Source organism: Neomonachus schauinslandi, chromosome 1 (genome assembly GCF_002201575.2).
Source record: "Neomonachus schauinslandi chromosome 1, ASM220157v2, whole genome shotgun sequence".
Taxonomy (NCBI): Eukaryota; Metazoa; Chordata; class Mammalia; order Carnivora; family Phocidae; genus Neomonachus; species Neomonachus schauinslandi.
The window spans coordinates 3,454,300-3,524,549 of record NC_058403.1 but is presented as its reverse complement, the minus strand read 5'-3'; the positions used below and the strand labels follow the sequence as shown (position 1 = coordinate 3,524,549).

Genomic DNA, 70,250 nt, shown 5'->3' with positions numbered 1-70,250 from the left:
ACCCAGGCCAGTGCTGAGGGAAACAGGGCAAGACATCACCCAGCACCGTTGTTGTTAGAAGGCTCCCAGGGGACGTTGGAAACTTGCCCCCCCAGGCCCCGGCCCTCCTCCACAGCTTGAGGACTCGGAGCTGGTTTCCCGGACCCGCATCCATTTCAAACTTGACTTTCATGACAGCTAGCTTGGTCCCGTGGACCATCTGTCCCTGAGCAGGGCTGTGTGGAGGGAGCACCTCGGTGGCTCTGTGGGTGACTCCCCCTTTCCCGGCCTCCATCCCCCACACCCCCACGATCATCTGCACCCTGGGGTCCCACTCTTGGCCATCAGGGCCACTGCAGTGGCGGGGGGCGGGGGGCTGCTCTTGCAAACGTCTGTTCTCTTGCTTCCAAAGAGGTGGATGGGTTTGGGCTGAATTTTGTGCTAAAGAGTGTTCCGTGTCCCTCGTGAGACTCACTGGGCCAGTGTGCGGGCTCACAAAAGGAGTGTCAACAGGCATTTCTGGAAAAGGCGTGTCTTCTAGCATTGCTTCGCCGGGAGCGGCACTGAGGGTGGAAACTATTCGAGCCTGCAGAGGATGCACAGGATGGTGGCTCAGCAAGACTACAAGTCAAACCAGGCCTCAGCCTGGAAAAGGGCAGCCATGATGTAGCTTTTCCTTCAAAGCAAAAATCCCCGAGGAAGTGGAAAGTAACACCCAAGGTGCATGAGGTGTTTGATGTCTTTCTTAGCCAATTGTTTCCAACTGAAAGAAGCATTTTAAAAGGTCTTTGATCTAGGGACAGGAGCAAACTACTGCTTGCCAGACACCGGTGGGGGAGGGGTGGGGTGGAGGAAGGCGATGGGGGTGGGGGTGACTGCTTAATGAGGTGGCGAAAATGGTCCTGAATATGGAACATCAGAGCATCGAGTTGCTGGCTATATGGCACCGTGAAGGTGTTAGGCTACTGGATTGTCCGCTTTAAAATGGTTAATTTTATGTTGCGTAAATTTGGCCTTAATTTTAAAAACAAAAGGCAAAACCCAAGATCTTTGAAACTTGTCCAGGGCGTGATGGGGGCTCAGCATCGGAGATCAAGTCAGCAAATATTTGCTGGGTATCCACAAGGTAGAAGGCTGTGCTGCTGAGGCTCCTGGGTGGCCGGGCCCCGCTGCCCCTCCCGCCTGCTCCCCCAGGGGTGGCCGTCCCTCCTGGCTGCCTGTGGCATTCCCTTCTCCCGCCTGCCCTGGTCCTAGAAGCCGGCCTCCGTGGCCTGTCTCCCTCCTGCGGCACCCCCCTTCAGGGAGGCTCCCCCAAAGCCCAGAGCTGCCCAGGCCCCCCGAGATCAGAGACTCTCCGGCCCATCCCTGGCTCTTAGCAAGGTCCAGATTCTTCAGTGGGCGCTGGGGGCCTGCAGGTTCACACCCTCACCCACTGTCTGCACCTTGTCCACCCTCTACTCATGCCCATTGGACCCATCCCCATCCCCAGGGCCTCCTCCTCATTCACCCCTCTTCTTTTCCCCACTTGGTGGAGAAAGTCTGTCCCTCGGGTCCCTGTGGCCGCCCTGTGTGCACCCATCCCCCAGGACCACCCCCACGCCCAGCCTTGCCTGTGGGACTAGCGCTGCTCACGTCCGACACCCAGAGACCACAGGGCACCGCTTACTGGACGGACCCCCCAGTGTCGCACCCTGACCCTGCCTAGCAGCCCTGGGGCCACAGAAAAGGACGCTGGAGGCAAATGATGGGGACCAAGGTGAGCTGCACCCACCTCCATCTGCTCGTGAATCCAGTCCAGGAAGGAGGTGATGCGCGTGTAGACCCCGGGCTTGTTCACGTCGGCACAGCCAATGCCAAAGCTCGTTGCGCCCACCAACTTCCACACTCTCCTTTCCTGGCACACCAGCGGCCCCCCGCTGTCTCCCTGGATGGCGAGGAAAAAGGTACCGTGGGGGGTGTCCCTGGTCTCAGCGCCAGGATCCGCCCCTTCTCATCACAAAACTCGGGGCCAGGCTGGCTCCACGCTCACGCGCCCAGCCTCCGAGAACTGATGCTGGCACTCCCAACAGTGGGGTCCTCGGCCCCCCAGGGACAGTCTCCCCCAGCTGTCTCCCTGCCAGATTCTAGAGGCACTGAACCCATGAAGGCCGAGGCAGCTGGACACAGCCCGGGGAGCGCTCTAGAGGGAGGGTCTGCCCGGCCACAGCTGGACCCCCACAGTGTTGGAGTCGCACTCACTGTGGCTCTGGAGGCCAGATGCACCGGCTCCCACCCGCCTGCAGCCCTGGTGCCCCCCTGCAAACTCTGAGAACCAGGGCTGGGGCGGGGGGCACCCTGCAGACCCCTCCTGCCGCCAGCACCCAGGCGGAATGGGAGCGCCGGGTAAACTCGGCCGGCGGCCAGGCAAGGGAGTGCTATCTTGAGCAAACGTCTTCCCCACGCCCTGTAAATTTGCTTTTCAGTCAGTCCCAGGGCAATGCCGGCCGTGGCCTATCCCACAGGCTGGGTCACCGTCCAGAGCCTCCACTGCCCTGGTGGCCCCCAGAGGCCACCAAGGGCCCCTACCTGACAGCTGTCCACTCCGCCCTTCAGGTAGCCGGCGCAGAGCATGGAGGGAGAGATGATGCCGCCGTACACATCGCGGTGGTTGCAGATCTTGTTGGAGATTAAAGGCACAGCTGCGTGGCTGAGGACCGGGGAGCCGTCCCCTGTGTCAGAGGGAGGGCAGTACGTGCCTGAGGGGCCCTGCTGGGAATTCAGGGCACGCACCGGGGCGGGGGCGGGGGCCACGCCGCCACACTCCCGTGGCAGAGAAGGCCACTCCTGGAGGCGGCCGGCACGTGGTCTGCGGCGAGCTCCCTGATGAGCGGGCCGGGCAGCCCGTTGCTTCCCATCAGGGCCACGCACTCCCCTAAAGTGGCCAAAGCAGGAGGAGGTTGGGCAGCAGTAACCAGCATGGACCTCCCCAGGGTCCACCCTGGGCCAAGCGCTCTACCCACACCGGCCGGTTCGGGCCTCAGAACAATGCAGGTTACAAAAGGGAAACTGAGGCCCGTGCCCGTGAAGTTTGCAGGCAGAACCTTCGTGTGGTCAGCAGAAAAGTGTCCTCCCAAAGCTGTCCACTTCTCAATCCCAGGAACATGTGTCTGTGTCATTTTCCCCGGCAGAAGGGCCCCGAGATGGGGACACGGGCCTGGGCTACCTGGGTGGGCTCTAAACAGAACCGCAAGCATCAGAGGAGAAGATGTGATGGGGGAGCCGAGGTCAGGCAAGCGGGGGAGCTGGGGGGGGGGGCGGGGACACTGCCTGGCCCGCTGTGAGGATGAAGGCAGGGCCACGAGCCAGCAGGCAATCCCCAGAACCTAGAAAAGGCCAGGAAACAGACTCTCCTTCAGAGCCTCCAGGAGGGACCTGCCCTTCTGACACATGGATTCTAGCCCGTGGAGATGGATGAGGACTCCTGACCTCCGGAACCGAAGATAATACCTTCCTGGGGTTGAAGCCAATGAGTTTGGTCTTGTTGCAACAGCAACAGGAAATGATACATCTGCCATTGAGTCAGCCCCACCATCGACCCAAAGGGATCCACACCTCTGACTTAACCTGTTTGTAAACCAGGTATCTTTATGTTTTATAGGCTGAAAGCAGGGCACGGCCCTATTCCCATGGCTCTAGCATGTACCAGCAGGTGGGGTGCAGGCCTACACTCCTCAAGCCCACATTCTAAGAGTTCTCTGAGTGTGAGCTGCATCCTGTTTTCTGCACGGGCTTCTCCAATCCACCCATATCCCACTTGCCTGGGGACCACTGGCCAGAGGTCAGCTGAGAGTGGTATCTCTCCCTACTAGTCCCACCGGATCTGGCAAGGTAATGAGCTAATGTTCTGACACCACAAGTCCTGAGAAACAATGTGACTAGGGCTGTGGGGGGAGCGTGGATGTGGAAGCCCAGACCTCCCACCACCTGGTCGTGTGAGCCCAGGCCAGGCGCTCAGCTCCCCTCAGCCCTAGGCTCCTCGCCCTCAAGACGGCCATGAAGATAATTCCCCACCGAGGGGCTGCTGTGAGGAGCAGACAGTTTGGAGACATCCGGCTCAGCACCTGGTACGTGGTGAAACGGAGCTCAACGTGTCTGTGGAGGAAGCTTCCAATATGGGCAAGAGGACATGGCAAGCTGCAGGCATGAGACCCTGCCCTGGGAAGAGGACCGACCCTTTAGATCTGGGTAAGCCCTGTGTGCCTTGGACATTCAGGGTGTGGGGGGCAGACTCAACTAATAAGCCTCAGGAGGAAAATTCTGAACTTCCTGTATTGGGGTGAATTGCACCCCCCAAAATCATGTCCACCTGCAACCTTACAATGTGCCCTTATTTGGAGTAGGGTCTTTGCAGATGTAATTAAGGTAAGAATCTCAAGATGAGATCATCCTGGATTTAGGATGGACTTTAAGTCCAAAGACTGGTATCCTTATAAGAGAAAGGGGAGAGAGATTTGAGACTCGGCGGGGGGAGCGCACAAGAAGATGGGGCAGAGACTAGAGTGATATGTCTACAAGCCAAGGGATGCCAAGGATGGCTGGAGCCACCAGAAGCTGGAGGAGAGGCCAGGGGTAAGTTCTTCACCCTCGGAGCCTCCAGAAGGAACCGGCCCTGTGACACTTTGATCTCAGACTTCTGGCCTCCAGAGCTGGGAGAGACTGAGTCTCTGCTAATTAAGCCTCTCCGTTTATGGAGCTTTGTTTCAACAGCCCCCCCGCCCAAGGAACTCCTACATTTTCTACCAGAAGGAAAGGAATTGGTGGAAAACCTATGAGTGATGAGCACAGGTATGCCCCACCCTGATGGAAGGATGGGGTGGGTTCCATTGGCATGCGCTGCTCTCATTAAGATGACTACTACCGTTACGATTATAGCAGTAAGTTTCCATACATTTGCTTCCTCTAATGAAATAGCACATCTTCCAAAGTCACGCAAGATGAAAATTCGTCACCAGTTACAGATGTCTGCCTTCTGAATAAACCTTGGGAAGGGTTCTCAATGGGCTCCTTATGTACCCTGCTAGCATGGTGGGGAGGATGGGGGGAAACCGCCTGATGATTTGGTGAATATCTCCCCAACAAGGAAGGTCCCTAGTCCTCCTTTTCCATTTACTTCTCCCTGGCAAAGTCTGCAATTTCCCCAAGATAAATGGAACCATGACTCTGACCCACAATCGCTCTGCTGAGAGCGTATGTCCAGCAGCTGACCCGTACCCCCTGCCTGGGACATGTGGGCCTCCCACGGGGGCACCACACTGGGACACGGGGGGCAGCATGTCATGGTGGGTGTCTACCCTGGGCCTTGTGGCTCTGGGCTCCCTGGACTCAGAATCTTGATTTCAGGGCGCCTGGGTGGCTCAGTCGTTAAGCGTCTGCCTTCGGCTCAGGTCATGATCCCAGGGTCCTGGGATCGAGTCCCACATCGGGCTCCTTGCTCGGCAGGAAGCCTGCTTCTCCCTCTCCCACTCCCCCTGCTTCTGTTCCTGCTCTCGCTCTCTCTCTCTGTCAAATAAATAAATAAATAAAAATCTTTAAAAAAAAAAAAAGAAGAATCTTGATTTCAGATGACTGACCTCCATCCTCTGTGGCCCCCCATCCTGACGTCCAGCACATTTTTCCATCAGGAAAGTTTTCTTCGGAGTTGGGCAGGCAGATGGGCTGGATCATCTCTGTTGCAAGGGGAGACAGCAACCTTGAACTCAGCTGAAGCACTAGTCCAAGAAAACAATGACTCCCCCCAGTGTCCACTCTTGGAAGAGCTCAGACGATCTCCCAAAGGAAGGTCAAGCCCTTGGTTGGTCTAAAAGCTACCAGCTCAGCGCAGGGATCCTCCCCCTCCAGAGCCTAATCTGTGGCAACGTGAGTGGGTCTGGACCAGGTGGTGACATATTTTCTGTGAAAGGCCAAATAGTAAATACCCTAGGTTCTGTGGGCTGCGTGGCCTGCCACCATGGCCTGAAAGCAGCCAGCCACAGGCGGTGGTACACAAATGGATCTGGCTGTGTCCCACTGAAACTTCATTTACAAAAATAGGCAACAGGTCAGATTGGGTCCCGGGGCCCTAACCTGCCCACTCCTGGTCTGGACCATGGGCGCACTGCCTTATGAAACATCCCTCCATGGCTACTCTGGTCCCTCCTGGCACACCTGGAGGCAAGAAGCTTGCCTGTCCCCGTAGGCTGTGTCACATACACCCTCCAGCAGAGACAGCGTCACAGCTGACATGAGGCTGTCTCGTGAAGACACTCTGAGATGCGCTAAGCCTTTCCGCACGGGACAGTAATGGAAAGGCAGAGAAGTAGTAAGAGCACTCGCTAATTTTTATCAAAGTGCGGATGTCAGCACCTCATTTTTTATAACCAAGTATCATTAATGATAAACGAACGCCACCATTACAATTTCTCTTTGCTTCTCTGGAAATATTAGTTTCAGAGCATTACACGTAGAACATGAGGTGTGTGGTGTGATGAACACACTGATCCTGGGCCACGGTTCTGGGGCATCAGGGGACTTGTTCAATGTTCCTCTGGGGACCCATGCGGGTATATGCTGGGGAAGGCAAAGGGGGCTTTAATTTAAGAGTAGGTTCGTAATCCTTTGTCTGCGTCTGCAAAATGTTTGGAAGCTCTATCCTGTGTGTTCTGGTATTCTTGTAACTTTCAGAGGTTAGGACTAGGTATTTCCCAGGGAGACACGTGGCCTGCCGGACGCAGCAGCTAGAGGGGAGAGACTGTTTCTGAGTACTTCAGGGAGCCGAAGATGCACAGTAAAGAAGTGGCCATGGGGACGATCCCCAGCTGACTGACCTATGAAGTGCCCTCTTTGTAGGCCATGACCAAGACACCGGGCAGGGCACCTCACCTTAACAAGCTCTGGGAAGAGCTCTTTGACCCCACAGGGCCAGCAACCCCCTTCCACCACCTCGAGACACCCGTGGCCTGGCCTGGGGAAGTCCCTTTCAGCTCCTGCTGGCACCAGCAGGAAGAAAGTGGCACCCACGGGAACCCCAGTGGCACCAGACAAACCGAGTTGACCAAAGTAGAACCACAGGGTCTCTAAAATCAAGTATCATCAGAAGCACAGCCCATAAAAGTAGGCAAGTCATACACAGCGAACCTGAACGGGATGACCACCTGCGAAAGTTGAAGAGGTATATGGACCCAGCGTCACCTAATGTGATAGCACAATGTCTAGAATGCTGTCGAAAATTACTCGTTATACCAAGAACCAGGAAAATCACAACTTTAATGAGAAAAGATAATCAACCCTGGCCAGCGGGGATATGAGCCAACTCCTGGAATTATCTAGCAAGGATTGCAAAGCAGCTTCATAAAAAGGCTTCAAGGGGTGATTACAAATTCTCTTGAAATAACTGAAAGCAACAGAGCAGCAGGAAACCCAGACGTACCGCTGAAGGTGAGAGGCCCAGCCAGCTTCATGAGAGCGATGTCGTTGCCCAGCCTCTTGGGTTTGTACTTGCTGTGGTAGATGATTTTTTCCACCAGATGGGAAGGGGCTGGACTGTCCAACAGGGAAACCAGCCCCACCTGGATTGTCCAGGACTTGGGGAGGTACAGGCTGAAATGAGAAGGCAGAGAGTTGAAGCAGGAGCACCCCGGTCATTCCCCAGGCAGGCCTCGATGACTTCACCTCCAGACTTCTCAGCATTCTGAGGGGTCTCTCAGGGCCCGTTCTCCATCAGACAGCAGCCAAAACAAAAACAAAAACGGAGAATTGACCTCTGGGGTTTGGAAGTCTTCCTGTGGTTTTTTTTCCCCGTGCTCACCTCCCCCGAGACACTGCCTGGGAGGTCAGTGCCCATCCGGCCGGAGCCACCTCTCAGTCTCTTGGCCATAGCATGCTCCCCTGTAAGTTGCTAGAGGGAGGTTGGCTGTTTCCCTCCTGCAAGGAAGCTTCCGTCCAAAGCTTTCTACCTTCTCTGTAAGAGAGGCCGGTCTGAAATCCTTAGAATGAGCTCAGGGTCACCAGTCACAGCCAGCAGGGACAGTGATGGGTCCACTCCACTGGACATTACTTTGTGACCATCCGGTCGGTTTGCCGCTTTCTGGGCCTGCTGCCGACCACTGGAATCTTCCCCATCCTAACACGGCCCAGTCTAGACGGGGTCTGTGGGTGACGAGCACTCACTCATAGACGCAGTGCGCGGCAGTGACAATCCACACGGGGGTAATGACAGAGCCCCCGCACAGGTGATAGCCCTGGAACTGAAGGCTGGCCTGCCACGGCCACTGCATGAGCGAGGACACGTTTCCACCCACGATGCGTGAGCTGTAGCCCGTTCTCAGACCACAGACTGCAGAGAGACAACAAGGGCTGGGGGTCGATCCCAGAGACCTTTCTGGGGAACCTGCTGTCACACCCACAGACCACCCCCCCCGACAGCCTGCTGTCCTTGCAGAGCTCACAGCCCAGAAAGAGAGCCGGAGGGGGCGGGGGTGGGAGCAGACGTAGGGGTGCAGTGGGAGGGTCTGGTGCTGGCAGCGCCCCTCCCCGCGACGCCCATGACCCCAGTATGACCACAACTCACCAGGAGCACGGGAACCTTCGGCAGCCCTCTCTTCAGTAATGCAGGGCTACGGTGCACCTGCCTGACTTCTCCAGACCCCACCCCTGCAGTGTGAACCCTCCCTCTGCCAGGGGCGCCTGCCACGAGGCAGGGAGCCTGGGGCACTGACCAGCCTGGGCACACTTTTCCTTGAGGTGGGAAGGGGGAGTGGGAAGGAGAAAGTGACAGTGAGTCAGGCTGCTGGAGCCACCGCGGAGTGACAGGGCATCCTAGAACATGGTCCTGTCTGCTGCAGAGAAGTTGCTCCAGGCTGCCTCCCCCGCCGCCGCCCCCCACCCTGCTAACAGGTGAGACAGACTGATGCTGCTCTCCTCCTCCATCAGGTGGGGTCTGCAGGGTTCCCATCTGGCACCTAGGACGAGGGGACCCCGAGCAGTCTGAGGAGGCGGGGGAGACCGGAGTCTGTGAGCGCGCGCGTGTTTCCATTTCTCTCTGCCGTGCGAAATCTCTTACCTGTACACTTCAAGGTAACCACACGACCCGAGGCACACCCCTCCCTAAGGAGCAAAAGAGGAGGTTTACGGTAAATGCCAGAGGTCAGGGAAATAGGCACTTTTTTTCAACTTAATCTTGGGATAACAGAAAAATGAACTCTATTTCCCTGCTCTTTAATACAGATTGCAATTTTTGTCCATATTGAAAAAACACACACGCTTGTGAGGTCACTCATTCCGAAACACTCATTCCGAAACATTTGGCTACAGTGAGGTATTGTGCGTGTGACAGGTGACTGAGTGTTTCTAAGCTTTGTAGAGCTAATGATGGGAGAGGCAGGAGGAGGGCTGTTTCATAAACATCACTGGTGTCATTTGCAGGTCAGCTTTAGCCCGGGCTTCTCTGCTGGCCCCTGGAGGACACAGAGTGCCCTTCGGACAGCATGGCAGGTGTCCTTGCAGCCTGGATCACACTCCTCCCCAGAGCAGAGCTGTGATTGCTCCAGAAAGGACACGTGCTCGCCCTTGCACGCTGGGAGGGGGGAGGGGGGGCAGGGAATGTGCTGTTCTTAGAATCCACCCTTGTCCCTTTGTGACTTTCCCTGCCTTTAGAGCCCCAGGCCGTTCATGCAATCATGCAAGACAAAGGGGGTGTCACCAGACGGAGGTTTTAGGACTTAGGAGATGAGCTGTCCCCACAAAGTCTGGGGTGACTATCAATGATGTGATGGACAGGCTGACAAGCTGTTGTTTCCCAGAGCAGAGAACACGCTCCTAGGATTTGGCCCAAAGTGCCAGGAAGAGCATATGGGGATGCCTGACTGTAGAGGCGGGGACACACTGGGCTGTGGGTACCGTCATTTACGGGCACCTCATTTTACCTTTCTCACGAGTTGTCGGGGGAAACGTGGAATAGGAATCATAAATGTTAAAGTACTCTGTAGACAGAGGATACGTGTCTTTCTTAATCGCGTTCTTTCTAGTTTCCTTGTCCCTCTGCCCTTTTCCGCACACACCCCTGGGGCCCACGACGAGAACAGCATGACACACGCAGCACTCCGTACCACCCTCCTCCCTCTCTCTGTCGGGCCATGTTCGCCTGCTCTGGGGTGGGTTCTTGCACCCCAGCCGGTGCTCCCTCCACCCAGTCTAACTGAGGCGGCCAAGCCCCCACCTTGCATTTGGAGACACACTCTCAAGTCGCTTGGGTCCTCGTGGGGCCGTGCACAGCTCAACAAAGCCAGCAGGCGACGCACTGCGGACAATGGCCACCGCCTGGCCGCTCACCTCACATACACGGAGTGGTGCAGAGCGCTCACTTTGTCATCGGGCAGGAGGTGATTGATGGACGCAAAGTCCTCCTGGAGCTGCTCCTCGAGCAAGTCCACCCTGAGGGTGTCTGAACTCACGTAGCTGCAAGTACATTGGAAACGCAGACCCGAAGTGTGAACTCACTGTGGGCTTCAAATCAACCAGTGTTCATGTCAGAATACTACATGTGGCATACCGGGGGGGGTGTCATTCCCACCCCTCCAACCACCAACAGCTTCCTCTGCTGGCTTAGGAAGGCATTCCAGATCTTGCACTGTCTGGGACCATGGACCCATCTGGCCCCCACCCCACGGCCCCTCCAGCCCCGGCAGGCTTTGGGCATGCACCAGGGAGCCCACTTCCTGATGTAGCTAAGTAGGTCCCCTTGATGCACCCAGCTGAACTGACCTTTGCTTGGCCTGAAGCAAGCCCCAGAGAGAGCAGAACACAGAACTAGGCGGAGTGTTTTCAGGTGGGACCAGAGTAGGGATGCTGAGAATCCAAGAGGAATAGGTCAGGGAGAATGAAAGCCAGACTGGGGTGGGTTCCCATTGGAGAGAGATGAACACAGAAGGAAAAGGCTCAGGGCCCCCCGGCAAATGTTTAAAGTGTCAGGAAACGGGTCTTCTGGAGAACAATGGTAAAGAAGGCATGATCTTTAAAAAAAAAAAAAATCAAGTGTTTGAAGAGTTATGAGATAAGGGGTAGTAAATGAAAGGGCATCCTCCCCTTTTCTCATGGAATGAACAAAACACGAGGCAGCTGGCTTGCTTCACTCACTAACACACCAGTTTATCACACAGGATTGCATCCGGTTATGGAAATGCCATGGGCGGGGAGGGGGTGGTGCCGGGAGTAGATGTAGAATACAAAGTGCAGTCAAGTGTGAGTTTGGAGGGCAGTGACCCTCCCAGCCCTCCCAGGGATGGCTCAACCGCCAATGGGGCAGGCGCCAGGTGATGAGCTGATGAGCCAGAGAGCTGTGAGATGCATGGGGGCCCCGAGGGCCACCCCGGGATCGCCATAAATGGCCCAGCCTCCAGGTGGTCGTAACCACCCCAGCCACCAGCTCTCCCAGGGCGTTCCTGTGTGCCAGGCTCACTCCGACGCGAACCTCACACCGCCTGTCACAGCAGGTGCTACTGTTGTCCCTGTTTTGGAGGCTGAGTCAGGGAACTGCGCTGAGGACACAGGGATTCAAACCCAGGCGATCCGGCTTGATAGTCTCCCCTTTTGCTGTCATCCAGATAGCTGACATGGGATACAGACAAGCAGAGAAGATCAAAGAAGGGCTTTAAGGAGAGAAGTAGGAGGAAAAAGCAAAAAGGCTACAGAAGTAAATCTTGGAACTGAAGCATTGATACGGAAGGGAAGAACGGGTTCCTAGGGAAGGAAAGCGGCCGTGCCGAGGGGCGGTCTGGGAAAACCACGTCAGCTGGACTCCCCCCGAGGGCACACGCCAAGCGTAAGGGGACCATCTCACCGCGGCTGGGCGCCCGGGGATCTGAGGGAAAGGGGTCTCTGGGCCCTTCTGCATAGTAGAGGGGGGCCTGGGGATCCAGGGGAAGGGAAGGCACTCCCGGAGGGAGAGGGAGGGGAGCCGGGAAGGGCAGGGGTGCCCCCCGTGAGTCCAAGAAAGGGCCTCCATAGGGAACAGAAGTGCCCGGAGAAGCTTTCAGCTGTTTGCAGTGGTGGTGGTGTGTGTGTGTGTGTGTGCGCACGTGTGTGTGCGTGAGGCATGTGAGTGTGCACGTGTGCGACTTCGTGTTTGTGTGATGTGGTGTTGTGCTTGTGTACATATGAGTAATGTAGTGTGTGATGTGTGTGCGGTGTGGTGTGTAATATGTGTATGACATGGTGTGTTGTGTGTATCCGAGTGTCTGATGTGGTATGTGTGTGATGCATGTGCACGATGTGGTGCGTGATGTAACGTATGTGAGTGCTTGTGTGTGTTTATGTGGTGGGTGGCATGCACGGTGTATGTTTTTGTGAATGTGCATGTACGTGTGGTGTGTGTGTGCACATGTGTGTGTGCGTGGTGTGTGTGTGCACGTGGTGTGTGTGCATGTGTGGTGTCTGTGTGCATGTCATGTATGCGTGTGTGGTGTGTGTGCATGTGGTGCGTGTGCATGTGGTGTGTGTGTGCATGTGCGTGTTTGTGGTGTGTGCATGTGGTACGTGTACGTGTGGTGTGTGTGCATGTGTGTGGTGTGTGCATGTTGTTTGTGCATGTGCATGCGGTGCGTGTACGTGTGGCGTGTGTGCATGTGGTGTGCGTGGGGGTGGTATGTGTGTGTGCATGTGGTGTGTGTGCATGTGTGTGGTGTGTGCATGTTGTCTGTGCATGCATGCAGTGCGTGTGCGTGTGGTGTGTGTGCGTGTGGTATGTGTGCGCATGTGGTGTGTGTGCGTGTGTGTGGCATGTGCATGTTGTCTGCGCATGCATGCGGTGCGTGTACGTGTGGTGTGTGTGTGTGCGCGTGGGGTGTGAGCCCCTCGTCCCCGTCTGCGAGGGGTGAAGTCTACATAATCCTGGGAGGCATCTGTGTGGGTAGTTTGGCTGTTGTCACAGGGCTGAACTGCTGCCGATTCCTGAATCTAGGTTGTCACAGGTGAGAAGGATGCGGTCTCAGGGACACAGGTTGGGGGACATTGGGGTGTCACAGGCACTGGAGGAAGGAGCTGAGAGGATGCTGCACCAGATCTGAAAATTGAGGCTCCCTGGATTCCAAGCAGTTTCCGACTTTAATGTCCAAGTCAGGGAGCTGGGCCGAGGACACGGGGATTCGGGTGCAAAGACCCAGGAGCCTGGGAACTCAGAGAGTCTACCCGCTTTGAACCCCGGGGGCCAGGAGCAAAGGGGGTTGGGGTGCCGCGGTGGGAGGCCACAGAGGACAGCAGGGCCAGGGGTCAGAGGAGGGGCCAGGAGAGAGGAGGAGAGAAATGTGTCCCCTCGGCACAAACGTCACGTAGACAAAACCAAACGCTGAAAAGTGAAGACCCCACTCCCAGCGCTGTCCCTCCTTCGTGTTGCCAAACAACTGTTTGAAGTGATTGTGCTTTCCCTAAATGGCTGGCTTTTCAAACTTGGGTCTTTGGGACTCCTGGGAAGTGTGCGCACACGTCCGTGGGGCCACCGGCACCCGGCGCGTGGGGGCCACGTAGCCACCCTCTGGCTGTAGCCTGAGCAGCTGGGGGCTCGGAAGTCCTCTATTTCCTGTGTGCATCTGGGGTCCTATCCTGACCATGAGACACCCCCAAACGTGCCCCTTCCCGTGTGACCTTGATCAAGCCACTTAGCAGGTGGGGGCTTGGTGTGCCCACCTGGGGCGTGAGGATGACATCAAGGTTGCTGCGAGGATGCAGCGTGACGGTGAGCAGCCGCACCCGTAAATGCCCCACTAAGAGGTGGCTCTCTCTCTCCCCATTGTCACCACGATCAAGTGCTTTACCATCAGCAGGAAATGTTCTTTAAATTACCTTGGAAACCCCAGCTGGGCACAGGCGACGTTAGCGTGGAGGCCTCTCCAATCGTCAGAGCACATGGTTCTCCACGCCGCGGCTGTGAACACCTGGAGCACTGCGTTCTGGCCACTCACGCGGACTGCCCGGCACACAGGACGAGCCGCGTGTGAGCGGCCAGTGGAGCCTGAGCCCACGGGCAGAGGTCGCTCTGCAGCCGACTCAGCTCCCTGCTCCGCTGAATCTGCCCTACCCCTCGCCCGCAGCACCCCCACCCTGCAGGGCAGGGGCAGTTCTTACTGACTGGACCCCCTGAGCTCTCTTCTTTCTGCTCTTGTGTTCTCCCCAACCAAAATTTGACCCCAGGTAACAGTCCTCCTCCCTTTGCTCCCAGCTCAGTCACCCCTGGGGATGACTGGGTGGATCCCAGTTAAGGACGTGACTTGACAGAGGCATGGATCTGGACCCACTGCACGGATGGGTAAGGTCAGGGTTGGGTGGTCCTTCTACCGTGAGGTGCACAGCCTTACCACACCGGTACTCATCCTCCCCGTCTCTGCAGTCTGAGACCCCATCACATCGAGCCGTCAGGTCAATACACTTAAAAGATGAGCGACACCTGTACTTTCCAGAACAATCGAAGTGGACTGAGGAAGAGAGAGGACAAGGGTGTCAAGGAAGGGCTGGCTTCTTCAGTGGACAACACTAACAACCATCCATTGGCCACGTGGCCTTGAGCTTGGCCATCAATAATGAAACCTGCATTGAAATTGCAGCCTGTCTCCCTCAGCCCAGTTTCTGTTCCAAATTCCAGAGGGTGGGGCTGCTGCACCCCACTTTGTCTCACTGTGTGGCCTTGAGCCACAGGTCTGGGGCTCAAGGTCAAGAGAGAAAATGCATGGCTGCGGGCCGACTGGCTGAGCCAGCTGAGCAAGCAGTTCCGAGTGAGGATGACTCGGCCCCCAATCTACCTCCTATTGTCTCTGACCCTGGGCAAGAAAAGAAGGGACCAGGGACCACACAGCTGAGCAGGTGGGCCAGTTATTTGAAAGAGAAGAAGAGATATTGTTCCCTATTAGAGCCCATCCGAATGACTCACTTTCTCAAAAGCCACATGAACCTTCTTTTAAAAATAGCAGGTATGTTTGGCCTTGCATGAATGGCCTCCTTGTCTTCTCCTCCCGGCCCCTCACCCCTTCCCGCCCGCAGAATCCTATTTCATCAGCTGCCTTTCGATACTTCTAACTGGGCAGGTTCCTTGGTGACAAAGCCCTGAGCATGGCCAGCAGCCCCCCCGGGCCCCAGGCTGGCCCTACATTCATGCAGGCAAAGAAACTCAAAGTCAGCAAGCCCAAAAGACGTTTGCCTCCAGTAATTAAGGCTGGGAGGCAGCACCCCGCCGGTGTGAGCGGGGGGCTCATCAAAGTTTAAACGGCTGGACAGGCATTCGAGAGCCCACTAAATAATGAATCGTACTCACTGCCCAGCCCGATGGCCAATGCTAATATCAAGGCAATGATCCCAATGACAATGATGGGAAAGAACTTCAGTGGGAGCAGGGACAGTATCTGTGCCGCAACCGCATCCGCGTCTGAAAACCGAAAAGGTGGGGGAAGAGCAAAAAGCCACAGAGCAGCGGATTTGAATAAAATAAAACTTAAAATTGAGCTACCCATCCCTTCTCCCCTCAAAGCAGAGAATGTTCTGGCCCAAAGAAAGTCGCCGTGGTTAGACCAAAGGCCACCTATCCGGGGACACATGCTCCAGAGGCTCAGCCCCATGCTCTCTGCCCCCAGCCCACTTGTGTCCATCCCCGCTTAGGGGATGGTGTTACTGACCGAATTGTGTCCCGCCCCGCCCCTCAGTATGTTGAAGTTTGGACCCCAGAATATCATCTTATTTGGAAATGGAGTTTTTACAGAGGCCATCAAGTTAAAACAAAGCCACCGTGTGGGTCTAATCTCATCTGACTGGTGTCCTTTAAAAAGGAGACATTTGAAGCCAGAAACAGACATGCACAGAAGGGAATGGTGTGAAGAGACACAGGACACCATGTGAAGATGCAGGCAGAGATGGGAGTGATGAACCTACAAGCCAAGGAACCCCAAAGATTATCAGCAAACACCAGAAGCTGGGGAGAGGCGAGGAAGGGTTCCCCACAGGTTTTAGCGAGAACACAGCCCTGCCGGCACCTGGGCTTCAGCCTTCTGGTCTCCAGAACCATGAGACAATAGACCTGTGTTGTTCTAAGCCACTTAGTTTGTTGTCGTCTGTCTCCGCCACCCTAGGAAACTGGTAGAGGAGGGAAGCGGAGCCCAGTCCCCAGAAATGCTTCCCCAGAGAGGGCGGTGACACGTAAAACCCAAACAGGGTACTCTGAGGAGAGGGAGGGCTGGGGCCTCTGAGGGGGTCACCGGATGATGTAGCAGCCCGTTCTCTGCGAGTCTGGTGCATGGGGACACCAATAGCCTTGTCCCAGGCCGTCTCCCTGAGGATGCTGGCAGAGCAAGCAGCCCGAGAAGATAGAGATGATGTCTCTCTCCAGAGCAAAGGAGCAGGTTTACCTAGTGTCTGGCTTAACAAATACAATGTTTTCCTTTGGGACAAAGTGTGTGCAGGTCTGCTTGTGCTCCATTATAAAAGATTTGAGTTGCCTTGGTTCTGGGTTCCTTCGTGGGATGCAGACCCCCTGGGCATGCAGTGTATCCCTGGGCTGTTCCATATCACCTCCATGGGGCTTGGCGGGCATGGGTAACGGACTCGAACAGGATGCATGTGCTGCTCGTTGCATGAGTAACAACGTCCTCCATGTCTGACCCGGGAGTCTCCTGTCTTCTGCCAGCATCCAGCAAACTGCACAGGCTGGTTTGTTAGGTTGCAAGTAGGGTAAACCCCAGACCTGTCCCAGTTCTTGCCGAAAGAACCAGGCAGATTGGATGAAAAAGAGGATGCGCTGTATAAACGTTATGATGCCCCAAAGTACAAGCGTCTCTGGGCAACCAGGAGAATTTCCACCAGCACCTTTACTCCAAGGAGAACAGGCCCCTTCATGCAAATTATCTCATCAATCCTGAAAACACACCTATGCCAGACTTGTCCCCACTTACACTGGGGAAGGTGGGAGTGTAGGAAGGGGAGACAGCCTTCTTCACAGCACACGGTTACTCAGGACACAACGTCCCTTCCTCTCGCACCCTAGGCTTAGAGATGTTGAGCTGAGAGGGCTCCCACGGAAAGCATTCCGAGATCTCCCCCTGCCTGTCCTTGGAAACCCACAGCTTCACCCTCCGGCAATAAAGGGTGTGCTTATAAAATGGCCAATATCATTCAGGGCTCCTTAAAAAAGAAAGAATTTGAAGACAAAAATGGGGTGGGGGGAAGGTGGGAGAGGAGGAGAGAAGAAGAGAAGAGTAAGAGAAGGAACAAGGAAGAGGGAAGAAGGAAGAAGTTAAGGAGAATAAGGAAAGGCACACAGTCCGTGGCCTGAAGGATGTAGAATGAGGAGGGGGAGGCAGAGGGCAAGGTCTTTGTCTTGGCCACACTGAACAGGCAGTTTGCTCCACAGCCGTGTTCTCAGAGCCTAGACCAACACCTGGTGTGCAGCAGTCCTTGACAAATACAGCTGACCCTTGAACAACGTAGGTTTGAACCATGCGGGTCCGCTTACATGTGGATCTTTTATGGTACCATACCTCAAATGTATTTTCTCTTCCTTAAGATTTTTCTGATAACACATTCTTTTCTCTAGCTGACTTTATTGTAAGAACACAGTGTATAATACATGTAACACACAAGATACTTGTTAAGTGAGTGTTTATGTGATCAGGAAGGCTTCTGGTCAATAGTAGGCTATTAGTAGTTAAGTTCTGGGGGAGCCAAAAGTTATAAGTAGATTTTTGACTAGGTGGGGAGTCAGCAACCTACCCCCACCCCTGTGTTGTTCAAGGGTCAACTGTATCAGTCAATTGAATGGATGAATGACATCATGATAATGGAGGTTGTTCTATCTCAGCATGGGAGACCAATTCCTTCCAGGGCAACCAATTCGTGGTCTTGAGTTTACAGAGCAGACTCTTCTGTCCAGCCTTCCCCACCCCCAGAAGCCTGCACCAAATTAATAACTCCCCCTTACTGAGAGCCCACACTCCACTTACACTTTAAAAATCAGCAGGAACCCCAAGAATGACCTCTTATCATTCCAGTTGCTTTGTGTCTAAGAGTTAGATTTAGGAAATTCATCCTAATTATAGATTCCAAGATTGCTGCTCAATTAGAACCTTTGTATCGTTCACATTTGCCTCTTTACAGCTCATCTGCCGTGGTGCCCTGTGGGCGCTACCATGGCCCCGCTCCCCCTCCTTGTTCTGTCTTTGCGAGCATGCCTGGAATAAAAAGCAAAATGCATAGCAGCTTCCCAAAAAAGAAATGCAAATGATTAACCAGCACGAAAAAACCTTCAACCTCTCTGGAAATTTGAAAAACTGCAAATCAAATGTAACTACATATCAACCTCACAATATTTATTATGATTGCTGTGGTAGCATCCCCACTGCAGTCCAAAGTGGAAGGAAATGGACCTCCGCTTATAGTCAAGAGGAGTATACGTTGTATAAACTTTTTGAGAGTCAAATTGGAAATACGAACCAGAATTTAAATGGATGGAATTTTTGACCTAGTAAAACCACTTTCAGGAATTTATCTTAAGATGTCATCATTGATGTACATAAATTTCTACCTATATGGACACTTAGAGAGGTGGCAAATGTAATACTGATGCATGGGAAACAGCCTGAACGCCCATCAGAAGAAACTGGTGATAGAACACATGTATAGAGTTAGTTCCATGATAGGGAAAGGGAGTTGGCAAACCTCCTCTATAAAGGACCAGTTAGTAAATATTTTAAACTTTATGAGCCATATAGTCTCTGTTGCAACTGCTCAACTCTACTATGGCATGAAGGCAGCCATAGACAATAGGTGAATAAATGGATATGTCTGTGTTCCAATAAAACTTTATTTATAAAACCAAGTAGTGGGCCACATTTTGTCCATGAGCCATAGTTTTCCAACCCCTAAAGAATATTTAATTATTTAATGCCATGGAAAGAAGAACATGATATTGTTTCATTTGGGGAAAAAAAAAAAAAGCTTCAAAATAGAATATGCCACTTCCAAATGAAAATACAGTATGTAGATCAGAAAAAGGCAAGAAATCCAATACTAAAGCACAAATAGGGTTATCTCTTGAGTAATGGTAAAAATGTGGGTAATTTTTAAAAATCTTTTTGATTAACTGTGTTTTCTAAATTGTTATAATGAACAATACATTGCTTATTTATTTAAAGCACTACTAAATTCCCACTGCTAGGAATTAATCATGAAGAAATAAGCAAAATTAGCAGAGGTGAATATGTATAGTGTTATTCATGCTCATATTATTTGTACTATAAAAATATTAGAAACAATTCTATGTCAAATGAGGATTTTAAAAACTATGTAAATTACACATCTACTTGATGGAATGTTGTGATGTTATAAACAAAAGCATGTATAAAAACCAAGCAGCACATGGCAAAACACCTGTCTATACCTACACTGCGCTTGAATGCGTACTTATGGGCAAGGACAGGAAGAGAATGAAGGCAAACATAAAAACCAGGTAAATCTTGGGGGTCAGGTGATAGCAGGGTATTTTTTAAATGTATGTTTATGTTCCTTTTTTGAGTTGTATTTTTAAATTGTGTATCCTTGCCTTTACTTGAAACCTGTCCTCCCACCTCCCATATTCTCCACCACCCCCCAATCTCAATTGTCCAGAAGGTTTAAAAGGAATCATTAGGGCAGCCCCCACTCCATGCTTTCTGGAACCTCAGCCAGAGCCCCCACACGTCCCCCGTGCTGGCCCCAGAGGTCAACATTCCGGCTCACTGTTCCAAGTCCTGCATTTGAGACCTATTTACAAAACCAACTCTCCTTGTTGCTCAGAGCAGCTCTTGTCTCCTGCTGTTGGATTTTATTCTAGGCATCAGATACCTTCAGCAATGCCCAGCTTACTCTAAGTTTCCCAGAAGAGCTGATGAGCATTGGTTCTCAGGACTTTCTGGGGGGCTTGATTGGAGATCTTCTGGCAGGACCTGACCCCTCACTCCCAGGGGCAATGGGAGCCTCAATTTCTGAAAACCTCCATTCAGAGAATGCAAACTTCTGTCTCCGGGATTTGGCAAGGGGCTGAACAAGGTGATGGCCCTCTCTAATGCCCCCCTCTCCAGGGTTCTATAAACCCAAGGAAGCGCAAGCATCCAGCTTGTGGGTGTGAGAAATCCTGGTGAGTATGTCCCCAGAGGGACACTCTGGGGACACTTCCCCAGAAATCACACCTGGTTCCACCTACCTGGTGCAACAGGACTTATTTTCAAATCGTCAAGTCCAAAAAGTGATCTGAAGGAGAAGGGGGCCTCCGCGGGGGGTGGGTCATTCTCCCCCATGGTGACTATTTCAGCACCTCCGAGGTTTGGCTCCACCTCCTTCACCAGGAAGAACAGAAAGCGTTTGCTCCCTTATTTACAGTTTTAGTGTCAAACACATCTTTGTCATGTTAAATCTTTGAAATCCAACAATCCACATAAAGCACATTCAGTACCCATTAATCAAAACTATGTGTCCAGCGAGAACGCATTTTTTTTTTCTGAGCCACAGCAGGTAACAGAGAAACTTCCAGAGTTAACGAAAAACTATGAACTGAATTCTGCTAAAATAATGACTTTCTCACTGTGTATTCCTACCAATCTTAAAATCAGTTGACTAGCAATCTTTAGAGATATGCCCTTTTACGATTTAGAAATTACTGCACCTTTATTTTTCAGAAGATAAATCACTTTCAAAGCACCTTCCTTCTCTTTTTTGTCATTGTTCTTTGTCCCACGGAAACTCAACCCTTTGCCTACACATGCGGGACACCTATCATAACCATAAGAAGTTTTTTATACTCACACAATGTCCACGCCCAAAAAATGTAGATGGCACCATGGAGGGGACACTCACCCACAGTATTTGTAGTTTTCCGTAAACACAGCCCTTCCCTGGCTCTCGCGGGCATGACCTAGTTAAGGATGAAAGTATCCATGCCCTCTGGGTGCCCAGTCCCCCACACCGCAAAGGGAGGAGAAGCTGGGGACCGCTGGCTTGCACCAGCTACACTGGGGCTCTGTTTCCTCCGAAAGAATTCCACCTATCGCAAAGCCAGAGAGGTCAGAAGCCCTGGAAATCATTCCCGTAACTCTAAGGGGGCGGAGTGAGCAAGGAAATGGCGGAATGTTCCCAACTAAATCCCAACTCACCCTCCCAGGTATCAGTCAGGCATGAGTTCTCTGGGAACCTGCTTCCGCAAAGGAGGTTCCAACAGGCATAGAAACATAGATTCTTAAATCACCCATTTTCAATTTCTGTTTACTGATTGTGATGTTTGAGATTCAACAAGAAACTATTAAGCCATTTAACGCAAACTCTGTCTTCACGCTGCTTCGCATGGTCTTAGGAAAATTGAAGCGAAAGTTATGCACTAAAAATATTTATTTCATTCCCGTCTCAAAAGTGGCTCTGAAAAGTATCTTAGAAAACTAGTAAATTCACATCCAGCATTTTTGCTTTTGATTCTTGCTGATACTTGCCACGTACTATCAGCATGTGGCAAATTACGCAGCTTAAATATTTATGATCAGAATAAGAACAAGTGGTAAAATGCTTTCTGAAACCTTGAACCTAGGCATGGAAGTCCCTTCCCAAACAGGCAGTTGTTGGTCGGTTTCACAACACTGAGAAATGTTGAGAAATCCTCTTTCAGAAGCATCGTCTCTCCCCCACCCACTTTACTCACCATTTCTGGGGCCGCCATCATTAAAAGCAGAAATATTTTCCTTTTTCATTATAAAAGCAAGTGTGATGGTAAGCAGGCTGCCAACAGGTTCTTCCAATCGGGAAATACTTCCACCAGGTCACTCAGCCTTGTCGACTCAATCATCACAGCAAACAGCATTATCGCGGGCATCTGTGTAACCCGACCTGGATGTGGCTATCAAGTGGCCATCGGTGGTATGACTACAGAGACCAGGGAGGGGAAAAATGTGACTTGCCTTTAATTAGTAAGTAAGGTAAGCAAACCTTTTCAGAAACTTCACATAAGAGGCTTCAGAACACAGGCGCTCCTTTTATAAAAGAACAGAGAGGTCCTGCCCGGTGCTGAGCAAGCACACCAAGAGGGGCAGGCAAAACGCTCTGGCAGCGGTTTCTATCCCTCGGTGTGACTGACTCATAGCAGCTCTGCAGGCAAAAGAGAAGGAACCTGAAGTGTTCTCACAGTGAGCACTCCATAGAGACACTTCACACTCCATTCTGTAAGGGGCCTCTACATCCCGAGGGTTTTCTGCACACAATACAGCTTTAAGATGTTTTATCAGGAGAGAACATAGCCCTGCTGCTGTTGGCAGGGAACTGAGCCCCTTTGGAAGTCTAGTGGAGTAGAGCTAGATGCATTCATTTATTCACCAAATATTTATGAGCCATCTGCCATGAGCCAGGCATCTAGACTCAGAGCAGATGGCAGAGAGGACAAAGCATTCATCTGTGGTCTCAGGTGATGACAAATGTGAGGAAGAGATGAGGCTGGGAGAGGCTTAGAGAGTGATCAGACAGGGTAGTGGAGGAAGACTTCTAGGAAGAAGTGGTATTTCAGTGGAGACCTCAATGATGAGATAAGGAAGGTCATATGAGCTAAGAGGGGAGATTGTTCCAAGCACAGGACCATCAACTCCAGAGGCCTGGAGAAGATGAGCTGGGGGTGTTTGAGGAACCCCAAGAAAACCTATGTGCTTGGAAATTGGCAGATCATGGAAGGCCTGGGCCATTGGAAGGACGCTGGTTTGATTTCCATGTGATGAAAAGCCACCAAAGAGCTAAGCAGGGCAAAGTCAGATCTATGCATGTGTACAAAGTGTAGGGACAGAGGTGAATTCACAGAAAGCCAGCAGGAAGCTACTAAAAACCTGGGCCACCATGGCAGTGACTTGGACCAAGATGCTGGTGGTGCAAATGGGGAGCAAAAGCTAGATTTGGGATTTTAAAGATAGAGTTGGCAGGATTTGCCAATGGCAACAATAGCTAGAGAGATATATTCAGCCACTTGTGGTTTAACTCAGTTTTGTTTTCCTGCCTCCCTGCACCTGCCCACACACCTCTCAATGTTTTTGGATTTAAGACCAGGGATCCTTCAAACTCATACACCCCTCCTTTACATCTTTCTTAACTACTCTCGCTAGTCCTTGAACAAACCTTTGCCTTCAAAGACAGGGATAGGAAACTTAGAACTTAATTCTTTGTTTTCACCTGAGTGCTATAGGTGATGCTCCATTGGAGTACCACTCTCAGAGGACAGTCTAGAATGTATTATCGTGGCACTTGACACAGTGATGAGTGTGTGGTAGGCTCCAGGTTCATGGATGAGCTCATCATAAACTAAGGTGGCGGAACAATACTGAGTAGACATGTAGAAAACCAGAAGCAATCATGAATTCACATATGTCATATTAATACATTAACATGTTAACATCTTGGGATGTGTGTCAAATGAGGTCAGTTTGCCTGGGTATAGCAGGGAGATGACCCATGATGGTGGCTGAACTTCTACCACCATACAGTAGCCTCTCCGAAAGCTTACCTACAAATTGATTCCATCAATCTCAAAATGAAACTTTAAGGAAATAGAAATCAGCATGCCTAGGGCTGGCATTCACCAAGGTGGTGTCTTCCATGGTCTTGGTTTAGAGGTATGAGAAGAGGACCCCCCCGAGGGGTCCTCTAGGAGCTGTGAAGTTTTTGTAACTGTTTGCACACAGCTTGAGTTCCAAGCATTGTCTCAATCTCCTTTTTTTTTTTTTTTTTGAGAGAGAGAGCAAGAGCAGAGTGAGGGGCAGGGGTGAAGCAGGCTCTCCACTGGGCAGGGAGTCTGCTTCTCCCTCTGACCCTCCTCCCTCTCATGTGCTCGCTCTCTCTAGCTCATTCTCTCTCTCAAATAAATAAATAAAATCTTTTAAAAAAAATAAGATTTTTTAAAAAGAGAGAAATTTATATTTTAATATGTTATAAGCACAATTGCTCAGAAAGTGGTTTACTATTGAGAAAAGAAAAATATATTTGAGTAGAGGCTATATCTCAGACCCAAAAATCTACTTTTTTTTTTCTTCTGGTCACAAGTTTTTTCTACTTTGAGACTTTTGAGTTTGAGCTATTTAATTCATTTGATTATGAAATTATTTCATCTTTTTAATTCCTCAAAGAAAAAGTATATTTAAAAACATAATTAACTTACATTTAAAGATGAAATATTGAAACATTTTCCTCTAAAATGGAGAACAACACAGGGAGATGCACTATATAGATATATGTCATATCTATTCAACATTTGGAGTCTAAGCCAGTACAATAAAAGAGGAGGAAAAGGATGAGGAAGAAGGAGAAAGAAAGAAGAATAAAGAAGAGGAGGAGAAGAAAAAAAGAAGAGAAGAAAAGGAAAAAAGAAAACAAGGAAAGAAAAGAAATAAAAAATAAATTTTAAAGTAAAGAATATGTACTGATAAGAAAGAAAGAAAAATATTATTCATAGACACAATTCCTTTTGTACATAGAATATTTTTAAAATTCTAGAGATTCGTTATTGGAACTAATAAGTAAGTCAAACAAGATATTTGGATATAAGTTCAACGTAAAGTAATGTGAAATCAATAGTATTTTTAATCACCAGCAACAAAGAGTATGAATATGAAATTTTAAAAAAATAATTTACAATGGCATAAAAAATGATCAAATACTTAAGAACAATCTAACTAATACCGCAAGACCTCTACACAGAAAATTATGCAACAGAATTGAAAGAAGATAAAGAAAATCTGGTATCTATGCCAGGAAATTTAACAACTTAGATAAAATGATCAAGTTCCTTGAAAAACAATTTAATAAAACCAATGCAAGAAGAATACTCCTGTATCTGTTAAATAAGTTAAATCCATAATTTAAAACTTTCCAAGAAAATTCTAGGACCAGATGACTTTACTGATACATCTTTTCAAACATTTAAGAAAAAGTTATACCAATCTTACAAAAACTCAGAGAATCAGGAAAGAGGAAATACTTCCCTACTCATTTATGAGGCCAGAATAACACTGACACTTAGGGTGGCCAACTGTCCTCGTTTTCCAGGGACTGAGGGGGTTCCTAGAGTGGGAACTTTCAGTGTTGTGACTAGGAAGTCCCAGGAATATCAGAATGAGCTGATCACTCTACTGACACCAAAACCTGAGAAGGAAATTACAAGAAAGGAAAACAACAGGACAAGCTAATTCACAAACACAGATGCAAAAAATTCTGAACAAAATATTAACAAATTGGTTAATATATACAAAGGATAACATATTATGATCAAAGTTTTATCTTAGAAACACAAGGTTGATTTAACATTCAAAGGTCAATTGGAATAAGCTACCTCATTCACTGAATAAAGAAGGAAAACAACATGATCATCTCAATAGATGCAGAAAAAGCTTTTGAAAAAATTCAGTATCTGGTTTTTTTTTTAAGATTTTATTTATTTATTTGAGAGAGAGAATGAGAGACAGAGAACACGAGAGGGAAGAGGGCAGAGGGAGAAGCAGACTCCCTGCCGAGCAGGGAGCACGATGTGGGACTCGATCCAGGGACTCCAGAATCATGACCTGAGCCAAAGGTAGTCACTTAACCAACTGAGCCACCCAGGCGCCCGAAAAAATTCAATATCTGTTAATGAATTTTAAAAAACACCTCCATGAATTAGGAGTGGAAAAAAATTTATTTACTATGATAAAGGGTACTTATCCTAAACTTTCATTCAACATGTCACTGGAGGTCTTTGCCACAATGATATGGCACAAAGAGGAAATAAAGTTAACAAATATTGGAAAGGAAGGGGGAAACTGGCATTGTTTGAAGATGACATAATTATATACATAAAAAATCAAAAAGAATCTACAAAATGTTAGAATTAATAAGTGATCTCAGCCAGATTGTTGGATATGATGTCAATATTTAAGAATCAATTATATTTCTATATACTGGCAACAAATGGAAATAGGAATTATTTTTAAACTATAGCAACACATAGGAATAAACACAAGACACTGAAACTACAAAACACTGCTAAGAGAAAGTAAATAGAGAGATATACCATATTCATGGAATGGAAGACTCAGTATTGTTAAAACTGACCTATAGATTCAACATAATCCCCCACAAAATCCCAGCAGGCCTATTTTTGTTGAAAATTAGCATACTGTTTTTAATTGTTCTTAGTATTCCTTCCCTTTCCTTTCTAAAGATAAATTTTATTGGGATTTAATTTACACACTTTAAAATGCCCCCAATCTGAGTGTTCAGTTCAGTCAGTCTTGAAGACCTACACACCCTTATCAGGATATGGAACATTTCCATCACCCCCAAAACTCCCTCAGACCCTGGCCTTGGACAACCACTTATCTGTTTCCTGTCTCTATAGTTTAGTTGTACCTTGTTTTAAAATCTCATTTAAATAGAATCATACAGCATGTATGATCTTGAGTCTGGTTTCTTTTAATCAAAATAATGTTGTTCGGAATTCATCTACGCAACATTTGGAGTTCGGAATTCATCTATGCAACATTTGGAGTCTAAGTCAGTTGTTGTTATTGATGAGTGCTACTTATTGATTGAATATACCATAACTTACATATACATTCACCAGTTGATGGGCTTTTGGATTCTTTCTAGTTCAGGTCTACTGTGAATAAAGCCATCATGGACATTCACATACAAGTCTTTGTGTGGTCACACATTTTTATTTCTCCTTGGTAGATAGTGAAGAGCAAATGTGTCACATAGCAAATGTATGATGAACTGTATAAGAAACTGTCCAAACGTTTTCCAAAATGGCCGGACAACAAATAAGAGTTCCAAGTATTGCACAGCCTTGTCAAAATTTAGTAGTGTCAATCTTTCCAACTCCTGTTCTTCTGGTAAGCACGTTGGACCTCTGGAACCCAAACCCCATGTGGAAACAGGGCTGGTGGGAGCTGTACCCCACCACCCTGCAAAGAGAATTCTGAAAAACCAACATCTCATGCAAACAGGATATAAGCTTTTGTCAGAAAGATCAAAAGGGCTTGAGGTTTTTCTTCACACCCTCAGGCAGCCTTGCCTGTCTCACTCTCTCTGGCTTTATCTATTCATTTCTGTCCACAGGCAGGAAGAGATGGCAGCAGGGGAGACTCAGCTCTACGCAAAGGTCTCCAACAAGCACAAGGGCCGCAGCACCCCCTCGCTCCTGGACGCCCTCCTGGGAATGGGCTTCCCAGCACACACTGCGTGAGTACCGTCCCACCGCCGCGGGCTCCTGGGTGTGTGTCCCAGGCCCCCCAGCCCCTCTGGCCCCTGCCGCACATCAGCAGGCAGCTCAGAGCACTTACTTCCTGTCCATGGGGTGCACCTTGCAGTGCGAGTTACTGTCTCAAAATAAGGCCTTTTTCTCCTTTTGATAAATGACATGATCTTTGCCCTTTAAAGACAAACTCTGCTGGCTGGCTGCCTGGCTGGCTGGTAGAGGGACCCCGACATTTGTAAAAATTGGGAGTCATGTGTTACTGGGGCACCCCCATTTTTCAGGGTTTGGAGGAGCTTGGGCCTGGTTGTACCCTCTCTGCAGTTCAGTGACTGAGGTGACGCCATAAGGTATTTCAGACCCTCAGTTGAAGGGAGCTGTTGCAAGAACCACCATCAAGAACATATTTCTAAAGGGTGCGGGGAAACCATTCATCTATAGGGAAAATCTCTTCAATGTCTGATCATTGAAAGAGATGGTTAAGAAAGTGCCGGAACAGCACTGACTCGATGCTGCTTACCCAAGGAAAAGGTCCCCATATGGAAAATTTTAACCTTAAGAGCCATCCTGTCAGAGAAAGAAGTCCCTAAAAGCAATGAGCTAGATAGGGACATGGGGTACTAATTTTTCACAGGCTTATTCACATGGGAAAATGCATCAGAAGTCCCTTTAATGGGTGCCTGGGTGGCTCAGTCAGTTAAGCGTCTGCCTCCGACTCAGGTCATGATCCTGGGGTCCTGGGATTAAGCCCCGCGTCGGGCTCCCTGCTCCGTGAGGGGCCTGCTTCTCCCTCTCCCTCTGCTGTTCCCCCTGCTTGTGCTCTATCTCTTTCTGTCAAATGAATAAATAAAATCTAAAAATAAAAAAAGAAGTCCCTTTAAGTAACTTTGGATTGGGGAAGGGACCAAAGTTTCCTTAAACATTATAACAAAACCCTGAGCAAATTGGCTGAAATCACGTGGAAGCTACACCCTTTTCTTTTCTAACCCAAATCAGAACTTTGTTGCCTTTATGTTGATAATAAACCAGGGATCTTTGAAATAAGCAGTGGAACTATGTGCCAGACCCCAACCTGGGCACCTTCCCTTGGGTGCAGCCAGGGACACTGAGACCAGAGAACCCAGGCAGTGGTGGGGCAGGACCCCACTCTTGGCCCTTCTAAAGCCCATCCTATACTACACTACTGAAGCTGGATGCAGACTCATGCTCAGAAGTCCTTGTAATCGAAACCAATGTCATCCCTGTCAGTATTCACCAATAGCAACATGGGGCAGCACCATGTTGGTTTGCTCATCAACTCCAGCTATTTCCGGGCTGAATTCTGAGAGAGTTATCTTAGCTGTACTCCATCCTGTTCAATTTGGTCCCATTCAGTTAAATTTAATTCAGTGTATATACATCCTGGTTTATAGTGGTGAGTATGACACCGTTGGGCCTCAGGGACCTTGCAGGCTGGTAGAGGAGGTGAACAGACACAAGTCTATATGGATGAAGCATGGTGACGGTACGTGTGGTGAGGAAACAGGATGGGCTGCACGACCACCCCACTGGGAGGGTTGGGGAAGTTTTCCTGGAGGAGGGACACTTGAGCCAAGCTTGGAAGAAGCAGTGCCATTTCTCTAAGGGCGTGTTGGCACAGGGCTGCATTTTGGCAGGGAGGCACGTGGGCAAGCCAGGGATTCGGCCCTTCACAGCCAACTTGCAGATCCAAGAGTGGGTTCACCTGGCTTTGGTGCAGGGTGTGGGGACTGGCCAAGGAGGCAAGATTGCGGGCATGGTTGGAGCCCATGCCCAGGACTGGAGGCTGGAGCCCCTGAGCAGGGGAGGTATGAGCAGGTCTGCATTTTCAGAAACCACAGTGATGCCACATGGAGATGGAGACGGAGGCCTGGGCAGGGGGTCCAGCTGCAAAATCTAGCAGTCCAGGCCCTCGTGGGGGCCTCCCTGAAGGTCCCATGTGCTGCAGGGCTACCCCTGCCTCCCTCCTGCTTCCCCAAAGAATAGACGGCAGGTCTCTGAATGCTCCTCTCATTCTGCTTTCCTATAGGCTAAAGGCCCTGGCAGCCACTGGAAGAAAGACAGCGGAAGAGGCATCCAATTGGTGAGTAGGGCTGTCTCTGCAGATGTGCTGAGTACTTGGCTTTGAGAGCTCTGCAGGGCGGACACGGGGAGGTGCCCCACATACGCCGGGCGGCCAGGGAGGGAGCCCCTGCCTGCCCACCCAGCACCGAAGGAAAGGGGAAAAGAACCCACATTTAAAATGGCAAACAGAGGAGAAAGATTGAAATTTGAACAAGGCTTTCTTCACTTAAAAATCTGAGTTTACCCAAATGTGGCTATCAAAGAAGAAAGCAAGCCACGTGATTTGTTGAGTAAATAGGGAAGATATAAAATAGAGGTCCCCACTCTCTCAGGCTACCTCTGATGGGGAGAGAGTTTACTGCTGGTCGTGGATGCCCCCCGAGGCATCAGGGGCCAGGTTGTGGGGTTCCGGGGGAGGAACTCAGGGTTCCAGGAGGCTCCACCATCAATCAGCTATGCACTCCGCAAGCCGCCCACTGCGGCAGGCCTCGGCTTTCTGCTCTGGGATCACCCCGTTCTCCAGCACCCAGTCCCGCCTGAATGTGCCGTGATGCTGTCATTCTGCCCCTAGGTGGGAAGTCCCCGCATGCTCTGCTCTGGAAAACTGCAGCAAAAATCAAGCAATAAAAACCAGGTCTCAGCCAGCTGGGGTGCCCTCCCAGAGCAGGATGGCAAATGCCAACAGTAGGTCTCTGATTGGCCAGCATGTCCTCACTGGGAACCCCCTTCTTTCCCCAAAAACTCTAGGCCAAGGGCAAACTATGCAACACCTCTACTAGACGAAGGGAAACACCCAGAATCCTCTGCGCTAGGCTGACTCTAAAGTCGGTTGCCAAATTTGAATTTCAAATGAAACCCACTGCCTTGAGGGCCAAGGTGACTTCCTGCTACTTACAACTCAGCCAAGCAGATCACAAGTCCCACCGAGACATGGGGAGACAGTGGGGTCCCCTAGGCTCCACCCAGAGTGGGCCGACCGTAGCTAACCAGGGAAGTGCCAATTAAGATGCCATTAAAAATGAAAAGCAGCTTCAAGTGTCCACGCGGGTGAGCGGAAGGGGGTCTCTCCCTGTCCTGGCTGCAGTCTGGGGTGGGTATCAATGCGGCCGCCCACCACGGACCTCCACGTCCAGGTCCGTGCCTTGGAAACATACAAAGGGCCCAAGAAACATGTACAAAGATCTTGATTACCGTGCTACGAAACTGTTCAAAAAGAAACCAATGTCAGTGTCCAGCAGTGGAATGGATGGGTAAAATATCGCACATGGGTGATGAGCATGCACAGCCCTTGGACGCGCTTAACCGGATGCATACGCATCAACTTGGGTCAATTGCAAAAACATGGTGTGGACTAAAAACAGTGCAACCTGCAGAATAATTTAAACAGTCGCTTATGATTGATATAAAACACACGTGTGTGTCATCTGTGGATTGGTCACTTAAGTTTCTGGAAGGAAAAGCCAACAGTGAAGGATGCATTTGCGCCAAGATGAAGGGGCAGAGCGCCCTCTGTTGGTGTTTTACTCTTAAGGAGCCTCTATGTGTGCATAGCTCCTGTCTCCTCAAGCGGCCACATCCCGCCCGCTAAACTCAGTCTTACATCTCGGGCACGTCTCTGCATCACTTGAAATTCTTCAAAACCATGACTCCTGATGAATGCATGGTCAATAAACTTACTGTCACTTATCTTATCTTTATGTCTTTCCTGTTACAAATCACCTGCCATGAAATACCTCACGCGTTCAGTGTTAATTTGCTTTCTCCTTTGGAGAAAGTTCTGGAAGTAGAATTGTCAGTTCAGATGGGATGGGTATTCGAAGGCTCTTGGTGCATCCTGACAATTTCCTTTTATACAGAAGTTGCACAGATCCACTGCACCTTTGACACATGGAGCATAACCTTCTTCCTTTCAAAAGCTTTGTGTTAATTTGACAGATGAGAAAATGGTGCCTTGGGGTTGTCTTAATTCTTGTTTCTGTCATCAGTAAGTATGAACTTGAATTTGGGGTTATATGTCACCTCTCCTTGTCCTTAAAATAACCTTCTGAATACAAAGAAAATATAGAATAGCCACCTACGTTTTGTCTAGGTTTGTTTTTTTGTTTTTCTTTTTTAGTTTTGACTTTTACGCTCAATTTGAAGTCGGATAGAATGAAATGTGAATGTTTTCTACAAATTTTCTGGCCCCCAAAGACCGTTTGAAGACCAGGCCACCTTCTCTCACTATCTTGGTCTTTGGCCCGGGAATCAGACTCATGTGGGGCAGAGCCTGGGGTGGGGGGGGCCCGGCGCCATGCCGCGGCCACACCCGCCTTGCTGCGGGGTGCTGGCGGTGAATTTGTGCAGTGTGGACACCTCTGGTGCTGGGTTGCTGCCCTCCCCACGCGGGGAAAGTGTCCTGCCATCGTGGCATGGGTGAAGTCAGCCTGTTCTCTTGCAGGCTGCGTTGTCATCGTGATGACCCTTCTCTGGATGATCCCATCCCCCAGGAGTACGCCCTTTTCCTCTGCCCCACGGGGTCCCTGCTGGAAAGACTGCAGGGGTTCTGGAGAGAGAGCAAGAGTCAGTGCACAAAGAACCGAGCCCATGAGGTCTTCCCTCACATAACGCTCTGTGACTTCTTCACGGTGAGTCGGCCCCACCCTTCACTTTTCCCCTCATCTGGGCAACTCCTAGGCATTCCTCAGAGCCCCACTCACTTAGCCCCTCCCTTTGTTAAGTCTTCCCCGCTCCCCAGGCAGAAGGGCTGCCGCCCTTTGTGCTCCCACCATCGTGTTGCTTGTGTGTCTAGTGGCACTGTCCACGTGCTGTGGCAATGTGTCTGGTGCCACCCTGCATCCCTTAGGAGACTAACCCCTCGAGAGGAGGTAGATGCCTCACTGCTCTTTGCACCCCGACACTAGCACAGTCCCAAGGCACAGAACTTCTGGCGTGAAACCCAGGAAAGTCCCGGGCAAACCGGTGTGAGTGGGTCCCCCTCCTTTGCCAGCAACAGCATTTGTGACAGTCAGGCTCCTTCCTGCATGTCCTGGGTAGCTCGTCAGGGAAAGGAAGGCAGCCAAAGCCAGGGATGAAAGTAACCTTAGAAATGGGCACGCTTTGTCACAGCAGCCAGGGGCCACCTGGCCTCCCAGCTCGTCTTCCCAACCCCCTGGGACTTGCACCCAGCACGCACGTGTCCCCACAGACACACACACACCCCCCCCAAGTGACCCACACAGACACGGACGTAGATACACACACGCACCCCTCCCTTCTCTCGTGTCAGCCGCCCCGCCGACCCCCAGCCCACGTCCAACCCTGCCGGCGCTGGCCGAGCACCCTTCCTGGCAGAAGAGCAGCAGAGGGACTGGGTCTCTGCCTTTGATGCTGCAGAAGGCAACGCTCAGATGTCCCCCCACAGCTCTGTTTGTAACGACTCTGTGCTTCCACTTACCTGAGACCCAGAGATACAATGTGGACAGACGGTCACTTATTCAAGGTCACACTCTCCATACGTCATGTGCTTCCCCAGGCCCCACAAGGGCCGCTAAGATGTAATAGACGGACGAATAGAGCCAGCTGATCAGAAGGGGACATAAAAATGCATATTAAAACTACAATGCAGCTGGTTCCTCAGAGGATGAAAGGTGCTGTGGGAAATTCGGAGGGAACCAGCTGCCAGGAAGAGCAGGGCTTGGGCTGATTTCCTGCCGGGGGCGGGAGGGGGAGTGGGGGGGAAGGGTCTGGGTTTCACTATGGTTTCACCGTGGTCCCATGTGGCCACGTGGGTCTTCCACATGCAGGAAGGTCTTCAAGCCCAGGAAGTGGCTGGGGCAACGCTGAGCCCCGGAGGCAGGAGGGGGAAGTGCACTGAGGGCTCTGATCAGTGCCCGCGGCCCTGGCGCTCAGGCTGAGCAGTGTAGACAGCACTCTGCGGGTGACAGGGGGAGCACCTGCCGCCTCGGGGTGGAGGGTGGCATGGCAGGAGCATGGCATTAGGTAGCGTGGTCAGACTGAACTGTGTGCAGTGAACTGGGGGGCAGTGGGGAGACTGGGTCAGAGCCTGTGTTGGTTCACGGTCCCCCACGAAGCAGACCCCAAGCTGGAATTAGAAGTGCTAAGAGATTTATTTGGGAGAAACACCTGTGAAGGACAAAGAAGAAAGGGACAGGCAGGAGAGCGGGGGAGGACGAGGCGGCAGAACCTCAGCCTGCCAACACTGCTCCGAGCAGGACAGCCGGCTGACAGGGAGCCTGGGAGCCCAGACCACCTCCAAGGAAACCACATCAGGGGCAGTGACGGGCACGGTCACCGCGGGAACGTGGTCGGATGCTGGGGACTTAGGCCACTGTCCTCCTCACTGTGAGCTCTGAGCAGTGCATGCCCGTGACTGCCTCAGAGTCCATGGGAAACCTCCAGAAGCCAAATGATGCAATGCTGACCACAGCTGTGGGTTGAGTTGACATGACATGGAGGGACGGGAGGTAGCTAGGGTGACAAGTGACTTCCAACCCAGACACTTAAAGGATATTCCATTTCGAATTTTACCCGAAATCTCTAAGAAACTGAGGACCGGGTAAAGAACAAATCCATAACCCCAAACACATGGACAAAATAAATTACATTCCAGCATCGTGATCAGAAATAGGCTCAGTTGGCTGCATGATTTTTACTAAGTTAATAGTTGCCCTTCTAACAAAAGGCGAGAAAGCACATCCTCTGTCTCCTCTCCCTTAGTGTGAAGACCACAAGGTGGAATGTCTGTATGAGGCTCTAAAGAGAGCTGGGGACAGGATCCTGGGCTCCTTCCCCTCGGTCGTCCCTCTGGTTCTCCACTCTTCCATCAGCTATCTGGGCTTCTTCGTGAACGACAGCCCTGCAGACGTCATCCGGGAGTTTGCCATAATGTTCGCTACAGAAGCCTCTGTCTTAGCAGGTAGGCAGCCCTGGACACCTGCACATGAAAGGCGCGGTTAATAGGGAGTGACCGCTCTGCGTCTCGGGCCAAGCTTGCTCCTCGGGTACGGTGGGGGTGCAGGCTGCTCCTTGCTGCCGTGGCGGCCAGACGGCTGGCTGAGCTGGGCTCTGGGCACACACGCACCCTGGCCCGGGACGTTTCCATCCTCACCTCTCCCTTTCCAGCCAGCTCCTCTGACATGGCCTTAGTCCGAGGCTGAACAACAGTTCAGCTGGAGCTAAATCTAATGAGCCAGAATGTCCTTCAAAAGGAAGGCAGACTCCGAGAACCAGCAGTCATCTTTTCTCTAAGTAGGAATACCTTTGTTTGCATCGATGTGGTTTTTGAGAACACTTGGCACTCTCCAGCTGCCCCGGGAAACTGTCCCAGGAGGGGACATTGAGTGGCCACGTGAAGACGGTGGATTGCAGGCTGGTGCCCATGCTGGGGGATCGGGGGCTTCCCAGCCCCAAGCCCACCTTGGGCAGATCCCCTCCTGGGGTCAGCGCTGTGTGTAAAACCAAGTCCTACTTGGTTTTTGGTAATGTTTTAGGGAGGAGCATGGTCTTTTTTCCTTGGCCTCTTGGGGAAGGATTGTCTAGACTCACTTTGAGGATCTGCAAACCTCCTTTTCCCCCAGCACCTGCGCTGGTCTGGAGACGGTCTCCGGTGGGGTTCATGGGAGGGACTCTGGACTTGACCTCCGAAGACGAGAGTTCCTCTGGAGTCTCTGGTTAGCGCTAGGCCTTCATTGAGCCTTATCAGCTCCAGGACTCGCTCTTCTTTCTCTGCAAATCGGTGAGGCCTCTGGCCCTTCTAACAGCACAGCCTGTTCTGTGGGGCTTCCCCATCGGTCCTGGCACACGGAAGGCATTCAGCGTTGTGACTCCAAGTGCCCTGGTGGGGACCTCCCGCCCTGCCCTCTGCAGGCGTCCAGAGACCCCATTCTCAGACACGCCTGGACACAGATCTGGCCACATCAGGAGGTCACCGAATCCTGGATTTCTGACTGGAGGTGTGCCTCTGGACTCCGGGATTCTATTTGCTGGATGATTATTGGCTCACCCCGTGTCTTTGCAGATCGGTGTCCTTCATATAAACAAGAGTCAAAGGTGGCTCTTCAATCTCCTTGCCTCCAAAGGACAACATGGTCTCATCATGCCATGCCCCGTCGGCCCCTTGCCGCGGAGCAGGCACGGCACTTATAAAGAGTAGCATGCCCGCCCAAGGTCACTGTCATGGGGTGAAAGTGTCCCCTAAAATTCCTGTCCACCCAGAACCTTAGAAAAGGATTTATTTGGAAATAGGGTCTCTACAGATACAATTAGTTAACACAAGGCCAGACTGGAGTCGGGTGGGCCCTACATTCAGTGACTGATGTCCCTCTAAGAGAGGAGAGGACACCCAGAGACACAGGGAGGAGGCCACGGGAGGAGGGAGGCAGAGATATGGGGACGCGGCCACAAGCCAAGGAGCGCCAGGAGCCCCGGGAACCTGATGCGGCAGGAAGGACACTGCCCAGAGCCTTCAGAGGGAGGGCAGCACCGCCCTCACCTGGATTTCGGACTTCTGGCCTCCAGGCTGTGAGAGAACACACTTCTGTTGGCTCAAGCCCCGCAGTCCATGGCCATTTATGACAACAGCCCCAGGAAAGCAACCGAGTCCCCGAGCAGTGGTCGGAGCTGGAACGTGGGGCCAGCCCTGTCTCGTTCGGCCCCACCTGGGTTCCTGCTGACCAGCCCTGCACTTCTCTTGCCCTGCCCTGCCACACCCGTGCCTTGGGCCTGAGCCCGAGGGGTGGGGAGGGGCCTTTCAGCTTCAGCGTGTCCTGGGCGCCTCTCCGGGCAAGTGGGCCCCCCACCCCCAGTGAAACGCCCCCACAGGCAGGGGCTGTGGGGAGCAGACAACACAAGGGCCCATTCAGAAGTCGCCTGTGGTTCACTGGTAACTCAGATGACATTGAGCGTGGGTCTTTCCCAGGCCACGCTGACTCACGTGGCAAGGCCATCCTCCCCACAGTGCTCAAACACCTAAAGAAGGAACTCCCCCACCACCCACACACAGTCTCAATTTCAGCTTCTCACCTCGACAGTTTCTTGTTTGCTGCTAAAGGCTGGTGTAGGGGATGGGAAACGTCGGTGGGGCTGGCGCGTCTGGGTCCAGGAAGCGACTGCAACATTGGTGACATTTTCCAGGGGAGAACCCCCAATCCTCAATCCTGTCTGCTGTATGGGTTGCCCATGGGAGGGGTGGCAGGTAACCAGTATTTACTAAAAGACGCCCAGAGATGTGAACGAAGAGACTGGTTTTAGTGCAGCCTCAACAGGTGGTGGTCACTGTCCCCAAGCTGTTGCCATCAGAACGAAAGCTGAGTCAGGCCAAGATGCTCCCAAGGTCACCCACCAGAAGCAGGTCTACCTAAGACCAAATCTGTGTGTTCCCGTCGGTCTCCGCCTCCCCGGAACATGCACTCTTTTGTGGCCCAGCTGAAAGCAGAACCTGGCCGAGGTCAGGGCTCAGGAATGAGGACCGGGAGGGCTGGGGCCACCAGGGCAGAGGCCAGCCAAAAAGACCAGGGGCTGGCTGCTCCGAGGGCTTCCTGCTTCACCGAAGGGAGCGAAATAGTAGAGATGCTGTCATGTTTGACACAGGTGCATTGCCTATGGTGTTTTCTTCCTGAGACTCTGAGGCTGAACCAAACCCCATTGAGCTAGAGCGCAGGGCTACCAGTCCAGGCCAATGGGTAATGTGCACACCGAGGAAATGAAGGAGAAGCTGTTTACTGCATCCATTTTAGTCAACTGTTTGGGCAACCAGCTAGCAAATCCACAGGCTCCAAACACCCCCAACCCATATCTCTACCCCTCCTCTTTCCTGTTCCTTGTAAGATCTGCAGTACCCAACCATCCCCTCTGTAAGCTGAACTCTGGAGACTACACAGTCTGGGGGGGAGTCCTTGCCTTACCAAGAAAGCCCCAGTGCCCAGGGGGAAGGAGTGGGCGGAGGCAGGAAGCGCCATGCAGAAAGGCTTTGCACCACCCCTCCCGGGTGCGTGGCCATCCTGGGTGCGTGGCCATCCTGGAAATGCAGTGCCGATGGTGTGGGTTAAAGCACGCATCATCCTTGTGTTTACCTGATCTCACAGACTGCACCGTGAAGCCTTGCACCAAGCAGCTGCATCTGACCTTGGCCCACAGGTTCTACCCCCACCACCAGAGGACACTAGAGCAGCTGGCCAGAGCCATCCGCCCGGGCCACAGCTGCCAGTGGACCGCAGTGCTCTACTCCCGAGACATGCGCTTCGTGCACTACCAGGTGAGCAAACCCAGGCCTGGGAGCCTCACCCAGAGCAGCCCATGGGAACAAATGGTTCCCACCCGGCAGAGCACTGACCCCCAGGAGCCCTCCTCTGGAGGTGTTTCAGGAAAAGGAAGACCGTCTATTGTTTTTTAAATCATTCCCCCTTTTGTGCAATTTGGAACTAGCATTCTTTTATATATGAGTTGCAGACACAAAAAAAAATTGGAAAAAGCAATGGTAGCATTGTTGGCAATAAAAAATGGACTGTTGCAAAAATTTACAAATACGTTGTATTGCTCATTAATTTGTTTAAATGATGATTTCAGTGAAGCCTCATTGCAAGACTTCCTCCCCGCAAATTGATTAGCTTACATGGAAAGTAGGCAGTGCTCCCTTTCAGACCCATGGAATTAGCGTGAATAAATCCACCATGTTCCATGTTGTATGAGAAGCTATAAATAATCTCATGCCAAGGAAGGTGGATGTGAAAGTCTAAATATGCTCTAAGATCTTTCATATTAGAGACCAGTAAATAGTGATAAGAGATAGAAGATAGATGATAGATAGATAGATAGATAGATAGATAGATAGACACCAGAATTCATTTCCAAACCGATCCCAAGAATTCTGGGCCATATTCTCCTATATGCTACTATCTATCATCAGACAAAGGCCTTGGAGTGCCTTCAAGGAAAACACTTGCGTCTTTTCCAGACCCTCAGGGCCCTCTTCCAGTACAAACCTCAGAACGTGGACGAGCTTACACTAAGTCCTGGCGACTACATCTTCGTGGACCCCACTCAGCAGGAGGAAGCTAGCGAGGGCTGGGTGATTGGGATCTCCCAGCGGACAGGCTGCCGAGGCTTCCTACCTGAGAACTACACGGAGCAAGCCAGCGAGTCTGATACCTGGGTTAAGCACAGGTGAGTGCGGCCTCTAGCGGCCACCCAAACAGCGGTTGCCATATTTGTATGCTTCTAGACCATTCCATCATGGGTAAAAATTACCTCCTCCATGCCAGCAACATTATCCCTGCAGGTATACGGTTAATACCTTGGTTGATTCATGGTTTTCTGCGGATAATATTCAGAAAATGTGAATTACTCTATTGGGCTTCTGAGATCATAATCCCAAAACAACTACAAAAACCACCTCCTTATTATGGGCGTAAGAGATCATAATCAGAGATCCTAAGCTTGGCTTTATTTATCTTTCTGCTCAGTGTGTCAACTGTAAAGTCCTAAGATGCATGACTAGTTTTGCATTGCTCTACAGCAGATGACCACGAACTTCCCAGCTAAAGCAACACACGTTCATTATCTCCTAGTTTTCATGCATCAGGAGTCTGGGCATGGCTTAGCTCGGGGTCTCCCAAGACTGCAGTCAGGTTTGGGCGGGGGCTGGGGTCTCATCTGAAGCTCAGGGTCCTCTCCTGAGTTCACGTGGTGTTGGCAGAACTCATTTCCTAGAAGCTGTAAGGCTCCTGGTGGCTTGCTTCTTCATGTTCAGCTGGAAAATCTCTTCACTTGAGCATTTCTAGCATCGTCTGGGAGGCTGAGGTTGCTCGGAATCATCAGATCTTGGTTCCTTTTGTTCAATTTTCTTCCCTCAATTAATCTCTTTCCTCACATGTGTCACTAGGAGCAACAAGAATAAAACAGGCCACACCTTTAACACTGTGCTTGGAAATACTCTTAGCTACACGACCAACTTCACTGCTTATAGGTTCTCCTCTCCACCAACAATTTCACTAAACTTTTTGCCACTACATGGTAAGGATCCCCCTTCCTCCAATTTCCTGTAACGTGTATCTGACTCCTTCCTGATTCTCCCAGCATCCATATTACCACAAACAGTCTGTCCAAAGTAGTTTCTTTATCGAGTTTCTCAAAATTTTCCCCACCTCCACCCACTGCTCAGTCCCAGAGCTGCTCCCATATTTTAGGCATTTGTCCCAGCAGCACCCCACTCCTGATCCCAAATTCAGGGTCAGTTAAGGTTTAGCCAGAGAACCAGAACAGCAGAATAGTAATTTATATATATATATATATATATATATATATATGTATAAAATTGTATATATTTTATACATATATAATATGAATACATTTCTAAAATATATAGTATTTTATAGTTAATATACAAAAATGATTTCATAATAATATAATAGTTTCTATTTATGTCATATTATTTATATTGTAATATATGTATATGTTACACACCACGTATATACACATCCATTTAAGGGTTTATTACAAGGAAGTGCTATGTGGCACAGTTGGGGCCAGGGAGGGAGGAAAGGGAACACAGCCGCTGGAAACCATGGTGATTGAAATGCTTGTCTCCGTGTGACAAGCGGGAAGGACTCCCCAGGCAGATGGGAGAGCAGTTGCTCTCTACTCTCTACTTACTCTCTGCTCTCTACTTGGAATCTCTGAGGTCAGGGAAGCCCTAAGCCTTTATTAAAGACCTTCCAACGGAATAAGTCAGGCCCACACAAGATAATCTCCCTTGGGACTAAGTTAAAGTTAGCTGACCAGGGACCTTAAGGGCATCTACGAAATCTCTGCACAGCGTGGCACGCCGCTTGGCGTTTGATTGGATAACCGGAAGAGGGTGTGTGTATGCTTTCCACCATGACCTAAATGGTCTGTAAAAGAGATCATGCAATTATGAAATAAATGTATTTGTGAAATAAGTTAGGATACATCCATACAATGGAATACTTGCTGTGTTTAAAAAATGGTCACTTGGAAGTAATTTAGGTGCTGATATGAAAAGATCTGAGACAGGTTGCAGAACGCTGTGGCTAGTACAGAACTATTTGGGGGTAAGGGGGAAGTGAAACATGACTGTCTGTACATGTATGTGTGTGATGTGTATTTATACGCATGCTTGTGCCTAAAAGATCCCTGGAAAGGAGCATCTCTAGAAACTTCCAATAGTGGTGCCCCGGGGGCTAGGGGAAGGGCCGGGAGAAGGAAGAGGACTTGGGAAGGAGACTTTGCTCTCTACCGTCCATGATTTGTAAATATTGGAACCATATATATGCATTACCTATTCAAAATATAAATTTACCCATTTTAAATTTAAAGAAAAGAATATGAGGACATCAGGTCAAAGAGAGAATAAACAGGAGAAGTCAGATAAATCCAGGGCTGGGGTTGCACACACCATGCATGCTGGGCGATCCCTGCCTTCCCACACCGATGCAAAAAGGGACACAGTTTCCACAAAATGAGCACAGTCATTCCAGGTGCAGTAGACCAGTCATCTGGAGAAGCACCATTTTCTCAGAGTAGACATGGCTATGGGTCCTGTGGGCTACCACAAAGTCACATTGGTGCCCCAAGGGACTGCAGAGCTAATCCAATGCAGCCCCCTGTCCTGGAAAGCTGAGCACACTCTGGCCCAGGGAGGTGGGGAGGTCGGATGAAGTCGCACTTATTAAGGAAGCACTTGTTTCCCTTGAGAACCAGCTCTGTCTGTCACCAGGTCCCATGAATGCTTTAAGGAAATCAGGAGACACTGGTTACACCCCAACTGACTGAGTTCCAGAAGGGGCAGGGTAGGTCCTCCACTCCCCGCTCAGGATGGGAGAGCTTCGCTGCCACCTGGCAACTGGCAAACCTGGATGTTTCTAGAACTACACGGTAAAGACTCTGTAGGAGACGAGTTTGTGGTTATTATATTTTTGGCTTCACAATTAATCTGTCAACCACCTGTGACCAGCATAACCAGTCTAGCCTTTAAGCCTGACATTGCTGGGACTATTCTTCCTAAGGACAAGACAAGTGTCCCTTATGAATTAATAAATACCAAGAAAAATTGCCACAAAAAGAGAGAAAACTAAGTAGTAGGCTCAGCGATGGGGTGTTCGATTGGCCATGTTTTGGAAGCACCCCCATCCTCCCTGAGGGAGCAGCAAGACATCCTGACAAACTGAGACATGTGGTTATGGACCCTTGGGCCGATAGCCAGCACTGCCGTCAGACTCAGTCCTCCTGGCAGAGTCTTCTAGAACTGCCAAAAGTGTACTTTATTAAGCCCCTAAGGCTTTTTAAGTTAGAAGATGATCCTTGAATGGCTGGACACATCACTAAACTGTTGAGTAGAGGGAAATGTGGTCTGGTGACACCATCCAAAGACTAGCTTGCCGTGGGCAGACATGTACATACCTCAGACTGCGTGGGCTGCAGGACTGATATCTGGTATGTGCAGCCTGCTGGCCTTCTGGTGCCCAAGGACAGATGTGCACTTGCACCAGGAGCAGCCCCTACCTGCCAGAGGGGACACGTTTGAGTTTGCAGCCATGCTGTTCTGCTCGGCCACCAAAATATCCACCACCCATCAGCCCATCACCAATTCAACTTCAGCCTTTTTTCAATGGTTCCAGGAGGCTTTGGATTCACTGCATGACAAAATCACACCCCAATATCTGTCCGTGACCTTTAAGAAGGTGAGAGGTGACCAGGGGGATACAATGGGAGAGCGTCTTCATGAATCACAGTGGCTCTCAATGCTCCACATAGAAGAACATATGTAGCATAATCTAGAACAAAGAGTGGAGAGGCCGTGAGTGTTATAGCTTAGAGAACAGTTTGTCTTCTGGCCGTGATGAGAAGACTTTCCACACTGAAGCCGTACCGGTCCAGTAATTTCCAAAACCGCAGAGCAAGTTGGTGGCAAGTACCTCAGACATAATAAAGGTGCTGTCGTGGGCTGAATTCTGTCTGCCTCAGATTCCCCATGTTGAAGTCCTGGCCCCCAGCACCCCAGAATGTGACTGTAGAGATGGGGTCTCTACGGAGGGGATTAAGGAAGAATGAGGTCACTAGGAGTGGCCCCCATGCAATCTGACCCATGTCCCTAAGAGAGGAGGAGATCAGGAAGCAGACAGGCACCTCAGAGGGAAACCACATGAGGACATGGGAGAGTAGGGTGTCCACACACCTAGGAGAGGGGCCTCGTGGGGAGCCAGCCCTGCCCACGCCTGGATCTCACAACTCAGACTCCAGGACGGGGACAATACATGTCTGTTGTCTCAGCTGCCCAGTCTGTGGTGCCTTGTTACGGCCGCCCCAGGAACCTAATATGGGGATGTGGTCCATACAACTCCACGGACTGCAGCTATGCCCCTTTTAAAAGCCAGGGAGAATTTAAACCCATCTACTTCTGTGGTGTAAGTTGACCATTAAGTAGTTCTCCCGAGAGAAGATCAGAAATATTTAAACGTTAAGATCTTTCCTTTCTCCTCTCATTGGAATCTTGATTATATTTCATTTGAAAGACAAGCAAAAAAACAATTTGGTTTTCTCTCCAACTGTAGACTTTACAGATGCTATTTATAGATAAGGAGGCTCTGTTGTGTGCGAGGGGAGGCTCGAGCAGAGTGCGGGCCCCGCCTCATCCTCAGGAAGAGGAAACCCACCAACGTTTCCTTTGTCAATAGGAGACTGTAAATAGGGCCTCTGCCCCAGGAGGAGGGAAATGTCAATGGTTTGGACGTGGACACCAGTGTTCTTGGTCCACTTATGGCCAACTACAGCCCACAGCTCTCGGGAGCTGGCCTCTGACACTGAGAATATGTGAGCAAAGGAAATCTACGTGAGCTGGATCCCGCCAATGGGAGTTTCCAGCACAACACGGGGTGGGTGACAATCTGAAAAGAAAAGGTACAACTTGCAGACAGTTTGAGAAGTGCATTCACCAAATTGAAACAACATGGGGGCATGAATGGTCCGAGGCACAAGTTGGTGGCGATGGAAGGCTGGTGCCCGGAGGCTGGGGTGCAGAGCAAATGCTCCTGAGGCGCCCCTGGCTCTGGCCCTGGTCCGATCTCAGCATGGACAGGTGGGGCCAGCAGTCGTTGCGAGAGAATCCAGGACACGAAGTGTCTACGGGGGAAACGCTAATATTCATACATGGGTTGAGGACGTAGAAACACACCACGTTCATGACTGAGGAAGACGAATCGTGAATGTATCGATTCCTCCTGGATTCATTGAACCTTCATGTTTAATGAAATGCCAGGAAAAATCCCAAGGGGATCATTTGCTGGAACTTCAGTGAATGGCTGAAAAGTGTATCTGGGAGAATAAAGGGGAGAGGAGCTGACAAAACTTTGAAAAATAAATATTACGAGAGGAGATAATTACCCAGATGACGAGTGATGCTGAGCATCTTTTCATGTGTCCGTTGGCCATCTGGATGTCTTCTCTGGAGAAATGTCTGTTCATGCCCTCTGCCTGTTTTTAATTGGATTATTTGGTTTTGGGGTGTTGATTATAGATTATTTTAAAATAGAATTTATAAAGATGATCTCCCCTTTCATAAAGTGAATTTCCCCTGGGGAACTTGGCCATTTGCTTGTTCTTGGAGGATGTAAGTGACCATTCACTCTTCTCCTCTGGCCCCTCCCCCTGTTCCTTCCAGACACACTCGACCCCTCTCATGTCCTGGAGTTCACATGACTCTAGTTAGCTGTGATCTTCTCCCTCCATCCTTCCCAGTCCTCCTGAATGTGTGCCCACCTCACGGCATCTTTCTTGGTTCCGTGGACAGGTGGCAATTTCCTCACCACCTGCAACTCCTCGGGTCCTGTTTTACCAGCCATCCCACTAAATACCCTTTTCTATGTGTTTCCCTAGATCTTAATGTGTCTCTTGACTGCTTGTTCATTCTCGCATCCCACATCTATCCTCACACCTTTGGCTATTTCAGAAGGTAAATCTATGCAGATGGTGGACTAGTTTGCCTGGGCCACGTACCACGTACGCCAGCCTGGGGTCTTTTTTTTTTTTTTTTTTAAAGATTTTATTTATTTATTTGACAGAGAGAGACACAGCAAGAGAGGGAACACAAGCAGGGGGAGTGGGAGAGGGAGAAGCAGGCTTCCCTCGGAGCAGGGAGCCCGATGCGGGGCTCGATCCCAGAACCCTGGATCATGACTTGAGCCGAAGGCAGACGCTTAACGACTGAGCCACCCAGGCGCCCCCAGCCTGGGGTCTTAAACAACAGACATCTCTTCCCTCATGACCGAAGGCTTTAAGTCCAAGATCTGGGTGTGGGCAGGGCTGGTTTCTCCAGTGGCCCTTTCTCTTAGGTGTGTAAGACGGCCACCTTCCTGGTGCCTCTTCATGGTCTGTCCTCTGGGCCAGCATCCTTGGTGTTTTCTCTGTAACTTCTAGTCTCTTCTTATAAGATAGAAGTGGGTCACCCTACTGGCCTTCTTTTACCTTATTTACCTCTTTAAACTCCCTGTTTCCAATAAAGTCATACTCTGAGGTGCTGGGGGTCAGGACTCTAAATGTCAAGGGGACATGATTCAGCCCATAATGGGATTTACTCAGGACTTGTTATGTGCTGAGCACTGGGCTCTTTGAACACACGGTTGTGTTTTGTCCTGAACAATGACCTTCCCTGCCCATCTTGTCACATGTGTCCCCATGCACATGCACGACCAGATGCAGACAGTTGCTTTCCAATGTCTTCATGACAAGAGCACACTCGTTTCTTCTCCTGCAGGACCTACACCTTCAGCCTGGCCATGGACCTGATCTCCAGAAAGGACGGTGAGGCCAGCAGCCAGCGAAATGGGGAACTCTACCCTTCACAGACGCCAAGGGACATTAGCAGCATCCAGGCTTTACAGGTGACAGGATTCCCTGTTTGATAAGATGTGTAAAGGGAAGCCACACTTTAAATTAACTCCATGGTAGACTCAGCCCCTCAGGTACAGCTACAGAGCCGGGTGGCTCGGCAAGAGGCTCTGCCCCGCATTGCTCAGACACAGGCCACACTGCTCCGTCCACCCTGGGGCAGAGGGTGGACGCCCCTTAGCTGTGAGCCAGGCTGTAAGCCCCTGAAGGCAGCCTTCTGGACGTTGAAAGACCATGCAGCATGTGTCTGTAACTCAGTTGGTCACGGCGTCAGGGCATGGGGCAGGGAAGATGTGGGGACACAGCCCTGCCCAGAATCCCAGACTCTTACACCAATTATCTCATCAGCATGCTGTGTGACCCTGGAGAAATCACCTCCCCCAAGGCCCCAAAGATGGGGGTCTTTCAAGTCATTTCTAGGAGAAAGAAGGGGGCTGGTACTTGGTAACCCGGAGGGCCAGCAGCCGCAGGGCCAGGCTCTGGGGCACAGCAGGGGCACGTGAGTCCTGCCACCTGCCTGGGGCACGTTCAGGAGTGAAAGCTGCCCGCAGGGCCTCCACGGAGCAGGCAGCCCCTCCCCCAAAGCAAACAAGTGACATGGTATCCCTGGCGCTGTCTGGGTGGTGGGCAGCCTGGCCCTCTGGTCCCTTACGCAGGAACCCCCAGGGGGCAGGGCATTCCTGCAACTTACCCTTGACCACTTCCCACTTCAGTGGAGATGCCTCTCTGTTGCATCATTTCCGAAGTGGTCCCTCCATGTCCTGCGTCCTGTGCCCCCACATCACATTAGGATTTCAGCCTAGCCACCTCCAACTGCATGGGAGATGTTAGTCCCCATTTCATAGATCTGAAGACTGAGACTTATGGAAGGTAGGAAGCTTGCAAGGGGCACGCAGGCATCTAAGCACCCCCGAACTTGTTGTTTTGGAGGGTTACATGGGATAAGGTGCCATCGCAGACCAGGCCCTCAGTGCTGAGAGTCTGTCCCTATACAGAGGCAGGGCCGTGATGTCAGGCTTGTCCCTGTGTCCTCAGCACCTGGCTGGGGGCTTGGCTCCTAAATCTCATTGGATAAATCACCTAATGACCTAATGAAGGCCCTGATCAGGATTCATGAGCCAATTGCCCTAAATCCAAAGCTCACTTTCCTTCCCCCAAGAAGCCACCAGCCCCTCCAGGCTAGGGTGGCCTTGGTCCAGACAGGAGCTGAGCACAGGACGCTGGGACTGGGAAGGCCACGGAGCATCCCCATTAGACAGGTCTTTAGTCGGAGGGAACAGCCCGGGCTGAGTAGCTGCTGGCCAGGAGCCAGAGATGGACAAAAACTACCCCTACCCAGACTGCCCAGACTCTGGAAGGCACAGCGGAAGCTGGACTCGGCCCCCTTAGTGGGGTGCAGGGGAGCAGGCATGGACTGGGATGGGGCTCCCTGAGGCCATGTCCCCCTTTCCAGATGGAGGACAGGATGCTGGAATGGAAGGGTCAGCTTATAGCTCGGCCTGCATCTGAACTCGCTGCAGCTTTGAATGGGTGAAAGCCTCACAGACATCTCCCTGCAAGCCGGGCCCTCCTTGCCTGGTCTGAGCTCACCCCTCCGTGTGGTAGGAAAAGAAGACTGTGGCATCAGCTTTCATACACGGATGCTAGTAGACTGAAGAACGGCCCCAAAGATATGAGGTCCCAGTCCCTGGAATTTGCCAGTGTTCTCTTATGAGGAAGAGTGTCTTTGTCTGAGGGCTGAGTTAAGGGTCTTGATGGGGAGCATCCCATGGGCCCTAAATCCAATCACAGTTGCTGCTAGGAAACACAAATAGGTTATGTGATCCACAGGGAAGAGGAGAGACCACAGATACACAGAGGAGGAGGCCATGTGAGCGTTGGGGCAGAGACTGGAGTGTCTCAGCTGAGGCCAAGGACTGCTAGGGCTCCAGGAGCTGAGAAAGCCAGGAAGGATCCTTCCCTAGGACCTCAGAGGGAGTGGCCCTGCTGACACCACGATTTTGGAATTCTAGCCTCTAAACTGAATCCATCTTTTGCTTAAAGTCCCCAGGTGGTGATGCTTGGCTACAGCAGCCCCCGGGCCTCTCATGTCTAAAGAGGCAATACAGTCCTGGTGTCCCCTAGGCCCCAGGAGCGAGGCGATTCCACTCCCCAAGGGCTTTGCACTTTATCTTAATATTCCTGTTGCAAAGCTCTGCATTTCGAAGTTCAAATGCTCTCAGCAAGTCCAGGGAAGAAAATGCTGTAAATTCAAAACCTTAGCCCAATGCATTGACAGTACTTGGAGATTGTCAATAAGCAGACTAAGGCTGGGAGCCCATGTGTGTCTTGCAATCTGCTTGCAGATCAGCCCTTGACAGGGCCAGGGGATGAGATACTTTAATATCCATTCTCCTGGGGAAAGGCAACCTGGTGCCAATAGGCATCAACCATCCTTCACGATTGTAAGACAACAAGATGAACTTCCCTTTGGAGCTTTGCCTTAGAAGGTGTGTGTTTGCCTGTGGGGCCAAAGATGGGGAGTGGGAGAAAAGGGTCCACTTAAGGAAAAGGAGCTAGGCAAGGACAAGCAGACCAGCAGCTAGAGCTGCCTCCTGCACAGATGCCCTTCTCATTCCGGCCATCCCTGATGAGCTTGGCCTATCCATCCCTGGTTACTGTAACCCATCCATCCCAGTGCCCTTGGCCTGTCCACCTTGGTGACCTTGGCCCATCCATCCCTGGTGATCTTGGCTCTAGGCATGACCAAGTTCCATGTCCGACCTGAAGTCCCCTCAGCCTACCTCCTATGGCAGGTACTGTCAGCTCTCCATCTCATCTCATCTCATCCTCTTTTATGACTCATCTTTCCATGTTTGTCCCTTGGTCCCAATGAGATCCAAAGCTCCCTAGGTGGGGAGTCTGTGAACTGAAGCTTGTTTCCCAGCCTCTGACATGCATGCTCCCAATATGCTGGGCCCCAAGGATACTAACAGCAGTATCTATATAGAGAGAAAATATGTAATATCTATTATATGATAACATATATGTGTGGATATAGAAAATGTCCTAAGAAGTCACTATGGAGGGATGCTCTGTTCTGAATGTTTGTGTCCCCCCAAAATTCGTATGTTGAAATCCTAACCACCAATGTACTAGCATTAGGAGGTGGGGACTCTGGGAGGTGGTTAGGTCAGGAGGGTGGAACTCCCATGATGGGATTAGTGCCCTTATACAAGGGACCCCACAGAGCTCCCTTGCCTCTTCCACCCTGTGAGGACCCAGAAAGTTGGCCCAGAAGAGGGTCCTCGCCCAATCATGTAGGCACCCTGATCTCAAATTTCCAGCCTTCACAACTATAAGAAATAGATGTCTCTTGTTTACGAGCCCCCAGGCTGTAGTGTTCTGTTGCAGCTGCCTGGAGGGACTAGGACAGGGGTAAGGACTTGGAAGAAACACGAAGGTAGAAAAGTTGATGTGCTCTGTATGGTATAGGCTGTTCCTATGGCTTTTCATTTCTTTGGTAGTGTCATAATGCCTAGGAAATAAAAAGTTGCTAGAAATTAAAGAGATTTCCACCTGCAATTCCTAATCTTCTTTCATTGCAATGACTTTGGTGAAATGGGCTGTAGCCACTGAGGGAGGAAGGAAGAGATCCCATTTCTAGGCCACCTGTGGGATGGCGAGGGGAGGTGCCCATTGAGTAAGTCTAAGAATGCAGATGTAAAAATGCACATGCCTTTCCTTCCACCATCTCAGGCCACAATAGCGAGGAGGAGTGTTTTGGTGGTGCGCCATGGCGAAAGAGTGGATCAGATCTTCGGGAAGTCATGGCTACAGCAATGCTCCACTCCAGATGGTAGGTAACGTCCTGGCGGAATGGAACCCCAGAAAGTAGGTAGATCTAACAAATGACATCCCTTCTTGACCGCCTGAGTCAGCTCTCCTATGGCGCCATTCTTGAGAGTGACTGTGTAGAGATAGTATACGTGAGAGGGGTGTGCGCTACATCTTTCTCCATGGGCGTTATACTCGTGCACTGAGTGTGTACGCTGTCTGTGAGTATCTTACCTCAAATGCTGCATGGAAGACGGAGGAATGGCCGTCAATAGTAAGCCATCTGCTGGTGTGACACATGGGCAGTTGTCTTTCTTCTGGATGCACACATATGGTAGCTGGTGAGTGCCCAGCATTGACTTGAGAGTATATTGAGGTCTCTGAACCCTCAGCTGTTGGCACAACCCTATCTCGCAGGCTCATTGCTCTCTCTCTTTCTGAGCTCATCTTCCCTGCTGTCGTCATTTCCCTACAATGTTTAACTGTGCTACTCAACAGATGGACGTATTCTGAACATGCACCTTGCTTACCCCAAGTTCACCGGGGATACCGGTGATGCTAAGAACTAAGGACGGTGCTTGTAAATACAGCACACCCACAGGCAATCTCTACCGATGATCTACATCTGTACCAATGCACATCCCTTAATGGAAAGCCCAGCATGCCATGATTTCTAAGCCACGGATAACTGTATAAATGAAGATATTGAATGAACATGGAGTCACAGTAGCTGGGCTAGCCAAGCTCTTTTGGAATTCCTCCCGGAGCCAGCAGGCTGAGAAGAGGGGAAAATGCTAAGGGAAAACCATTGGCAGATGATCAGCACACAGCAGGAAAATTCTGAGCAGATTATATCGTGACCGAACATATCTGCAAGAACCCACGGAGGGGATGCTGTGGTCGTACCTATAAAGCAAGATCAATCAGAGACACAAAGGCTCAGAGGTGAAACAATAGGATGGTAGGCGGCTATGAGGATGAATCGGCACTCACACATGCGGTGAGAAGAAACGTTCTTGTAAGACAACGATGATTGAAACCAGACTGAAATGGCACCTGACGTGAGTGTGCATGTGGTGGTGGTGATGGTGTGAGAACCAACACAAAACAACCAGCTCCAAAACCAGTGGTGGGACGGCATGGAAGGAGGAAGAATATTGGTCATCCAGACAAAAGACCAGGTCACCTACAGGGGAAAGTACTTTTTTAAAAATTTTATTATGTTATGTTAATCACCATACAATACATCATTGGTTTTTGATGTGGTGATCCACGATCCATTGTTTGCGTATAACACCCAGTGCTCCATGCAGTACGTGCCCTCCTTAATACCCATCACCGGGCTAACCCATCCCCCTCCCTCCTCCCCTCTAGAACCCTGTTTGTTTCTCAGAGTCCATAGTCTCTCATGGTTCGTGTCCCCCTCCGATTTCCCCTCCTTCATTTTTCCCTTCCTTCTCCTAATGTCCTCCATGCTATTCCTTATGCTCCACAAATAAGTGAAACCATATGATAATTGACTTTCTCTGCTTGACTTATTTCACTTAGCATAATCTCCTCCAGTCCCATCCATGTTGACGTAAAAGTTGGGTATTCATCCCATCCATGTTGATGTAAAAGTTGGGTATTCATCCTTTCTGATGGCTGAGTAACATTCCATTGTATATATGGACCACCTCTTCTTTATCCATTCATCTGTTGAAGGGCATCTCGGGAAAGTACTTCAAAGGCACTGGAGAGTTCCAGCTTGAAGGAGGCTCCTGGTGGCTCTTTGCACCAGGCAAAGTGGCCCTACAGTGAATACTGACAGTCTAATTTGTCCAAATTCTGCATATTGCTATGTTTACCGTATTACAATGGGGTGTTTGGGGGAGAGGCCAACCTTTCCTCTGACCCTCCTCATTTCAGCTCACTTCTGGGCCAAATTCCCACGCCTTGTACGGCCCCTCATTTCTCAGGGCTGCTGCCAGGTCACCCCCTGTCTATAAGGTTCTACACCACCAGAACCTAATGTTGCTCCAGGTCCTTGTCTTCTTCTGAGCTCTGCTCTCCACCCTCACAGATAGAGTGTCCGAGGACAAGAGACCGACATGGAGCAGATGCCTTTGAGAATACAACACAGTCAATAGACCTTCTCTTGGGGAAAAAAAAGAAAAACTCCACTTTTCCAGCAAACACGTGTATTTTGGCATTTCATGAAGGCCTTTCTTCAAACAATGTCTCTGCCAATGGACGTTCCAGGGAGGGAGCTTTCAGGAAAATCGTGCTTGGAAAGGGCTGGGATGCTGTGAGCAGGGCTGGGCTGGCGTGCTCGGGCAGGGCACGTGATGGGGCCTGCCCCGGATGCACAGCAGGTCTCAGGAAAAGCGGCTTGGTGGCTAGAACCTGCTGGCAGCCGGGGGGTTGGGGGCTGCGTGGGAGGATGTGAGGGGTAGACCCGGCACACAGCGAGATGAGGCCCACCCCTTGCTGACCACTTACCCTGAGCCAGGCCCCGGGATCACAGTGACTCATTGTAACAGCTCTATCATTTCTCCCTTTTACTGATAAGGCAGACCTAATCACACAACTGGCAACCCCTGGTGTCAGGAATTGTACCAGACTGTCAGGTCGTAGAGCTCAAGGTCAAATGCTTCGCAGCCTCTAGATGGAGGGTGGGGGGAGTTCCTGCGGATCCTCCGGATTTCCAGGCGCGCCTCAGCAGTTGGCTGAATAATGCACAATGCGGGAACATTCGGCCATGGGTACTCCATCCCCGGAGACAGTACGACACACTGTCAGCTATGGGGACAGGCAGAATTTCACGTCCTTAATTAACGCCAACTTGGGATTCCCATCAAATTAAGCTAAATCAGTAATGGAGGCAGGAAAATTGTATGAGTGAATCTTTGTGAGGGGTCCTCAGGGGACAAAGAGGGTCTCATGTTTCCTGAGGCAAAAACCTGTGTTTTCTGTATTTGAAGAAATGTGTGCTCAGTAGAGTAGAAATTTCTCTCCAATTGAATCCACATCGCAGAGCACATTCCAGAAAAAACACAGTTGACAACTATTTAAGTGATAACCCTGCTTCCGATATGGGTCTCGATCTTGGGGGTTTTAAATATGCACTAAGTTGATGGACCTGAACGCCTGGTGTTATTTATGCTTTAGGGAAATACTACCGGCCAGACCTGAACTTCCCTTACAGTCTACCCCGAAGGAGCAACGGTATCAAAGACTTTGAAAACGACCCACCATTATCATCGTGTGGGATTTTCCAGTCCAGGATGGCAGGTATGTTTGGGGATAATTACAATAATCACAGCAATGATTATCTCTAGTGCATACTGAGCCTTAGCTACACGCCCATTGAAGTCAGCATCAGCATTATCCTCACTCTGCTGATGAGGACGCTGAGGCACAGAAAGGTTAAGTAAGTTGCCCAAGATCACACAGCTAGTGAGTAGAAGTGCAGAGATTGGACCCAGGACGGACGGTTGGGGAAGTCAGAAGGAACGAATGATAGGCGTGGAAAGAACAAGAGAGGGGAGAAAAACCAACGACCACCGTGTACACTATGGATGTTATTTTAAAAATTAAAAAAACACATCTTCTCTTTGTTTTTATTTCAAAATCTGTCAGCTTGGGCTTATGCTTTATGTCTGGGGTTCTGGTTCCATTGATTGACTTTTTGGAACACAAGAAGCCAATAAATCCATCTGGTCTTCCTTTAATGAATGAAGAACTGGAATCGGGAACTGGAGAAGGTGTGTGAACTGAAGGAGCTCGGTGTCCGGGCGGGCAGTAGATGGCCTCTGCATTGGTTCCGTGGGGCCACGTAACAAAGTGCCAACGTAGAGTGGCTTCAGCAACAGAGGTGCATTCTCTCTGGGTTCTGGATGCCAGAAGTCCGCGTTCCTCCTGCGGCCGCGAGGGCGTCTGCTCCAGGCCCCTCCCCTTGGCGTGTAGACGGGTCCCTCTGTGCCCACTGTCTCTGCATCCAAACTCCGCCTTTTACAAGGACACTGGTCAGAGTGGACCAGAGCCCCCCTAGTGACCTCATCATAACTTGACCACCATTATGAAGACACCATGTCACACTCGAGGACCTGGGGTTTGGGACCCCAGCATATGAATTTGGGGGACACAATCCAGCCTGTGACACCTTCCTCTACAGCCTCTGGCCTTGGCACTGTGCATATATCCTACTGAAAAGATCCCCTTCTTTCCCAAGGACCAGACCCTCTGGTTCTGTGAGAGGCAATGTGACCTCCAGGCTTGTCCTCCCATGAGCCTCGGGTAGTCTCAAGCTCCCCGTTGCCCTAGCACAGATTACCCCGACCTTAAAACAGCCCCCACATGTCGGCTCACGGTTCCATAGGGCAGAAGCTCGGGCACAGCGTGGCTGAGTTCTCTGCTCAGGATCTCACAGCATGAAAGCCAGGTGTCACCTGGGCTGGGCTCCCATCTGGAGCCTGTTGGAAGCAGTTCCAGTCTCCCCCAGTGGCTGTTGGGGGGATTCTGTTCCCTGCAGGTGTAGGACTGAAGTCCTCATTCCCTTGCTGGCTATCCTCAAAGGGGTGCATTCAACTCCCAGCGACCCTATGTTCCCTGCCATGTGGTCCCCTCCATCTCTGAAGCCAGCAGTAGGGAATCTCTTGAGTGTCGAATACTGTATTTTTTTGAGAGAGAGAGAGAGAGAGCAGGAGGAGGTATGAGGACAGAGGGAGAGGGAGAGAGAAAATCTTAAGCAGGCTCCATGTTCAGCGTGGAGCCCGACATGGGTGGGGCTCGACTTCACGACCCTGAGATCACGACCTGAGCCGAAACCAAGAGTCAGATGCTCAACCGACAGAGCCCCCCAGGCACTGTTCGAAGTCCCATACTTCTGAACCTCTCTGGCTTCTTTTCTGTGACAGCCAGAGAAAAATCTCTGCTTTTAACGTGCTCACCAGAATGGTCAGGCCTCCCTGCAATAATCCCCTTCTGCCGTACGACACAACACAGTCCCAGGAGCGCCACTTCATGTCATCACGGCTTCCAGCCACACTCAAGGGGGCGACACAGGCGTGTGCAGCAGGGGGTGGGAATCTCGGGGCCCCTGAAGGTCCTGCCTCCCTCTGGTGGTGAGGGCCCATCGGAGGCCACGGTTACAAAGAGGCGCTTCTCCACCTGCTGTTTTCCAGGGGAAGCACTACTGGACAGCGGCATCAGAGTCAGCTCGGTCTTTGCCTCCCCGGCCCTCCACTGTGTGCAGACAGCCAGACACATCCTGGAAGGTCGGTGAGAACCGCAGCGAGCCTTGACCTCGTGGCTATTCTCCAAGGGGAGAGGGAGGTGGACGGGGGTAAGAATTGGATGAGGGGCGATGAATGGCCACGTAAGTTGTAAGATGCTCATGGGGCAGCCCTCCAAGAGCTATGAGCAGGCACTGAGCCCGCAAACATTTCTGAAATGCTGGGATTGTAACCGAGTGCCAGGAGCCTGTCATCACACTGTCCACCTTTGGTCTACATCCACCATGTGTTAAAAAAAAAAAAAAAATCTGGGGAGGGGCATTCAGAAAAACCCAGAGAGCTAGGAATGGCTATGGTCCCTCCTGAGCCCAAAGCCCACGACTTCCAGGGCAAGGGGCTTGGCTCCTGGGAGCTGTCCAGCACCCTCAAAGGCTGATGTCCCTTAGGACGCCACCGGCAGGCCTTTAGAGTTTCTGCCAGAGAAGTGCAGCCTATTTGGGGGCGTTGGTTCTGCATCTCCTGCTGGATCCCCGCCCTGCCCTCCTTGTGTGTGTGGGGGGGTGTAGGTCGCCGTGCAGCAGCACGGGCCGATGCTCCACAGCGATGGGACAGAGGGCAGAGCATGTGGCCACAGATGCAGCAGGTGTGCAAATGTGGGGGAGGCGGCTTGCCTCTATTTTCTCAGAGACAGAGGGGGTCAGGCCACCAGCTGAAAGTGAGAAAAGGAAGGCCTTCTCGAGGTTTGGGGACGCACAGAAGGTATGACATGCCCATCAGAGAGAGGGGCCAGATCACGGTGGGGAGATGGTGGATGGCCGCTGGGCAGAATGGAGAGCCCACTGAGGTCAGAGAGCATGATTTTACATTGAGACCCACCCACCGACCGGGCCCGGGGCTTTCCTGCAGGTGCAGACACGGAGGAGCAGGTGCAGAGCTGGCTCTAACAACTTGAGATGTGAAATAAAAATTCTCAAAAATGCGCTCTGGTGGGGTAGCATCAGTGCCTCTAGCACGATCTCTCATGGACTTGTCGCCTATATGCAGAACATCCTTAGTGTTATCATGATGCCCGATAAAGTTACCAGGGTGTAAACCCTGTGTTCCTTCAGGAAAAAGAGGGCACTCGGCCTTCTTCCTAGGTCCTGGAACATGACTGATCCGTTTCCAGGCTGGCATCCGAGATGCTAACCTGCCACCCTTAGTTTCAATGCCGGGTCAGTGGCTGTCCAGGTGGACCATTTCCCAAAGTGTGACCCGCAGAGAAGTGGCCGCCAGATGGCTCCACAGAAGGATCGGCCAAGCCCATTTGGGAATTTCTCCTACTGTTCCTTCATGTGACCTATTCACATGGACCTAACTGTGGACACGGGCCCTCCACGGGCTGGAGAGAGCCCGGGAGCCAGATTAGACCGTGGAACTCCCTTTCCTAAATGTGCTTTGGCCAAGGGACCGGTCCAGGGACCTGGACTGCATTTTGGGAACTGATTTTATTTCCAGCGTTTGAGCTTAATGACATTTGCCCCATTTCTAACAAAAACATGCAGGTCTTCTTTGCCCCACTCACAGAGATGGTCTTCTGCCACAGGTCTTCTCTTGGCTGAGGGAGAAAATGCTTGGGAAGGGTAGCTGGGAGAAGCCGGATGTTCTGAGAGACAGCTTCCTCTGCCCTTCACCTTCTGCTCGGTCTGGGGTGTTTGTCAGGACGGGGCCTCAGTGTGACCCGTGTGCTCTCCATTGGCCGGGCTTTTCCAGGGATTATTGGGTTGGCCAATACCGTGTGCTCTCGCTCTTGACCGAGAACCAGGCCCGGCGCCAGTCTGGATGTAGAGCTGTACTGGACCATCGGGGTGGGCGCCAGGGTGAGCCTGCTGCTGGTGGTGCCTCCCAGCCCGGGTCCCTTCCCGATGGACGGGCGCCACCGCTCCTCGGATACCTTCCAACCACCCAGTGGTTTTGGGCTCAGAAATAGCATGGCTACGAGTAATCACAGAACAATACTTGCCAAGAAAAAAAAAAAAAACCCACATTTTTAAAAGGTATTGTTTAGGTGTAAGGAGAGACTTAACTTACGTAAAACCAAAATGGACTCTGAGGACAATAAACGCTTGTGTTCTGTTGGATCCAGAGCTCAAACTGGAGAAAAGAATTAAGATAAGAGTGGAACCTGGAATCTTTGAGTGGACGAAATGGGAGTCCGGCAAAACCACCCCGACCCTCATGACCCTGGACGAGCTGAAAGAGGCGAATTTCAACATCAGCATGGATTATAGGTACGCCGTCCTCTTGCCTTCTGCCAGGGTGGGGTGCTTCTCTAGTGCTTGTTCAAGAAGAAATATTCACGACACCCATTAAAGATGGTAAGAAAGGCTGTATTCGGGGAGAATGCTGCACTGGGGGGTTGTCACAGGGGAGCAGAGTGGGACTCAGCTCCGAACACAATGAGGACAAGTGGGGGCTGTTAGCCGAGGAGCGGGGTGGGGGGTGGAAAGGTACTAAGAGGGTGGGTAATTCTCCATAAACTGCCCTAGCAGCAGCTGGCTGAAGGCAGGCCAGAGGGACCAGACATCACCGGGGGGTGGCGGGGCATGCGGGGCTTGCTCGGGTATCGAGGGGGAGCCCACACCAACGCTGGGGCTTCTGGCTTCACGGTGTTAGCCGGAGTCTTGCTAAAACTGGCTCTACGCAGTTGGACACTGAAGCCCCGCGGTCGGCCTCGTGAGCCGCGGGCTCGAGGAGCCTGGCTAGGGTGTGCAGTCAAGGAGACAAGTTTTGTCATTCTCGGCCCACGGCTGACTCTTGGCCATCACAAAACCCTCTGGTGTTCTGTGAGGGCACTTGCTGGAGATTGGACATCAGCCCTTTGTCGTTGGGGACACACAACCGGAGTGTCGCTGTGGACCACGAGCTGCCTTGAGGCGGGGCTGTCTTAGAAGGGCTTCTCCTTCTCCAGCTGACCACACAGCAAGCAGGCCAGCATGGCAGGGGTCCTCCCTCTCGTCCTTTAGGCCTGCGTTTCCCCTTGCCTCCCTCCTGCCGGCTGAGAGTTACGACGAGTATGCGGAGAGGTGTGCGGTGAGTGTGGGACGGATCATCAGCGCCTGCCCACGGGACGGTAAGTGCCTCCCCCCCTTCCCCGTCCCCCACCTTCGGGTATGGGCAGGCCCCGGGGGTTGGGGTCTTACCTCTGGTGTGGAGACTGGATGATTTTACGAACCTAGGAATACCGCAACTCCCTCCGCCCCCCACCCCAACCAAGAGAGCTACATGGAGGGCTCTGCAGTAACGTGGTGTGTAGATACATGCCCCTGCCGCCCTGGGGACCCCGATTCTGAGACTGGGAGCCGATGGGATCTAGGACAGTGGATCAGCACAAACCACACGTCTGCGTCCTAGGAAACAAGAGACTAAAGATGGAAGAACCAGACGTCAGGCCACATTTGAATGCCGATCGGCACAAAACATCTGTATCCGTAGATGGTTCAGACCCTTAGAAAAATCCGAATGTGGAATCTGAATGTGGAAATGCCTAAGAGATGAGTGGGTTCTGTTAGGTGTGACAGTGGCGGGTTGGGTGTGGAAGGGTGGAGGTCCTCACTGGGAGGGGCCGCCCCCGGCAGAGTCTGAAACGCTGGACGTTGGCGATGGGGGGGAGGGGCTGGGGGTGCTCTGACGGCGCATGATGCACAAATGTCACACCGTTGCAGCTGCAGGAGGCGGGAGGCCCACCTTCGGGCCTATCTGGGTATCTCTGAAAGTGTCCATAGTGAAAAGCTAAAAACTAAGCCTTTAAAAATTTACATTTAGCAAGTGTGTAGTGAACATCGTGCTGTGTCAGACGCCAAATAAAACACGGTGGGGGAAGCCCAAGTGAAGAAGCACGTGCTCCCCCCTCAAGGAGTTTGAACATGACTGGGGAAAGGGGCACGGCATCTGGAATATTAGGAATTTTGAGTGGCATGAGGCTGCTTTACGTTGCCTACTTCGACGGGCTGGCATCCTGGGAAGTGTTCTTTTGGGAACCGCACCTTAGTGGCATTTAACTGACCGCCAAAGCCCTGTTCCTCACACTGACTGCCACGGAGCACCACAGGACGGAAGATGACGTTAGAGCCTTCCACTGCACGGCCGGGGTCCCTCCTCAGCCCGCCGCTTTCCTGCTGTTCATGTCAAGCCTCTGTCCTGAGCTGAAATTCAGAGGCCATGGGATACTCTGCCCTTCTGAGGACCCCCTACAGGGGTGAGGCCCTCGGGAACAGGGATAGAGATCTGGTTTATCAGCTCCTGAGCCCACTGAGCACCGTCTACGTGCTGCTCACTGCAGGGAACACAGCCCGCCCGTCCACACGGCCGCACGTGCCACGGAGGCTGCCGGGGTGCCGCACCTGAGCCGTAGGACAAGCGGGATTTGGAAGGCAAACGGTGCCCAAGAGCAGAGAGCATGAGCAAGGCGGGAGGGTGGCAGGTACGACAAGCCGCAGAGGAGGAATGAAATAGCCAGGTGGGCTGGAGGGACAAAGCCAACACCTACCGGTCCCCGGGCAGGGGGCCCTTCACGGATATTACCTGTTAACTGCTCACCTTCCTGTGCGGTCTGTGACGTCACGGCCCCACACTCCCCATGACGCTGAAGCTCAGGGGGCTGGAGCCCGCGTGTCCAAGTCACCCGCACGCTGACCGCACAGGCCCAGAGTCCAAGCTGCGTGTCCTCCTCCCAGACGGCACTTGGCCGCCGCACCATGACTTGGGAAGCCAAAGATACGAGAATGGAATGAACAGGAAATAACACAGGAAAAGTACATCAGGGCTTCGGTCCTGTTGGAGAATTTACAGTCGTGTTAGGAGACAGCGTGAACAGACTGTTCTGTGTCAGCTGTAGCCCTCGGGGGAGGCCCGCCGCCCGACTCCCTCCGGCAGGTGGATCCAGTGCGTCCGGCCAGGGCACCTCCCGGACTCGCCCGGCTGGGCCAGCTCTCTCCCGCTGTGCTTGGTGCCTGTGTTGGTCACGCTGCCAGCGGGGACTCGCTCCACCCATGGACTCAGAATGGCCTTATCGAAGCAAGAGGCATCAGCAGGCTCATGGTGGCCAACTGGCTGATAATTCTCTAGCTAAAGGACCCAGCCTGGGCGGCAGCCACCACCACATCCTGCGAGAGATGGCAGCTTGGATCATGGCGCAGTCCCATCCCCGAAGCTCGCGGCAGGTGCTACCGCCGCAGATCGTGCTCATGGACGTGATGCACACGGACTATGCACAGGTGGCTACCTGCCGCACCACTTCCTACCCCAGCTCTCTCAGGCTTTGTGCACCACAAAGTGGTTCCCCCCAGTAGCACTGCGGACCCTCGTTCTAATAAAAGGCACTCTCTGTGCCTCCTCTGACCCCGAGGTGTGCTTTTCTCTACAGTGGGCGTCATCCTGATTGTGAGCCATGGCTCGGCGCTGGACTCCTGCACTCGCCCGCTCCTTGGGCTGCCGCCCCGGAACAGTGGAGACTTCGCCCAGATGGTGAGAAAGGTATGTGCCGGCCCCTTTCTCTTTGGGCCACGAAGTCAAGCCCCCAGAGCCCACAGGGTCATCATACTTCCTTCTCAGAATGAAAACAGGTGTCCAGCCCACCCAGGGCAGCAGGGACCACCCCACTCGCCCCATCTCCTGAGAATGTATGCACCTGCTCTTATGCAAAGGGCAGCCCTGGGCGGGGGGCTGACGGGAGCAGCTTATCATCTTTATCATCATTATGGCAACTTTGGCCATTTGCTGCCCAGATTACTATTATTATATATTATTATTATTACAAAAAAGTAAGATATGGTTATCCCCTGCAGCTCCAGTAGTTGAACAAATGGTCCAGTGGGGAGTGAACCCTGTGGACACAAAGAGAAAGAGCAAAGGCTGGCCTGGCTTGCTCTGGGGACCCGGGGGCAGGGGGCTGGAGGACAGAAAGGAACCCCCCCGCCCTCTTGCCTTTCGAGTCAGCCCACCATGGAACACACAAGACTTGCGGTAGCCTGAGTGCCTGGGGTTGGGCTGGAGCTCTGCAAACACTTACAGGTAACCACCATGTAGAGAAGGACAGTGGTACCTTGCAACAACCCGTTGACCATCACCCAATAACCCAGAGGCGGCGTTATCCGTCAGTGAGGTGAATCAAGGCGGGGAAACTAGGGGCTCAGACCCACCCCTTGCTCCTGCCCCGAAAATCTACTCAGGGCCAGATTTGCCCCCCGTCCTTGTCCTTTTTATCAGATTGATCAGTTGACCGATGACCTTGAGGCTGGGAGTGCAGTGCTAGAGATAACACCTGTGATGGGAGATGGGTCCTTGAGTTGGCTCCTTGGTGCAAAATTGTCACAGGACCATGAGCGGCCAAAGTCTGTTCACAGAGGAGCAGACCCCAGGCCCCGACCAGCCAACACCAGCTCGGAGCCTGGGCAAGGTCCTTGGCTTTCAGAGCCCCGCCCTGCCTGCCACAGAAGGCCAGGTCCTCCCTCACGTGGGGGCGAGTCAGAGAGCAATACCTGCGTGCGCCTTCTCTCTTCTCGTTCAGTGTCCTCTGGACCTGAGTGGAAGCATGCATCCCCTCCCAAGTGTCTCCAAGGTGGGGTTTCCCAACTGTGACCCAGATGTTCCCAAGCCCTTCTGGGTCCTGGGCCACCAGTTGACTGCTATCTGAATATAGGCCTCGAGCCTCCAGGCCATGCTGGATGACGATGGATTTTTCTGGGGGTTCTCCTGGTGGCCCCCGCACCACCTGCTCCCCGAGCGTCACTCTTGCTGATGTCACTGTCTCCCTCTCATGTGCTCACGGGCTGCACGCTCCGGATCCTGCACCCCTTCCCAGGCTGTCCTGGGCTCCCGGTCATCCACACGTGCCAGTTGCGGACAGAATCGCAAATTTGGTGCTATCCCAAAACCCCATTGGTCTTCGCAGCCAGATTCCCACCCACTTCCCTGACACTTGGCCTCCCCTTCTCACGATGCCAGCCTTGAACTTCCAAACTCCTGCGACTTTCTTATCCTGACAGTTTGGTGTCCACCTCGCCCCCTCTCCAAATAAGCTGGACTTGCCTGCACATATCAGACATTTACCAAGGGGCTCTGGGGAACCCTGGGCCTTCAAATCAGGGGCAGATGGAAAGAGACCGTTCACAGCCTTCCCTTTGCCCGCCACACCATGCTGCCCCCACACGCACACACACACGCCCACACATACGTATGTACACACACATGCACACACGTGCACGCATACATACATACACACGCACAAAGATGCATACGTGTGCACATGCATGCATACGCCCCTGGACCCACATGCACACATACACACACACACGCACGCTCACACACACACGCAAAGTCTCTCTAAGCAGGAGAGAGTCGTCCTGAGTCACCACGAGCCTCCACAGGGATCCCCCTGCATGTTGGAATTTCTGCAAATTTTGTCTCACTGAGGAATTTCTCAGCATCAAAAGAGGGGAAAAAAGGAAAGCAAAACATGCAAACAAACCCAAAAAAGCCTTAAAAACAAAAATCTACGCGAACGCTTTCACTTTGCCGTTGAAGTCATGGAGGTTCTAAAGTTTCACTTAGCGGTTTTTTCTGGGTTCTGCGGACAATGCCAGTATCCCTTTGTGATGCTAAATTTGAGAATGCAAGTCAGTCCCCAAGCAGCAGCCTGAGCTTTGCAGCCTGGACACTGCCGAGCTTCAGGCAGGGTGCTTCCGTGTTGGGCGGCACCATGCTCCTGAGCCCTGGAGGACGTTAGCAGGATCCCCGGCCTCTGCCCCTGCCAACAGCACCCCGGTGTGACATCCCGTGGGAGGGGCACGACCCCCGCCCCAGGACGGCTGTGTGGGACGTGGACGTGGGCATCGTGTTTAGGGCAGCAATGCCAGCGTGGGCCCATGGCGCCCGCCTCCCCGGCCCAGCAGGACCTGCCGGCTGGCTTTGGAGCGAGTGTAAAATCGATTGACCTGGTATAAAATATTAATAAGTGATTGGAAACTCTGTCCTAGATTCCTTCTCTGGGCATGTGCTTCTGTGAGGAAAATAAAGAGGAAGGAAAATGGGAACTGGTGAATCCTCCAGTGAAGACGCTGACCCACGGCTCGAACTCGGCGTTTAACTGGCGGAACTGGCTCCCGGGCAGCTAGGAGCCGCGCTCACGCTCTGCTTGGCGCCGGGAGGAGGGGCGTCCTCCGCTCCCCCGATGTGATTTGTAGATGCACGAAATGCACTTTTGGTTCGCCATCCGCTGTCGCCTTCGCAGCGGCCACCAGTGGACCGTTACCCTGTGAGTGCAGCCCTTGAGACGTGTGGACCTGCCGCGTGGCCGGAGGGAAGGAGCCGCGGCGACCCACCACGGGGGACCGGAAGGACGCGCCCACTCTGTGTGCTGTGTTCTGATGAGTCACGTTCCCCGTCGTTTTCCTAGTTCTAGTCCAGTCACTTTTGGGCCATGTCCACACAGGCCGAAATGATTATAATAATCAATAAAATGCAACAAGAAACCACCAGCCAGCTCGAAGGCACGGAGCCGCGGCTCGGTGTCCACGCCCTGGGGATGAGTTTCCCATCGTTGCCATAACAAGTCACCACAGAGCAACAATTAGGGACAACACAAATTTTTAATCACTTGTGCACAGATTAGTTCCGTTACAGCTCTGGGGGTCAGGCTTTCTAAGACAGGTCAGCGGGCTGCATTCCTCCCAGAGGCTCTTGCGGAAGTGGCGGGGAGGGGTCTGTCCCCTTGCTTTCCCCGCCGCTGAGGCCCCTGCCCTGCCAGCCTGCAGACAGCAGCGTCTTCAAGCCCCCCCGCCCCGTCCCACCGCTTCCACCACCACGTGGCCTTCTGCCTCGGACCCCGTCCCCATTTTGTAAGGTCTCTTGGGATTACAGAGGGCCCGCCCGATAGTCCAGGACGGTCTTTCATCTCAAGGTCCACAACTTATTCCGTCTGCACGGTCCCCTTTGCCTTGTAAGGGACACAGTCACAGATCTGGGATTAGGATGTGGATGGCTTTGGGGACAATCTCCATCCCCCACACCCCACACATGGGGCTGCTTGTACCGGGGCCCCACTATGAGGATGTGACACACCCCACTCAGTGCAGACCTTCCCCAGCTTCTCCTTTTCTCCCTTTTGGTCAAGTGGAGGGGGAGGTGGCCTTGCAAATGGGGGGCGCATGTTCCGCCCCGACTCACAGGAGAGACCCACCACCAGCACAGGGACTCCTGCCCAGATGCTGCCAATCCCGTGGTGCCTCTGACTCTCCAGCTGTTGGTCCAGGTGGGTGACGGGTGTCTCTCCCGTGGCGTCCTCGACCCAGCCCCCACTGGTCACACCTGTCCCGACGGCCAATGCCTTCAGCATCCCGAAGTCCCACCCTGGCGCAGTGAACCCGACTGGCCTTCCTCCTCTCCCACCACGCTCCCGTTCCAGTGTTTGGGACCATGGTTGACCCTGCCTTGCACAGAGCAAAGAGGGAGCTGGAGGGAAGAGCCAGCCCCACCCCCAGCTCTCCCCTGCTGTCTCCCAGGCGAAGCTGGGGACAAAGTCCACGGAGCTCTTGAGGAGCAGAGAGGGTGGACCCCGGAACCTGGACGGGGAACCAGCCACTCACAAAGAACACACAGGCCACACAAAAGGCTCTTCGCTGTGCAGTCCAGCCGGGCCTCCCGAAGGAAAGATAAAAGTGTTTGTCCCTTGTTTTACTTTACTCTGACGTCGTTTTTCTGTCTCCAAACATAAAAATGTTTGCAGGTGGTGCAGAACAGAGAGCAGAGGGCAGCCCACTCACAGGCTGCTCCCATACCTGGTCTCCAACACAATGCTGTCTTAGGGAAATAACCCTGCATGCCTCCCAACAGGTACTGACCAGAAAGCAAACCGGCCCCTGGGACTGGGGTGGGGGAAGGGCAGCACCGCCCACGAAGTCCACGCCTGCCTCTGAGTGCCTGGACGCTGCCTTTCTCCGCAGCAAGTACACGGTCGGTCGGGAGGAAGCCTTCCCTGTCCTCCCTCCCAGATACCTTGGTGCCACCCCAACATCACTAATCGTGATGATGAATAAACTTCACAAATCAAGCAAGTGGCTCCGTCTTTGGGGTGGTCCCAAGGTGTCTGGATTCGCCCTGTGGAGGGTGAGGCTGCTGGGTCGCCTGCCCCTGGGTAATGAAGGGGAGGGCCTTCCTCCTTGCCGGGCTGCTGATGGGGGTTTGCAAGAGATGATGAGATGGGCTTGAACCTCAGATTCCAAGGCCAAAAGAGCAAGAAACTCCATTTTCTTTTTTTTTTTTTAAGATTTTTATTTATTTATTTGAGAGAGAGACAGAGAGAGATAGTGACAGAGAGAATAAGCGAGGGGAGTGGGGGGAGAAGGAGAAGCAGGCTCCCTGCTGCAAGGAAACTCCATTTTCTTTTTCTTTTTTTTTTTAAGATTTTATTTATTTATTTGAGAGAGAGAGAGAGACAGAGAGAGAGAGCACGAGAGGGGGGAGGGTCAGGAGGGTCAGAGGGAAAGCAGACTTCCCACCGAGCAGGGAGCCTGATGTGGGACTCGATCCCGGGACTCCAGGATCATGACCTGAGCCGAAGGCAGTCGCTTAACTAACTGAGCCAGCCAGGCGCCCCGGGAAACTCCATTTTCTTTAAATTCTATAATTCCGGTTTTGACTAGCCCCCCATTCTGATGCAATGGCAGGAAAGCCCAGTTCCGACCCTTTTAGCTTCCAGAATGGGCCTCATTGTCAGGACGGGGGCCCTGAGAACAGAGCCACGCTGGAGAAAGGGAGGGATGGAAGTTTATCACGGATTGGTGCAAGTTTGCAATTCTACCAAGGAAGAAGCTGAGAAACAAAGAGATCCGTGAGCTCTCTGTGGGCTCCAGCATCTGTGTGTTTGTAAGCCGACAGTGACCCCTGCTGACGTCCTCTGGGAATGGCCTCCTGGTACCGCAGACCCCCCACCCGGCCCACCCACTGCATCTCTGGTTTCCTCACGGGGGGGGGGCTGCAAAAAACAGTCCTGGAAAGGAGCTCTCCACGTGTCTGCTGACTCCCCTGATGTGGCGGATAGTTCCTTGTGTTCACGAGCCTGTGGCGCGGTGAGGGAGACCCGACCCACCACCGGCTATTTCAGAAAATGGAAGGGGGGGCATGGCCTTGGGGCCAGGCAGCAAAGGATCGGGGAGCCTAAGTCTGGCCTGATGGGGAATCTGGAGCCTCCGAGGGACACGTGCGTGGTGACGGGCCTGGGGCCACTGGTCCCTGGCAAACACCCTCTGTTACATGAGAAGAAACAGCCATCATAATTTCCCACTGAAGCAAGTCTTATTTTAGAACCAAATCTGAAAATTTTTTTTTTAGATCTGGTCATGTTGGTGAATTTCATGGGCTAAATCGTGTGCCCCCCAAATTCATAAGTTGAAGTCCAGACCTCCAGCACCAATGTAGCCTTATTTGGAGGTCGGGGCTCTAAAGAGGTGATAAGGTAAAGTGAAGTCGCTAGGGTGGTCCTGATGCAATCTGACCGGCGTTCCTATGAGATCAGGACACAGACAGGCACAGAGGGCAACCGCGTGAGGAACAGAGAGGACCACATCCACGTGCCCGGGAGACAGGCCTCGGGAGGAGCCAGCCCGCTCCACGCCTGGACGCCAGACCTCCAGCCTCAGACTGTGAGAAGATACACTTCTGCGGTCCCTCGTCACAGCAGCCCTCGGACAACACAGTGCCCAGAAAACCTTGGTATAAACACCAAAAAATACAAACCCCTGAGCGGCTGAGCACCAGCCATGTCATGTAGCTTGGCACAAGGTGTGTGGTAAACAGCACCATCGACTGAGCCGGTTAGATACCCACCTCCATGCACTTCCTCTCCTGACCTTTTTTTTTTTTCCTTTATTGAACTTATTTTTAAGCATTAAACATAAAAAAGTCTGGCTCCCTGTGGGCCAGCTAGGTCAGTGGGAGGGTTAAAGGCAAGAACACAGATCCCCAGGTGCTGTACTGCTCCCCGCCTGGGAGAAGAGCATGGTTTCTATGCTCCCTGGGCTCGCGCCCACCCAGGTCATCCGGGAGCCACCAGGGGCTCGCAGGTGCTCAAGAAGGAGTCTGTGTGACACAGTCCCCAAGCTTCCCCGCAGAGCCCAGTGCCTTTCTCAGCCCTCGAGTAAGGGGGCTTACTGGTGGCTTCGCCAACGCGCCCATCGGGAGGAAGACCAGGTATCCACCTGGGGCCACCCCCCAGTGCTCCCAGAGCCTCCCTCCTCTGCAGAGCCAAGCTGGGAAGGAGGGTGGTCTTCTCCATTCTGAACCACTTTGTCACCTGATCTCAGGGGCTCACGAAACCCCACGGACAGCCCTAGCCGGAACCTCCATCCTTCAGGCCCCCAGACCAGTCCAAGGAGCCACAGAGGGTAGAATTGGGGAGCACAGCCTCCCCTCCTCACCACGCAGAGCCCCCTCCCTCCAGCCTGCACACTGAAAGCAAGCGGGAGTACTCGCAGATGCCGGGACCACAGATCTGGAGCCCCAAGAAAGTCAGTCGAGATCCTGGGACCACAAGAGGAGAATCAGTAAGTGCCTGAGCTCAAAGATAAAGCTCAGACGTCGACAGACCTCATGTACACCAACGTCACTGGGAGATGCAGTGACAGAAAACATCCCATGTACACAGCAATGACAACAGAACAGAAGATACCCAGGACTATGCTTAGGAGAACACCTGAGAACCTAAACCTGCCATGCGGGCCTGAAGGAGGACGGGTCTGGCTGGACAGGCACGCTGGGTCCTTGGGTAGGAGGGCCCGGCACTGCGAAGTGCTCACTGATCCCTCCTGGGGGCCCAGCACCTGTGATCATGACTCAACGGCACAGCTGTGTGTCCAGGGTTCAAACCCTCAGCACTGCGGACATCTGGGGGCGGGAACTCTTTGTTGCGGGGGGCGGGGGCTGTCCTGTCCATTGTGGGGTGTTTAGCAGTACCCCTGGCCTTGACCCAGTAAGATTCCAGTAGCATGCCCCTTTGACAGTCATGCTCACCAAACACGTCTCCAGATCTTGCCAAATATGCCCTGGGGAGCAAAATCATCCCCCATTGAAAACCCCTGCCGTGTTCGCTGAGCCCTGGTCCCAGGCGATTTGTCAAGGCCCTTGGGCACCCATGACAGCACAGGGGTGCGGGGCGGGGGGGGGACCCGGCGTAACTATTTCACACCCTCGCGGAGTAGACGCGCTATTCTGGAGACGAACATCAGGAAAAAAATGTGTCTGTCTCGAGTTGAGCAGCGTGTGATGCTCTAAAGGGCAGGGTCCTGTGACATGAGGACAGAGGAAGTCCAGGCACAAACCGGCCCCCTGCCACCCAGATTCTAGATGTGGAAAGTGTGCCACGAGCATCAAAAGGCTGCAGCGTCCTTGGGCCCGGGGCCGATCCCAGCACAGCAGGACACTAGGGCGGAGGAGTCCCTGTCCCATACCCACCCCACGTGCCCCAGGGGCCCACAGACGGTGCCCGCACACGGATCGGTGCGAATGCCAGAAATAGTTTCCATTAACAAAGAAGACATTATTCGAACCGTTGTTGGAAGGATTACACTGCATCTCAGGAGACCTGAGTTTGTACCCCATTCTGTCTCTGGCCCACTGTGACCTTAGACACGATCTCTGTGTGGCTTGGGTGCAGACTGTCAGCGGGCCGACCCATCACAGCCTCCTAGCCTCTGTTCTGGAGGAGGTGCTATCTTCCGAGCAGTGAGCAGCAGTGGGCTGAGCTGGAGTCTTTGTGGGGTCTGCCGGTTTCCAGGGTGTAAATGCTCCCACGACGGCTGATTCTGAGCAGATTTACAAAATGCCTGAGAATGTAGAAATCAGCCTTCATGAGCTGGGATGGGCCGGCTTCAGCCCACAGGTGATGGGTGGTATGAACACTGTTCTGTGGGGAGAGGTCACCCCCTCTTCTTAGTGAGAAGAGGCCAGGACAGGCCTGCCTGTAGGCACCGCAGGCTCTGCCCGCTTCCAGCAAAGCGGGGAAGAGGGAGCGAGACGTGGGCTTGGACAGGGTCAGGAGAGGGGAGACGGGGACACTGGAGCCGGGAGGGAAGCAGAGCTGGGGGGCAGCAGGGGAAAGTCTGGGGTCTGGGCAGACTGTTCGATCCTAGGATCCCTTCGAGGCTGCGTCTCCTTCGAGCTCCCCACCCGGCCAGCGACTCTGGAGCCTGGACCATGCCTGGAGGGGGCCTCACGCCTTGTCTCCCCAGCCTCCCTGTTCAATGGGATGCTTCTGCCTCTTCTGACCCCATTGGCTCAGCCACACGAGGAAGCCACACAAAGCCAGCACACCGTGCCACTGAGATTTGCAGGCGGGCATCCAACTATTAAGTCGGACTGAAGTTTTAGAGACATAGGGGATTTTAGAGATGCTCCATCACAAGTGTAACCAGAATCCAGCCATGTCAAAAGATGTTTGTAAGTTGCTGCAGAACATTTCCAGAGTTGTTAGCTTTTCACCCCTGTTTGCTTCCAAGCAAATGCCACTTCCAACTGTTGAGGACCGTTTGCTCCTAAAACTTAAGCCCCACAAAAATAAGCTAAGAATCTCACACACACACACACACACACACACACACACATCTACTTAGTGAAGCCTGCAAGCAAAGAAGTTCCCTAAGAAGTCATTTGGAAAATGATCTGGAAATGTCAGATTTCTCCTTCTCTCTGCAAAAGTGTTTTTCTTTCAACTCTGAACTCAGTATCTTTCACTGCATGCCATCCATAATGAGGTAACAATTCCTTAGTGCAATAAACCAAAGTATTTTCCAAAGGAGCCATAGCACAAAACCAACATAAACCCCAATGGAGAAATGCCTGGGAAGAGCTCGCTGCAGGGAGAGCCCACAAAACGCCTCCCAGAAGGACAGCCCAGTTGAGTTTAGTGATTGATTTTGGAAAATGCGCGTTTTATTTGCCCTTGGGGATCCTTGGACCACTTTGCCATCCTTGATCTGGGAACAGCTAGGAAGGGCTGAGTGCGTGCCCTGGTTCACTTCATGGTTAAACACTGGGGCCCCCAGAGCGCATTATCCGGGAGAACTATAACCAGCCTTGAGGAAAGGTGAGGAAACGCCAAATACGTCATTTCCAATCTGCTTCTCAAACCCGCGGTCCCTGGGGCATCACCCGGGAGCTTGTTAGAAATGCAGAGGCTCTGGCCCCTCACCGGCCCACTGGACCAGAAGCTGCATTTTAGCACCGTCCCCGGGGGGTCTGCATGCCCGCCAGTGAGGAGCAGTGCTGTTTGCCTTGCCGTGTGTATAATGCGAAGCGCCCTCACAGATGAAGAAGGGGAAAGCAGGGAGCGGACCCAGCGACGGTGAGGACATACCGTCTTGTTATAGGAATCTGCTACCTGCATCCCCCAGGGGTCCTGGGGACAGAACCGCAGGCTTGGACCCTGCCCTGGAGGAGCTCCCGCCGCGGGCAGGTGGGTGGGACAGTGAGCGGGGAGCTGAGTATGGCAGGTGCCACCCAGAAAAACGCACCACCTGTTCCTCGTTCAGACCAGACTGAGCCCCTTCCCCTGAGTGTAATGGCTTATAATGTATTTCACAGCTGTTTTTATTGTGGTAATAAACCTACTGGCGCTCAGTTATAATCCTCCTTATGTTATTAACATACCCTGTGACTGTCAAAGTTCATAACTTTGTGGCACGATGAAAAACATTTAACCTGCATCTGCAAAAGGCAATAAAACCCAGTAATGTCGTATAACCTATTTTACATACTCTCACAAACCCAAATTCTAGGCACCCGTTTTCCAATCTATTTTACTCGGCAGATGTGTTCCGGGTCGCTGCTTGATAAAATGGACCTGAGTGGACTGAGGCGGACGGTGGCGGCCACAGCCAAGCGAAGGCTTATTCCTTGGAGGTCGTGTGGTTAAGTACATCCCTGCTTCATCTCGTGGAATCCTCAGGGCCACTCTGACATCACCT

General features: G+C 51.9%; 2 protein-coding genes across 3 annotated transcripts in view; one reads left to right on the top strand and one right to left on the bottom strand.

Moving 5' to 3' along the window:
• Positions 1-20,309, bottom strand: part of TMPRSS3 (transmembrane serine protease 3) — a 22,094-nt gene extending 1,785 nt beyond the window's left edge. Inside the window, exons 1-11 of the mRNA XM_021679165.1 lie at positions 20,201-20,309; positions 15,290-15,400; positions 14,340-14,456; positions 13,828-13,951; positions 10,324-10,449; positions 9,056-9,099; positions 8,164-8,329; positions 7,424-7,593; positions 5,589-5,684; positions 2,545-2,687; positions 1,751-1,903 (exon numbers count right to left, since the gene is read on the bottom strand). Of these exons, the coding sequence (XP_021534840.1) occupies positions 1,751-1,903; positions 2,545-2,687; positions 5,589-5,684; positions 7,424-7,593; positions 8,164-8,329; positions 9,056-9,099; positions 10,324-10,449; positions 13,828-13,951; positions 14,340-14,456; positions 15,290-15,400; positions 20,201-20,294 (1,344 nt within the window). The 5' untranslated portion in view covers positions 20,295-20,309. The remainder of the gene's footprint in view (positions 1-1,750; positions 1,904-2,544; positions 2,688-5,588; positions 5,685-7,423; positions 7,594-8,163; positions 8,330-9,055; positions 9,100-10,323; positions 10,450-13,827; positions 13,952-14,339; positions 14,457-15,289; positions 15,401-20,200) is intronic.
• Positions 20,310-27,112: 6,803 nt separating this feature from the next.
• UBASH3A (ubiquitin associated and SH3 domain containing A) lies at positions 27,113-62,633 on the top strand. Of its 2 annotated transcripts, XM_021679163.1 has the most exons (14): positions 27,113-27,228; positions 29,289-29,342; positions 31,764-31,950; positions 34,043-34,241; positions 37,408-37,577; positions 38,277-38,485; positions 45,090-45,216; positions 48,962-49,061; positions 52,190-52,312; positions 54,205-54,297; positions 56,381-56,525; positions 57,261-57,367; positions 59,660-59,769; positions 62,271-62,633. In XM_021679163.1, the coding sequence occupies exons 1-14, from the start codon at positions 27,116-27,118 to the stop codon at positions 62,406-62,408; spliced, it is 1,875 nt and encodes a 624-aa protein (XP_021534838.1). In that variant the 5' UTR covers positions 27,113-27,115; the 3' UTR covers positions 62,409-62,633. The 2 variants fall into 2 exon arrangements, with proteins under 2 accessions (XP_021534838.1, XP_021534839.1); XM_021679164.1 differs by lacking the exons at positions 57,261-57,367; positions 59,660-59,769 and having other exon boundaries at positions 27,116-27,228; positions 62,271-62,334.
• The last annotated feature ends 7,617 nt before the right edge of the window (positions 62,634-70,250 follow it).

Excerpts from the sequence above, each read along its gene's own strand:
- UBASH3A (XM_021679163.1), top strand. The coding sequence starts at position 27,116 with ATGGCAGCAGGGGAGACTCAGCTCTACGCAAAGGTCTCCAACAAGCAC. Across the intron at positions 38,486-45,089 it reads GATACCTGGGTTAAGCACAG|GACCTACACCTTCAGCCTGG; the intron begins GTGAGTGCGGCC and ends CTTCTCCTGCAG. Across the intron at positions 54,298-56,380 it reads AGCCAGACACATCCTGGAAG|AGCTCAAACTGGAGAAAAGA; the intron begins GTCGGTGAGAAC and ends TGTTGGATCCAG.